Consider the following 71,716-nt stretch of genomic DNA (forward strand, 5'->3'; position numbering starts at 1 on the left):
ATAAAATTGCAATAATGATTACCGGTCTAGTTATCGATTGCCTAGGGACAAATAACTTTCTCGTAACAAAAAGCTCTCTACTAAAACTGATTTAGTTGTGTCTTTACTTAAACAGCCCCTATTTTTTATTTACGCGCTCTTTCTCTTCTTGCAAACCTATCCAAAAACACCTACAAAGTACTTCTAGTTTCATACTTGTTCTAGGTAAAGCGAACGTCAAGCGTGCGTAGAGTTGTATCGGTGGTCGATAGAACTTGAGGGAATATTTGTTCTACCTTTAGCTCATCGTTGGGTTCGACACTCTTACTTATCGAAAGAGGCTACAATTGATCCCCTATAGTTGTGGGTTATCATTCTACAATAAGATGGACATTCCATGGGTGCAACTTACTTGGGACTCATACTATGCTCAGAAAATACCACATGCTTCTGATCCAGTTGGATCCTTTTGGTGGCATGATGTACTCAAGCTTTCTCCCAAGTTCAGGGGGGTTTCCCATGTCAACATTGTGTGTGGCACCACGGCCCTGTTCTGGAAAGACCTATGGTCTGATTAGCTCCTTCAAGATTCACATCCACGGGCATTCTCCCACTCTTTTAACAAAGATGTCTCTATCAAGGATTTCTTGGGGATCACGTCCCTTGGAGAAACATTCCATCTTCCTCTGACCCCTCAAGCCCATGCAGAAGTCAAACACATGCAGACGATTGCTGCACAGATACAACCAACGACGGCTACTTCGGACGTGTGGCATTACATTTGGGGCAAAACGGATTTCAAATCAACGGATTACTATCGCTTCTTCTTCAGGGGAATTCAAACTCATCAAGCTTTCAATTGGATCTGGAAATCAAAGTGCATGATGAAATTAAAGGTTTTTGCTTGGTTGTTATTTCATGATTGACTCAACACGCGGAATATGCTCAAGAGAAGGCACTACAACATAGGAGACGATCACAACTACCTCCTCTGCCCCTTCTTGGGGTGCCCCGCCCCTCATATAAGTTGGAGGGGTGGGTTACATGTGGAGTCCTACCAGGATTAGGACTAGTCTATCTTTTAATACAAACCGGATACAAGTCCGAGTCCTGCTTCCTTGTAAAGAAAATATTCCTCATGCCTTTCCTCTTAAGCGGGCCCACCATCACATGGACCGGCCTACTGGGCCTTGGGCCTTGTCGTCCGTCTGACCCGCCCGTTGGGTCACCAGTGAGTCGCAATGTTCAGGCGGTTTCCCGTAAACCGCCAGTCCGGGAGGGTCGCCAGTGAGTCGCCAAGCCCCAGCCGAGTCATACATCCGGTGGGTTACACTGCGGGGTATATCCCCGACATTAGCCCCCAGTTTAGCTTGGATTTATCCATGATAAACATATGCTGCAAAATAAACACAAGAACAAATTTGACAGGTTGCGCTCCAGGTTAAAAGTTTTCCTGAGCCGGCACCTGATCATGCTTAAGTCCTTGTCATTTCCTCCTGGATGCGTGTCCATGATCTCATAGCAAATCTCCTTTAGCAAATATGTTCAAACTTTGCCAATGCAAAAAATCTAGGTACTTCTTCTGAAAAGCCCGGGTCAATAGGCCAGCTTCATAATCAATTGGTTTCTCACAGAAAAATATTGTGAAGAATAATTCATTTGATTCAGCTCCCAATGCTTAACAAAAATATTGGTCTTGAAATACTCATCTGATTTTCAGCCGGCTTAAAGATGTAGAACTTGCCGGTTTATCATTGCCAATATTGTCGGTTTGTAAATTTTGATGGCACCGGGTCATAATTGTTGCTAACATCCAGCTTGAAAAATGTACCTCCCTTATATGCATATCACTTGTAGCCCCCAAGTCTTAAGAAAGGAGCGTAGTAACAGCTTAAGACTTGCTTCAATATAATGTCGCAACCTTGAAGAAATCCGGGTTGTTCATCTCAGTCACTAGTCATAAACTGAATATTCCACATATGTAGCCCCCAAGTGCCGGGTTGTCATGCTTGCAGCAACCTGGGACTTGTAATTGCCTTACGCTCATAAAAACTTCAACCAGTGTAACCCTCAAGGGCCCGGTCATTATACAATAATGAGCAGGGACTTTGTAGATACAATCATGTAGACTTTATATATACTTCATTGAAAATAACATCATATGATGTAGCCTCCATCGTAGGGCTTGAACCCACGACCACAAGGTTAAGAGCCTTGTGCTCTACCAACTGAGCAAGACCCTTCAATATAATGGATTAAGGCTTGTGTACTTTGAATTTTTTACAGAAGTGATACGTCCATTTTGCATCATGCTTTTATATTGATATTTATTGCATTATGGGCTGTTATTACACATTATGTCACAATACGTATGCCTATTCTCTCTTATTTTACAAGGTTTACATAAAGAGGGAGAATACCGGCAGCTGGAATTCTGGGCTGGAAAAGGAGCAAATATTAGAGACCTATTCTGCACAACTCCAAAAGTCCTGAAACTCGGAAGTTATTTTTGGAAATAATATAAAATACTGAGCGAAGAAAACACCAGAGGGGGCCCACACCCTGGCCACGAGGGTGGGGGGCTCCCTACCCCCCTGGGCACGCCCCCTGCCTCATGGGCCCCCTGGTGGCCCTCCGCTGCCCATCTTCTGCTATATGAAGTCTTTCGTCCGAGAAAAATCAGAAGCAAGCTACGGGACGAGACTCCGCTGCCACGAGGCGGAACCAATATAGGGCTCTGGCGGAGCTGTTCTGCTGGGGACACTTCCCTCCGGGAGGGGGAAATCATCGCCATCATCATCACCAACGATCCTCTCATCGGGAGGGTGTCCATCTCCATCAACATCTTCACCAGCACCATCTCCTCAAAAAAACCTAGTTCATCTCTTGTATCCAACCTTTGTCCCAAAGCCTCAGATTGGTACCTGTAGGTTGCTACTAGTGTTGATTACTCCTTGTAGTTGATGCTAGTTGGTTTATTTGGTGGAAGATCATATGTTCAGATCCTATATGCATATTAATACCCCTCTGATTATGAACATGAATATTATTTGTGAGTAGTTACGTTTGTTCCTGAGGACATGGGAGAAGTCTTGCTATTAGTAGTCATGTGAATTTGGTATTCGTTCGATATTTTGATGAGATGTATGTTGTCTCCCCTCTAGTGGTGTTATGTGAACGTCGACTACATGACACTTCACCATTGTTTGGGCCTAGAGGAAGGCATTGGGAAGTAATAAGTAGATGATGGGTTTCTAGAGTGACAGAAGCTTAAACCCTAGTTTATGCGTTGCTTCGTAAGGGGCTGATTTGGATCCATATGTTTCATGCTATGGTTAGGTTTACCTTAATACTTCTTTTGTAGTTGCGGATGCTTGCAATATGAGTTAATCATAAGTGGGATGCTTGTCCAAGTAAGGACAGCACCCAAGCACCGGTCCACCCACATATCAAATTATCAAAGTACCGAACGCGAATCATATGAACGTGATGAAAACTAGCTTGACGATAATTCCCATGTGTCCTCGGGAGTGTTTTCCTTCATATAAGAAATTGTCCAGGCTTGTCCTTTGCTACAAAAAGGATTGGGCCATCTTGCTGCACTTTATTTACACTTGTTACTTGTTACCCATTACAAATTACCTTATCACAAAACTATCTGTTACCGATAATTTCAGTGCTTGCAGAGAATACCTTGCTGAAAACCGCTTATCATTTCCTTCTGCTCCTCGTTGGGTTCGACACTCTTACTTATTGAAACGACTATGATAGATCCCCTATACTTGTGGGTCATCAAGACTCTTTTCTGGCGCCGTTGCCGGGGAGTGAAGCGCCTTTGGTAGGTGGAATTTGGTAAGGAAAAATTTATATAGTGTGCTGAAATTTACTGTCACTTGTTACTATGGAAAGTAATCCTTTGAGGGGCTTGTTCAGGGTATCTTCACCCCGACCGGTAGAGCAAATAGTTGCTCCTCAACCTACCGAACCTACTGAAAATGTTTACTTTGAAATTCCTTCGGGTATGATAGAGAAACTGCTAGCTAATCCTTTTGCAGGAGATGGAACATTGCATCCCGATTTACACTTAATCTATGTGGATGAAGTTTGTGGATTATTTACGCTTGCAGGTATGCCCGATGATGTCATCAAGAAGAAGGTCTTCCCTTTATCTTTGAAGGGAGATGCATTGACATGGTATAGGCTATGTGATGATATGGGATCATGGGACTACAAGCGATTGAAATTGGAATTTCATCAGAAGTTTTATCCTATGCATCTTGTTCATCGTGATCGTAATTATATATATAATTTTTGGCCTCGCAAAGGAGAAAGCATCGCTCAAGCTTGGGGAGTCTTAATTCAATGTTATATTCATGCCCCAATCATGAGATCTCAAGAGAAATGATTATTCAAAATTTTTATGCTCGGCTTTCTGACAACAATCGCTCCATGCTCGATACTTCTTGTACTGGTTCCTTTATGATGAAGTCTATTGAATTCAAATGGAATTTATTGGAAAGAATTAAACGCAACTCTGAAGATTGGGATCTCGACGAAGGTAAGGAGTCAGGTATAACACCTAAGTTTGATTGTGTTAAATCTTTTATGGATATCGATGTTTTCCGTAAATTTAGCACTAAATATGGACTTGACTCTGAGATAGTAGCTTCTTTTTGTGAATCTTTTGCTGCTCATGTTGATCTCCCTAAGGAGAAGTGGTTTAAATATCATCCTCCCATAGAAGTAAAAGTAGTTGAACCTATTAAAGTTGAAGAAAATACTATCACTTATAATGATCCTATTGTTCCTACTGCTTATGTTGAGAAACCACCTTTCCCTGTTAGGATAAAGGATCATGCTAAAGCTTCAACTGTGGTTCGTAAAAGTAATATTAGAACTTATACACCCCCTGAGCAAGTCAAAGTTGAACCTAATATTGCTATTGTTAAAGATCTCTTGGCTGATAATATTTATGGGCATGTTATTTACTTTTGTGATGAGACTGCTAGAATTGCTAAACCTGGTGCTAAAGATAAACATAGACATGTGGTAGGCATGCCTGTTATTTCTGTTAAAATAGGAGATCATTGTTATCATGGCTTGTGTGATATGGGTGCTAGTGCTAGTGCAATACCTATTTCCTTATACAAAGAAATTATGCATGATATTGCACCTGCGGAGATAGAAGATATAGATGTTACAATTAAACTTGCCAATAGAGATACTATTTCACCAATTGGGATTGTTAGAGATGTTGAAGTCTTGTGTGGGAAAGCTAAATATCCTGCTGATTTTCTTGTTCTTGGTTCCCCACAAGATAGCTTTTGTCCCATTATATTTGGTAGACCCTTCTTGAACACTGTCAATGCTAAGATAGACTGCGAAAAGGATGTTGTTACTATTGGTTTTGATGATATGTCTCATGAGTTTAATTTCTCTAAATTTCGTAGACAACCCCGTGATGAAGAATTGCCTAGTAAAGATGAAATAATTGGTCTTGCTTCTATTGACGTGCCTCCTAATGATCCTTTAGAACAATATTTGCTAGACCATGAGAATGATATGTTTATGAATGAAAGAAGGGAAATAGATGAAGTATTCTTTAAACAAGGACCCATTCTGAAACACAACCTGCCTGTTGAAATCCTAGGGGATCCTCCTCCACCCAAGGGTGATCCCGTGTTTGAGCTTAAACCGTTGCCTGATACTCTTAAATATGTGTATCTTGATGAAAAGAAGATATATCCTATTATTATTAGTGCTAACCTTTCAGAGAAGGAGGAACAAAGATTATTGAAAACTTTGAAGAAGCATCGTGCTGCTATTGGATATACTCTTGATGATCTTAAGGGCATTAGTCCCACTCTATGCCAACACAAAATAAATTTGGAGAAAGATGCCAAACCAGTTATTGATCATCAACGACGGTTGAATCCTAAGATGAAAGAAGTGGTAAGAAAGGAAATACTAAAGCTCCTTGAGGCAGGTATAATTTATCCCGTGCTGATAGTCAGTGGGTAAGTCTTGTCCATTGTGTCCCTAAGAAGGGAGGTATTACTGTCGTTCCTAATGATAAAGATGAATTGATTCCGCAAAGAATTATTATAGGTTATAGGATGGTAATTGATTTCCGCAAATTAAATAAGGCTACTAAAAAGATCATTGCCCCTTACCTTTCATTGATCAAATGCTAGAAAGATTATCCAAACATACACATTTTTGCTTTCTAGATGGTTACTCTGGTTTCTCTCAAATACTTATGTCAGCTGATGATCAAGCAAAGACCACTTTTACTTGCCCTTTCGGTACTTTTGCTTATAGACGTATGCCTTTTGGTTTATGTAATGCACCTGCTACCTTTCAAAGATGCATGATGGCTATATTTTCTGACTTTTGTGAAAAGATATGTGAGGTTTTCATGGACGATTTCTCCGTTTATGGATCCTCTTTTGATGATTGCTTGAGCAACCTTGATCGAGTTTTGCAGAGATGTGAAGAAACTAATCTTGTCTTGAATTGGGAGGAGTGCCACTTTATGGTTAATGAAGGCATTGTTTTGGGGCATAAAATTTCTGAAAGAGGTATTGAAGTTGATAAAGCTAAAGTTGATGCTATTGAAAAGATGTCGTGTCCTAAGGACATCAAAGGTATAAGAAGTTTCCTTGGTCATGCCGGTTTTTATAGGAGGTTCATTAAGGACTTCTCAAAAATTTCTGGCCTCTGACTAATCTCTTACAAAAAGATATACCTTTCGTTTTTGATGATGATTGTGTAGAAGCATTTGAAATACTTAAGAAAGCTTTGATCTCTGCACCTATCGTTTAGCCACCTGATTGGAATCTACCTTTTGAAATTATGTGTGATGCTAGTGATTATCCTGTAGGTGTTGTTCTAGGGCAAAGGGTTGATAAGAAATTAAATGTTATTCAATATAATATGCTAGTAAAACTCTAGACAATGCCTAGAGAAATTATGCTACCACTGAAAAAGAATTTTTAGCAGTTGTTTTTGCTTGTGATAAGTTCAGACCCTATATTGTTGATTCTAAAGTAACTGTTCACACTGATCATGCTGCTATTAAATACCTTATGGAAAAGAAAGATGCTAAACCTAGACTTATTAGATGGGTTCTCTTGTTACAAGAATTTGATTTGCATATTATTGATAGAAAGGGAGCTGAGAACCCCGTTGCAGACAACTTGTCTAGGTTAGAGAATGTTCTTGATGACCCACTACCTATTGATGATAGCTTTCCTGGTGAACAATTAAATGTCATAAATGCTTCTCGTACTGCTCCATGGTATGCTGATTATGCTAATTACATTGTTGCTAAATTTATACCACCTAGTTTCACATACCAGCAAAAGAAAAAGATTTTCTATGATTTAAGACATTACTTCTGGGATGACGCACATCTTTATAAAGAAGGAGTAGATGGTGTTATTAGGCGTTGTGTACCTGAGCATGAACAGGAACAGATCCTACGCAAGTGTCACTCCGAAGCTTATGGAGGACACCACGCTGGAGATAGAACTGCACATAAGGTATTGCAATCTGTTTTTTATTGGCCTACTCTCTTCAAGGATGCTCGTAAGTTTGTCTTATCTTGTGATGAATGTCAAAGAATGGGTAATGTTAGTAGATGTCAAGAAATGCCTATGAATTATTCACTTGTTATTGAACCATTTGATGTTTGGGGCTTTGATTACATGGGACCTTTTCCTTCCTCTAATGGGTATACACATATTTTAGTTGCTGTTGATTATGTTACTAAGTGGGTAGAAGCTATTCCAACTAGTAGTGCTGATCATAACACCTCTATTAAGATGCTTAAAGAAGTTATTTTTCCGAGGTTTGGAGTCCCTAGATATTTAATGACTGATGGTGGCTCACACTTTATTCATGGTGCTTTCCGTAAAATGCTGGCCAAGTATGATGTTAATCATAGAATTGCATCTCCCTATCACCCACAGTCTAGTGGTCAAGTAGAATTGAGTAATAGAGAGCTCAAATTAATTTTGCAAAAGACTGTTAATAGATCTAGAAAGAATTGGTCCAAGAAACTTGATGATGCATTATGGGCCTATAGAACAGCATATAAAAATCCTATGGGTATGTCTCCGTGTAAAATGGTTTATGGAAAAGCATGTCACTTACCTCTCGAACTAGAACATAAGGCATATTGGGCCATTAAAGAGCTCAACTATGATTTCAAACTTGCCGGTGAGAAGAGGCTATTTGACATAAGCTCACTGATGAATGGAGAACCCAAGCCTATGAGAATGCCAAGTTGTTGAAAGAAAAAGTTAAAAGATGGCATGACAAAAGGATACAAAAGCGTGAGTTTAATGTAGGTGATTATGTGTTGCTATTCAACTCTCGTTTAAGATTTTTTGCAGGAAAGCTTCTCTCTAAATGGGAAGGTCGTTACATTATCGAGGAGGTCTATCGTTCCGGTGCCATAAAAATCAATAACTTCGAAGGCACAAATCCAAAGGTGGTGAACGGTCAAAGAATCAAACATTATATCTCAGGTAATCCCATAAATGTTGATACTAATATTATTGAAACCGTAACTCCGGAGGAATACATAAGGGACACTTTCCAGAACGTTTCAGACTCCGAAAAGGAATAGGTACGTGGTGCGGTAAGTAAACCGACTCCAAAACAGTTCTAATGGCAATTTTTCTCCGTTTTGGAATATTTAGAAAAATAGGAAAATAAGAAGCAGTTTGGGAAGGACACGAGGCTTCCACGAGGGTGGGAGGCGCGCCCCCTACCTCGTGGGCACCTCGTGTGCTCTCCGGACTCCGTTTTCTTGCACGATACTTCTTTCGGTCGGTAAAAATTCATTATATAATCTCCCGAAGGTTTTGACCACCGTATCACGCAATTATCCTCTGTTTTTTTTCGAGCTGTTTCTGTAGCAGATTGGGAGCAAGATGTCATCTCAGGATTCCGACGGAGAGAGATATGTCTCACACCTCATTGCTGACCCAAAGACCTATGGGGATCTATCTCCTTGTGGTCGAACTACGGATGAGGAGGAAGATGCTCATTTGATGAATATCAATGATTCAAGTTCTGAGGAGGAGGATGTCCCCTACCTCAACCTGGGGATATGCACGTGAAGTTCAAGAAGTCTAGTCTTCCTAAAAGGGCTAAACTATCTAACAATCGATCTATCCCTTCTCGTTTTCGGCAGAAAAGCAAAGGAGATTTATGTGACAAGATCTTGAAGCTGGAGTCGGAGGTTGATGATTTAAAGGAGGAAATTGCTCTTCTCAATTACAACATGAAGAAGCTGAAAGCACAATTTACATCATCAATAACTCCACTATCATCACCTCCGAAGAAGGAGACATAATCACATGGGTATGGGCACTCCCCTTGGCAACTGCCAAGCTTGGGGGAGTTGCCCCCGTATCGTATCACCATCACACTCCTATCCATTTTTCTTAGTTCGATCCTTTTAGTAATATCTTGATCTAGTAGAATAAAGTTTTTAGTATGATTTAGTTTTGAGTTTGCTTTATGATCCCTCTATGTAATCGAGTCCGTGAGTTATATAATAAAGATTAGTGTTGAGTCAAGGGCTTGATTATCTTGCTATGATCTTGAGGGAATAAAGGAAAAAGAAAGAATAAAAAGAAACAAAGAGATCATATTGATCTTATGGAGAGTAATGACTTCACATATAAAGAGTATGATGATTAAAAATTGTTGAGAGTTGACAAACATAGTTTTGGTCATCGTTGCAATTAATAGGAAGTAATAAAGAAAGAGAGGTTTCACATATAAATATACTATCTTGGACATCTTTTATGATTGTGAGAACTCATTAAATATGACATGCTAAAGAGTTGATGTTGGACAAGGAAGGCAACGTAATGGGTTATGTTTTCTTACATCTGAAATAAAGTATATTGTCATGGATCATCCAACATGTTGAGCTTGCCTTTCTCCCTCATGCTATCCAAATTCTTTGCACCAAGTAGAGATACTACTTGTGCTTCCAAATTCCCTTAAACCCAGTTTTGCCATGAGAGTCCACCATATCTACCTATGGATTGAGTAAGATCCTTCAAGTAAGTTGTCATCGGTGCAAGCAATAAAAATTGCTCTCTAAATATGTATGATTTATTAGTGTGGAGAAAATAAGCTTTATACGATCTTGTGATGTGGAAAAAATAAAAGCGACGGACTGCATAATAAAGGTCCATATCATAAGTGGCAATATAAAGTGGCGTTCTTTTGCATTAAGATTTCGTGCATCCAACCATGAAAGCGCATGACAACCTCTGCTTCCCTCTGCGAAGGGCCTATCTTTTACTTTTATTTTCTACCTTATGCAAGAGTCATGGTGATCTTCACCTTTCCTTTTTACATTTTATCCTTTGGCAAGCACAGTGTGTTGGAAAGATCCTGATATATATATCTAATTGGATGTAAGTTAGCATGAGCTATTATTGTTGACATTACCCTTGAGGTAAAAGGTTGGGAGGCGAAACTATAAGCCCCTATCTTTCTCTGTGTCCGATTAAAACTCCGTAACCACAAGTATTGCGTGAGTGTTAGAAATTGTGAAAGACTAGCTGATAGTTGAGTATGTGGACTTGCTGAAAAGCTCTTATATTGACTCTTTCCGATGTTATGATAAATTGCAATTGCTTCAATGACTGAGATTGTAGTTTGTTAGTTCTCAATGAAGTTTCTGATTCATACTTGACATTGTGAATAGATTATTACTTGAGCATAAGAAATCATATGATAATATCCATATATGTTGCTGTTTTAAGAATGATCATGATGCCATCATGTCCGTATTTTATTTTATCGACACCTCTATCTCTAAACATGTGGACATATTTATTGTTATCGGCTTCCGCTTGAGGACAAGCGAGGTCTAAGCTTGGGGGAGTTGATACGTCCATTTTGCATCATGCTTTTATATTGATATTTATTGCATTATGGGCTGTTATTACACATTATGTCACAATACTTATGCCTATTCTCTCTTATTTTACAAGGTTTACATAAAGAGGGAGAATGCCGGCAGCTGGAATTCTGGGCTGGAAAAGGAGCAAATATTAGAGACCTATTCTGCACAACTCCAAAAGTCCTGAAACTCCACGGAAGTTTTTTTGGAAATAATAATAAATACTGAGCGAAGAAAATACCAGAGGGGGCCCACACCCTGGCCACGAGGGTGGGGGGCACGCCCTACCCCCCTGGGCGCGCCCCCCTGCCTCGTGGGCCCCTGGTGGCCCTCTGGTGCCCATCTTCTGCTATATGAAGTCTTTCGTCTGAGAAAAAAATCAGAAGCAAGCTTACGGGACGAGACTCCGCCGCCACGAGGCGGAACCTTGGCGGAATCAATTTAGGGCTCTGGCGGAGCTGTTTTGCCGGGGACACTTCCCTCCGGGAGGGGGAAATCATCGCCATCATCATCACCAACGATCCTCTCATCGGGAGGGGGTCCATCTCCATCAACATCTTCACCAGCACCATCTCCTCAAAAAACCCTAGTTCATCTCTTGTATCCAATCTTTGTCCCAAAGCCTCAGATTGGTACCTGTAGGTTGCTAGTAGTGTTGATTACTCCTTGTAGTTGATGCTAGTTGGTTTATTTGGTGGAAGATCATATGTTCAGATCCTATATGCATATTAATACCCCTCTTATTATGAACATGAATATTATTTGTGAGTAGTTACGTTTGTTCCTGAGGACATGGGAGAAGTCTTGCTATTAGTAGTCATGTGAATTTGGTATTCGTTCGATATTTTGATGAGATGTATGTTGTCTCCCCTCTAGTGGTGTTATGTGAACGTCGACTACATGACACTTCACCATTGTTTGGGCCTAGAGGAAGGCATTGGGAAGTAATAAGTAGATGATGGGTTGCTAGAGTGACAGAAGTTTAAACCCTAGTTTATGCGTTGCTTCGTAAGGGGCTGATTTGGATCCATATGTTTCATGCTATGGTTAGGTTTACCTTAATACTTCTTTTGTAGTTGCGGATGCTTGCAATATGAGTTAATCATAAGTGGGATGCTTGTCCAAGTAAGGACAGCGCCCAAGCACCGGTCCACCCACATATCAAATTATCAAAGTACTGAACGCGAATCATATGAACGTGATGAAAACTAGCTTGACGATAATTCACATGTGTCCTCGGGAGCGTTTTCCTTCATATAAGAAATTGTCCAGGCTTGTCCTTTGCTACAAAAAGGATTGGGCTATCTTGCTGCACTTTATTTACACTTGTTACTTGTTACCCGTTACAAATTACCTTATCACAAAACTATCTGTTACCGATAATTTCAGTGCTTGCAGAGAATACCTTGCTGAAAACCGTTTATCATTTCCTTCTGCTCCTCGTTGGGTTCGACACTCTTACTTATCGAAAGGACTATGATAGATCCCCTATACTTGTGGGTCATCAAGAAGCAATTGGTAGCCCCCAAGGGCCGGCTCATTACGATGTGATGAGTCGGGTCTTCAATAAGGCAAGTAAAAAATGACCTTGCATTAGCCCCCAAGTGTCATGGTGCATGCTTGCAGCGACATGAGACTTCCATGTTTGGTATAATCATGATTTGAATAATGTAGCCCCCAAGTGCCGGGTCGTAAGCCTGCAACGACTCGGGACTATTCCTTTCATTGCAGAATAAATCATATCCATTGATAAAGAAATAATAGCCATTGCGCTGAAGCGACTTTGAAACCTCAATCATTCAATATCATGATGAAAATCCAGCCAAGTTGGCTGTTAAAGATTGAAATAATATAATCCGGCGGCTCTTGGCCAATAACGACTTAATGTGCATCCATTGTCCTCCGGGATGCAACCCGGCGGCTTATAACCTTTGCAAAAAATCAGGAATTGATAACCCCATCCATGGCGACTCATAGTCATGTCCAGTTTTTGAAAAGATCACTTTAGCAGCTCATAGCCTCAATAAACTCAATACTGAACAATATAACCTGGAGCTGGATAACTCGACAATATCTTTAGATAGCCAGATGATGGGTTTAAACACAATGATTCATATGAGCAATAGCAGTACTCTTACTTATGTGTAAAGCTCTATATGTTCTGCACAAAGTTTAAACAACATATGCCGTGGCGACTTAACGTCAAAAGCCAGGCGAGCAACAACCCAAACATAATTAAGGCCATTCAAGCCTAAACATACTGGCGACTTAAAGTCAAAAGCCAGGGCGGGCAACAACCCAAACATAATTAAGGCCATTCAAGGCTAAACATACTCGCGACTTAAAGTCAAAAGCCAGGGTGGGTTATCAAACCTCGCATATTTATATAACCAGGAAAACATACCTGTAGAATTGGCTCATGCGAAGGTGCCGGGGCCGCTCTCGAACCCTCCACCATGAACTTTTTGCACCAATTTTTCATGGTGTCGTCCTTGCGGTTGAGCGCTCTTGCAATCTTCACCCACTTTGTTGTGAACGGCTTGGAGCTGGATGATTTCCTGCCCCTCCTTTAACTCGGGATTGATCTGACACCAGCGTTTCCTGCATTGCTTTGCATCGCACTGCAGTCTGGTTACTTTGGGAGCTTGGACCCAAGCCATTCCCTCCCGGGAACGCCTCCACGAAGGTGCGCAGAGCAGAGTCCTCCTCGGTGCTCCACGCGATCCTCTTTCAACCCATGGTGTCACTGCAGCATTGATCAGTGCACCATCAAAACAATAGTTAGAAAAAAACAATAAGAAGAAGAAGAAGATAATGAGAACGGATTAAGAAACGGTTTGGTCCCGTGCGATATCTGAATTTGTGAATTTGTGTATCAAATTGTGAATTTGAATTTCCCCTATCGAGTCAGATGTTAGATACTATAATTTAACATCTTCCCTCCCCCTTTTTTTTGCGAGAAGCATTGTGTATACCCTTGTAGTTTCTAGGCTTGGGTTTATACTAGCCTTTCCCGCCGCGCCTATTGATACGGTGTTATATGGATTGTGATTTGATTTGGCTCGAAGCTCTCTTCTCTCTTGGTGCGCACACACACTTATCATCATGGGTAACAAATGCCCTTTTTCCTTTCTTTTCTCTCTTGACGGACACACACTTATTGTTATGGGCAACAAATGGTAGCTAGTTTTATCACGATGCTTATTTTTGCATACATGGGACAGGCCGCGCATTGTTGGCGTGTTTCATTGAGATTTTGTGTGTGGGGTAGTGAAAGGGTTATCTGTTGACCATTTGCTGTTTGATTTGTTGGTTACTCATGTTTTATCCATTCGTTCGATTTCTTCTCTAGCTCCGCCACTGCCAACAGTGGCAAGGATCGACAGCGACAGGACAGCCGGGCCAACAGCGGCCAATCAAAAACCCAACAGCGGCACGAACCAAAAACCAGAAGAAGCATCGAAGCAGAAACATCTATCAGGACGCCAACTTCACTACAAAAAACTGGCCCACACCCAACAAAAACACACTAAACCAACCAAACCAACCTGTACACACGTTCAAAAATTTCAAATCAAAACCTGGGCACATCACTCATTTCTACCCAGCCATGTACCAAAATAATACACGTGCCGTATACCAAGTTACCTAGGCGTCATTTTCAGCCAAGTGGGTGAATAATGGAGCAAAAACAAAAACACCCCCAGAAATAGAGGCTTGGGTATATACACATTGGGTTTTGTCAAGTTTGATTTAGAGTAGGTGTGGCTAGCAACTTGAGAATTGATGAAATTGAGTTACTCTGATTTAGGGCACCTGCTACGGATAAGTCGGATGATACAAGCCAAATTTAAGCCGCCCCTATAGTCGTCAGATCGCATCATCTACAGCGTCCAATTCATTCTCCCGAGCAGCACATCCGAGCACGCCTCCCGCACGCATGACCGCAGCTCCCTCATAGCACCTCACGCTCGTGCATGCTTCAGACCCATCACAGCTCCAACGACAACCATGGCAGCATCAACTCGCAGCTCCGATGAAGCCATGGCAGCGGCATCATAGCATCATGTGCTGACGTAGCTCCTCCATCGGCCATGGCAGCAGCTCGTCGCCTCTCCTGCTGCACCGCAGCTCCGCCGTCAGCGTGGCAGCAGCACCGTCGTAGCATCGTGTGTTGCAACGCAGCTCTGCCGTTGGCCATGGCAGCAGCTCGTCACCTCTCCTGCTGCAAGGTAGCTCCGCCGTCGGCCGTGGCAGTAGCTCGTCGCCTCTCCTGCTGCAACGCAGCTCTGCCGTTGGTGTGGCAGCAGCGCTGTCGTGGTATCGTGTGCTGCAAAGCAGCTCTGCTGGCGGCAATGGCGTCAACTCGTCGCCTCTCCTGCTGCAACGCAGGTGCGTCGGCGTGGCAAAAACGCTGTCCTAGCAAAGCATCGCATGCTGCAACGCAGCTCGGCCGAGCCATGGGAGCAGCGCCCTGCTCTCCTAGCCTGCAGCAGCGCGGGGACGACGACGTCTCAGGTTGCGGCACCGGTGCCTCATCTCCAGCAGAGCACCTTCCTCCCTTAAGGCGCCTTTCAACGAACGGTGAGAAGAAGCTTGGGAGTAGCAGCTTGTGGAGCGCGTCCACGAGCCATGGCGGAGACGGAGAGGTGCGGGACGAGAAGGAATCAATGGAAATTGAGATGAGAAGAGAAGATAAAGCTGCCATGGAAGTGGAACGAGTGGCTCTTGTGACCCGCTGGAGATAAGATAAGGCTGCCTAGCAAGCTAGCCCCACCAATTGAGTAGAGAAAATCATCTGGTTGTTTTAAAACCTTTTCCTTGATTTAGAGGAAGAGAAGAAGAAGAAGACACAAAACGAGATATAATAAATTGGAAAAAAGGGAAATATGTTTTTTTTGTTCAGAAAAAAGGGGAAAAAAGCAAAGGTAAATGTGGGCCATTGGATGAGCGAGGGATGGCTGAGAGAGAACATCGGTCTAGTACAGTAGTACTCCTGACTCATGGGTCCAAGTCCAACCAAGCCAAGCCAAAGGAAGACAAGAGATCAGATCTCATCTCAGTCTCCCCTTCCTCTGCTCTCCTCACGTCGCCGGCGATGGCGCCGTCCGTCCGCGCCACCGTCCTGCTCCTCCTCCTCCTCGCCGCCTCCTCCTCTTCTCAGGCGGCACAAGCGGCGGAGGACGGCATCCGGGTCCTCTCCGCCGAGAAAAGGGTACGTACAAATCTGAATCTGAATCGGAATCCTAATCCCCATCCCCATCCCCATCCCTCATAGAAGTAGCAGTCAGGCAGATTACTACCGTGCTTTGCCCGGCCGGCTGCCAACAAGAAAGAAAGTTGAGTTTGTTACTCGAATCGAATCGAATCTGTGTGGTGTGGTGTGGTGTGGTGTGATCCCTGCTTGCTGCTAATAATCTTTACTAGGATAGGACTAGTAGTTCATATACATGTGTCTCTGCAGGCAGGCAGGCTGATTATATAGAGACAGATAGATAATCCATCCTTTATTGGATAAATCTGATTTTCTTTCTGGGTTCAGGGTAGGGTTTGTTTAACACACCCATCTTGGATAAATCTTATTCATGATGCCTTTATTGGGGCTAGAAACAAAGGTTCAGTCAAGGCTAGTGTTTAACACACCCATTTTTGTTTTCTTTCTTTCATTCAGGATTGGCATTGGTATTGCATAGCATATCTTTCTTTCTTTCTTTCTTTCTTTCCTTCTTTCATTAAAGATGATTTGGTCGCAACAACAACACTAACCGCGGCTGCTATGCCGTGCCTTGCCTGCAGATCGACCTCACCGGCCCCATCGTCAAGGTCTTCCTCACCCTCAAGGTTGGTAATTCATTCTCCACTTGACCCCCTTCCACTCACCTGCCTCATCCCGCTCTCACCAACTGCTACCTTCCTTACTACTCTCTCACACACACTTTAACCTCCTACTGCCAGGTCCAGAACACCGCCACTGGCGCCGACGCCTCACACGTCCTCATCGCCTTCACGCCTGCCGAGGCCGACCACCTCGCCATCGTCAAGGCAACAAGGGCCGAGGGCAAGCGCAAGAAGAAGACCTACATCCCGCTCCCAGTATCACCTGCCGACCCCGCCACTGCCGCTCCCAACGGCGCCCGCCTCTACTCCATCTCCCTTCCCACCCCACTGAAACCCACCGACACAACCACCGTGGAGGTCTTCTACGTGCTCACGCACTCCCTCGAGCCCTTCCCTGCCGAGATCACCCAGTCCGAGTCCCAGCTCGTCTACTACCGCGACAGCGCCGTCCTCCTCTCGCCGTACCATGTCCAGGAGCAGGGCACCTATGTCAAGACGCCCAGCAGCAGGGTCGAGTCCTTCACCAGGGTCGACCCCACCAGCCGCTCGGGCCCTGATGTCAAATACGGCGCGTACGGCAACCAGCTCCCCTACGCCTACTCGCCCATCATTCTGCATTATGAGAACAACCATGCGTTTGCTGTCGTCGAGGAGCTTGTGCGCAAGGTGGAGATCTCTCACTGGGGGAACGTCCAGGTCACCGAGCACTACAAGTTGAAGCATGGCGGTGCGAAGCACAAAGGAGTCTTTTCAAGGTTTGCTGCAACCCCTGTCTTATGCCTTTTATCCCTTCACAATATCATCTGGTTATTTAAAAAAATTGTTTTGACATACAGAAAATGGGAACTGTATTAGTATTTTTCATTACATGCCACTGTCTATCGTGCCAATAACATTGATTATACACGATTGTCGAAATCCTGAATGAAATGACTCCAGCAAACTCTAGCGCATTACCTGAACACTTGATTAAAAGTGGCAACTGGAATACTTCAGACTCTATGATCGCCATCGTCAGTTACAAATTATCTCTGTTATTTGTCAACTTCTTACAACAGTAATACAGTATAGGCCTGGTAGCTGTGAGATGAATAATGTGTAACCTGCTACCTTCCTGTACTGCTGTACTTTTGGCTATGTGATGTATGCCATGTTGAAATCAAACAGCATTAGGCAAATAGAGTATACATGAACTACCACTCTAACAGTATGCCTTGTGGATTTGAAATCTGGATGATTTCTTCCAAGCTGTATTAACAAGTCGATCATTCTGTGTCTTGTGTTGGTCAATAAGTCCAAATCTTTCTAGTAACTCGTTTTTGACGTTTGTTGCCAGGCTCGAGTACCAGTCTAGGCAGTCTATCAGTGGAATACATTGATTTTTGAATCTACGATTGCCATGATCAATTACAGATTATCTCTCTGATTATTCATCAACTTCTTTCAATAGTATAGGTCCGGTAGCAGAGAAATAAAGTGTATGCAGTCCACTGTCTCCCATTATACAGCTTTACTTTTGGCTATGTGATTTATGCCAGACAAATACGTGAACTGACAGCATGCATTTATACACTAGGAATCAGTATCTTAACAAATCAATCATTCTGTATCTCGTGTTTGTCAATCAAGTCCAGTGCTTTGTGACAACTCATTTATACCTCTTGTCGCTAGGCTCGAGTATCAGGCTAGGCAATCTATCAGTGGAGCGTCATCATTTAAGAACCTTCTTGCAAGGTTGCCTCCACGAGTTCATTCAGTCTACTATCGTGATGAGATTGGTAACATCTCCTCATCCCATCTGCGCAGTGATTCATACAAGGTATTGGATGTTTCTCCACAGATGCAAGCTTTAATAATTCCATTCCATATGCTAGTGGTTTTCATTGTTGATTCTGAACTAATATTGGCACATGGTTTTGTTACTTCAGTCAGAACTAGAAATTGAACCAAGATATCCGCTGTTTGGTGGGTGGCACTGCACTTTCACCATCGGCTATGGCATGCCACTGCAAGATTTCCTGTTTGAATCGGCTGATGGTCGACGCTTCGCCAACCTTACATTTGGATGCCCTCTACTGAATACTGTGGTTGATAATCTTACCATCAAGGTACGTCGGCACAAAGCTCAATTCTGATGAAACATATTTCTCATTACTGGTAAAGTAGAATGCTATTCTAGTAGTATCCTGTAGCAGCAGCGCCTGTCCTGTTGCAGCTCTGCTCTTAGAATGTGTACTACATTACATAAGCAAGCGGCGAGCCTGTACAGTCATAGTAATTCTCATATTCTGTATGATCAATTTTCAGAGCTGACTATTCATGTTCCTTACAATCTCGGATCTTTTAGAACCTGCAAATACTAAAAAAACGAAAAGAAAATATATTCTTGTGAATCAACTGGATAGAAGATTGTAGGGATGGTACGGATGTAGTTGTAGCTCCACATACACACATCTAGCAGCCTCATTTATTAGAGCGTGTAATGTCACAGGTTGTGCTTCCCGAGGGATCGAAAAGCCCGCAAGCTGTTGTTCCTTTTGAGACGGAGCAACATCTCGAGGTAATCATCCCATGTTTCCATCCAGTACCTCAAAAAGGAATTTGCTCCTCAAAGTAAATTTGTTTCTCTTTCTCGAGTCTTAGTTGTGACGATGAGATATGGTACTCTACTGATGCAGACTAGCTATTCATACCTGGATGTTGTGGGGAGGACGACAGTGGTGATAAAGAAGAAAAACGTAGTAGGAGAGCACAATGTTCCATTCCAGGTATTTTGGAAAGTGTTTCTTGTTTTAGGTTTTGTTGCTCCAGTATCTTACCTTACCATTGTGTGAACTGCATGCAGGTGTACTATGAGTTCAGCCCCATCTTCATGCTGGCGGAGCCGCTGATGCTGGTAACCGCAGTGCTGCTCTTCTTCGCCGCTTGCATTGTCTATCTTCACACGGATCTTTCCATCGCGAAGTCACAGGCCTCCTCCTGAAGGAGGAGTAAACCAGTAGCATAATATGGATGTCCTTGTGCTGCAAACTAGTCATTGTGATGAAGGAATTGATGGTGGTGGTGAAACATTATCTAGCTTTGGGGAGTTTTGTAGAAGAAGCAAGCATGATGATGATTGATTGCTGTAGGAACTTTGATTTTGTTTTCCTGTGGAAGAAAAATCTCAATTGGATTGGATGTTGACCAACAACTTGGTTAGTCTGATCAAAAGAAATTAAAACAATTTCAGAATTCTTTGGCCGGCAAAGGAAAAAAAAACAGATACAAAGAGCACAAAGCCTCGGCCTGCGGTGAAAAATGCTAGAACAGCCAACCAATGCAAACACTGAACACAACCGATGCTCCAATGGACGCCGGAGAGGGATGAAGACCTTAAGTAGCCCTCCAAGCACTAGTTGGGCATTTTGGAAATTTCAAAATTCATAAATTTCGGTTTAAAAAAATTCTGGTAGGTGTGAGGGAGGGAGGAGCCTCCCCTCTCCACGGGCACCACCTCCTTCCGCACCTAAAAAACCTTCCTTTCTTTCTTTCTTTCTTTCTCTCCGTGGTGAGGCAGGCAGGAAGCCAAGAAAGGAAGGGAGAGCCCAAAAACCCCACTTTCTTCAGTCCGTCCCCAATCCCCAATCCCCAATCCCCAATCTCTCTCTCGCTCTGGCAAACCAAACCCTAGCCTAGCCTAGCCTAGCCTAGCCTAGCAACAATGGCGCCGTGAATCGAATCGTGCCGGACGGAGGGAGGAAGAAGACCCGAAGAAGAGAGATGGTGGGGCGCAACGAGGAGAAGGCGCGGCTGGCGCTGGCCGCCATGAAGAAGCTGGGGTTCGGCCGGAAGCACGCCACCCCCGTGCTCAAGCGCCTCTTCAGGCTCTTCGACCGGCAGTGGGAGCCCATCGAGGAGGACTCGTACCGCGCCCTCGCCGAAGCCATCCTCGACGACCAACTCCTTCAACTCCATCCCCAATCCCAACCACAGGTCCATCCATCTCCTTCTTCCTTTCCTTCCGTCGGTTCGGAACTCATGATACGAAAGATTGTTTTTTTTTCTTTTCTTTTTCCAGCCCAACGGCGGCGGCAATGAGGTGCCGGGGCAGGAGGAGGAGGAGCTGGATGCCGAGGAGCCGGAAATCTCCACCCCCGACCGCCCTTCCACGACCCCCCCTTTCAGAGCCACACCGCAAAGCTCCAGCTCTTTCAGAGCCCCTGCTTCTCCATCCGGACCCACCTCTTTCAGAGCCACAGGCACAGGCACAGGCACAGCACGAGGCATAGTGGAAAGGGGGGTTGTCTTGGCTCCTGCCCTCAACAATGGCGCACAGACCACACCCTCAGCAACCGCACTGCTCACCAAGCACAAGCACAAGCACATGATGGATGCAGAGTTTCAGCAGCCTGCCTTCTTCTTTCTCAAACACCCCAAGCCCGAACCCCCTGAACCTCAACCTGAACCTCAACCCGTCGACATGGACGCGTCTGGCTGTCGGGATGTGCAGCCTGGCTTGATTCTCGGCTCCCGCAACCGCAACCTCAACCTTGCTTCCTCCTCGTCCGACTTCAATGCGTTGCCTCCGCCTGACCGAAATCCTCACCACATTTCAGGTTCCAACTCTTCCAGCTCATCCATCGTTTTGCCCCTGTATACATTACTAAATTATAGGCCCTGCCGACCAACATAACATCTTTTATTGGTGGTATTCTTCACCCACCTGGCCTTTTATCTTCACACAACAGAAATTGCTCTTCAGCATTTGCTTGCTTGGTAACCTAATGTGTTATATAAATAACACTGACTCAATGAACCTTTCTTTGCTTGGTTGGTGGAAGAACCTTTAATCTATCAATCACATCTTGCTGTCGTTGTTTTCTTTTCTTGAGCAATGATGGTCTTATTCTGATTCTTCATCTCTTTTGGACCTGACACAGGTAGTGATAAAAACAGGGCAATTCAACATCACAGCAGAAATACAGACATGTCTGTGGAGCCAACAAGCAGCAGCACACTCATCAATGGAACAGGGTCTCAAGTGCAGGAGATTGATGTGGCGTCATCCCCTGGGGGCGAGGTTAAGCTGTCTCTCAAGTGCAGCGCAGACCCATCAAAGCTCAAAATGCCTGATCTAGAAGCAGTATACAAGATGGTTGAGGACAAATACCTCTGCTCGGACAAGCTTCTTCCTCCCGATTTCTCCATTCCCGGCCTCATGGCCGAGATATGCCAGAGCGTTGTGCAGATGGGCACTCAACATACCATGACGGAGCATATTACACAATCACATACTGTTGGTAATGGCAGCACGTCTAAATGCGTGGAGGGTGGTTCAGCGAGTTCAACTCCTGCCCCGCAACCGCATTTGGCACTTTCAAGGACTACCCATGATGTACATGACATATCCAGGGGACAAGAAAATGTCAAGATACCGATAGCAAATGAATCTGGCAGAGGAAAATGCCCACCATCGTTTTCTTACATACCAGGCAACGAGGTATTCCAAAATGGTATTGTGAACATCTCCCTTGCACACATTGGTGCTCAAGACTCTTGTGCTGATTGCTTTGGCGACTGCTTGTCGGCGCCTGTACCATGCGCTTGCGCAAGAGTCACCGGGGGTGAATATGCATACACACCGGGCGGTTTGGTAAAGCCAGAATTCATTGACAAGTGCGTCTCCGTGAACCGGATTCCTGAAGTACATCACAAGGTCTTTTGCAAGACGTGCCCGCTCGAGAGGTCCAGAGATAAAGCCTCACCAGAGCCTTGCAGGGGCCACCTTGTTCGGAGATTCATCAAGGAGTGCTGGAGCAAATGCGGGTGCAGCATGCGATGTGGCAACCGTGTGGTCCAACACGGCATAAGATGCAACCTCCAGGTAACAATATTTGGTGAACACAGAACTTTAATGGCCCATCTCCTCCTTGATTTGCCGTGTGCAGCATGCTGATCATTATACTGATGCCGGATGGCTTTGTTTTTATCATGTAGGTGTTCTCCACGGGAAATGGGAGGGGTTGGGGGCTGCGCACGCAGAATGCATTGCCAAAAGGAGCTTTCGTGTGCGAATATGCGGGGGAAATACTAACATGCGTAGAAGTACATGGGCGGGCGGTCGAGAACATGAAGAATAATAGATATACGCATACGGTAGTGTTGGATGCTGGCTGGTCTTCGGGAGGGTCGCTCAAGGACGAAGATGCATTGTGCCTAGATGGAACCTTTTATGGGAATGTTGGCAGATTCATCAACCACAGGTGTGCTCTTCTCTTCTCTTCTCTTCTCTTTAAGCTCTTTTCTTGAATGACACAGCCAAATAAAATAAAATGAAGAGGCTTAACTAACTATATATATATATATCCCAAATGATGATGTAGATGCCGTGATGCAAATCTGGCCATGGTTCCTGTTCAAGTGGAGACTCCTGATCGCCACTATTACCATGTGAGCTACTAACTAATAATAACTAGTCTTAACAAGCAAGTTGACTCTGAAAGTAGCATAAGCATAAGATAGACACAGGAAGCTGATGATGCTATTTGTTTTTGATGACGATGATGGTGATGATTATGGAAAACAGGTTGCATTCTTCACGAGCAGGAAGGTGGAGGCCCTTGAGGAACTGACATGGGTATGTTTGTTCTTGTTAATACTTACTACTGTACTAATGAAGGAAAGGAAAGGAAAGCAAAGCATAAGCATTGGTTTGTTGCTGATTGGTTTGGTTGCAGGACTATGGGATTGATTTCGACGAGGAGTTGGGGCCGGTGAAGGTGTTTGAGTGCCTGTGTGGAAGCAAGTACTGCCGAGGAAGTCGTCGGCATCGTCAGCGCCTGAGTATGTTTGTTTGTGTCCTCTCCTTCCTTCCTTCATTCCTTAATGGCTAGGCTAGGAGTGATAGTAATAGTTGGGTGGCTTGTGTGTTGGTTTTGCAGGGAATGGGAATGGGAATGGCAAGAAGAGAAGCAGAATTGAAGGTTAACTCATTCACCTGGCAAGTAGTGGTACTAGTAGTAGTAGTAGTAGGCAGAATTGAAGAGCTGGCTGATTTGTTAGTGGTGGAACAGAAGAATGTATGTTGTCTCTGATGTAAGTTGGTTGGACAAGAAAGAAAGAAAGGCTGTTTCTGATGCTGATGCTCATCTAAAATGCTCTGCTCTGCTCTGCTCTGTGTAATGTAATGAAATGAAGCAAGCAGGTGTGTAGTGACCTTGAGGCAAGAGAGTTATTATTCAGTGACCTTTAGGCAAAAGAGATGAATGATTGCTTCCTTGCAAGGTTAGGAGTAGAAATTACTAGTATGTAAGTATTTTCCCATCATCAAACTGGTAAGACTATGTTTGATTCATGGGATGGGCCTCATCTTTTCTCTCCTGCATCTGCATCTGCATCTGGGAAGGTTAGGAGGATATTATTATTGTTCAGTAATAATAATAATATCCTCCTAACCTATTTTAAAACGGACATCATTCAATTTTATTAATTTTTCTTTTCGGTGAAAAACAAATGGATACTAGTTAAGGAAAAAAGACTTGTCCAAATAATTAGCGAAAACCTTTCAAGCCTCAAACCTACCAACAACTTGGTTAGGAGATGAAAAAAAAATGAAGTTACCACAACTAGGATAGAACAATCGTTGGTTCTTTCCTTTTATTTTATTTAGATTAGAAAGAAAGAAGAAAAGCACCGTGTATTTTCATCCTGATTGTAAAACAAGGAAGGAAAGTATTTTCATCCTGATTGTCGGACATACATGTATGTATGTTGTTGTTTATCTTGTGAGATAGCAATAACAATGCAAGTTGGTCGAAGCTTGATATGAGCGCTTGTGTCTGTACTGATGTTAAAAAAAAACCTCGGACATGAAAACAACATTGTTGTTAAAGATGGATGGATGATTCGGCAGCCTTTACTCACATACATACGCGAATTGCAACCGTCGTGTCGTGACCATGAGCGGCGGGTCCTCCTCTGAGTGAGCTTGCTTTCTTTTTGGTTGGCATCGACAAGGTCAAGTAGTTTGATTGATGTAATTCCTTTTTTATTATGTTTTGAGGTGATTTCTTTATACTCCTACTTGTGATGAACTTTTTTTATATGTAATACTTATAATGCTAGTAGATCAGATTTTTTTCTTTTTTTAAAGGAAAAAAAGAAAAGAAGAAGGAAAATATTTGGAAACGCGTGGGTGGGTGGGCTCTGGTCTGGTCTGGTCTGGTGAGTTGACCTGACCTCGGCCTCCTCCTCTGCTTTCTTTCTTCCGTCGTCGTCGTCTTGGTCTTGAAGCAGAGCAAATCAAATCAGATCAGATCAGATCAGAGAGAGCAAGCAAGCAAGCAAGCTGTTGGTCAACAAGGCAAGGGAAGATCGGATCCGGTCCCTTTGTTTCTTTCTTTCTTTCTTTCATTTCCAACCAACAAGGGAAGATGGGATCGGTTCGGTTCGAATCGGATCAGATCAGATCAGATTGGATTACTAGTTTGTTTGTTGCCTAGCTGTTGATTCATTCCCATTCAGATTCAGATTCAGATTCAGATTCGCCCTTCCCTTGTTGTTGATGCATTGGATTTGGATGGACTCCCCTTCCCATTCCGATTCCAACCCCAACTGCGACTCCAACTCCAACTCCAATCCGCAGCGGCAGCACCAAGATTGTTGTTGTTGTTGTTGTTGTTGTTGTTGTTGTTGTTGTTGTTGTTGTTGTTGTTGTTGTTGTTGTTAAACCCTAAACCAACAAGAAGAATATGTGGATGTGGAGGAGGAAGAAGAAGAGGAGAACAAGACCAAGCCCTCCACAAGAAGAAGAAAAGGAAAAGGAGGAAAAGTGGTTTGCTTCAATGACTGCAGCCTCACCCAGGTCCTCGAGTTCCAGCCTAGGTCACTATGCATGCTCTCCTTTCCTTTTGAGTAGTACTCTAAACGCTCTTATATTAGTTTACGGAGGGAGTATAATTTATTTACTTGCTCTGAAATTCATCCGCTCACAAACTCCTAAACTCAATCCTAAAGCACACTCAACTCACCTGAAATTCTTTTCTTTTCATTATATGTAATGTATGCCTGCCGCACCTTAATTACTCGGCTTATCATGCACACCAAGTTTATTTATGCTTGATTACTTACTCATAGGTTTACGCTTACTGGTTTAATCTCATCAACTGACTCGACTCGAGCGACACATAACCATTTCATTTCCCTAGTTAGTTTACACAAGTTTTTGTTTTTGGCCTGTGTTGTTGTTTGCTAACTGCAAGTGCCTGCCTGCCTGCCCGCGAGGAGTGCCCGACTTTGCACTTGGCTCTGTCTGTGGACCACAAACTAGGGTCTGATGATGGATGATCATCATATTCATATTCATCCATCCTCATAGGTCATCTCTAGTGACTCCTACATCTTCCTTCCTTGTGACTTGAATTAATCAATCAATTAGCTTATTCCTGCCTGCTAGCTACCACTTTGCTTCAGCTCTTCTATATTATATTAGGTGTTTGGTGTTTTTCTCTTTCTTTCTTTCTTTTTTATACATGCGAATGCAAATGCAAATGCAAATGCAAGTGTTTTTCAGACTTGTTTCTTGAGAAAAACAAATGCCAGACTCAGACTGCCCTGAATTGGTTTTGGTTTTGGTTTTGGTTCCTCCTCATCGATCTCCAGTGGCCGCCGTGACGAGGTTCACAGCTCCGCCTATGGAATTTTCTTTATGGCCTGCCGCTCCACTTGTGCCGTCTCTGGGGATAATCATGAGGGAGGGTCAGGGAACCAAGGCTTGAGCTGCCGCAACGCAAAGAACATGGTGGTGACAAGCCTTAGCCGCCTCAAGCCTGCGGGCAAGGAAGATGAGGTCCATGGTGGGAGGGGAGCCCGGCCGATGATGTCGGCGGCAGATGGGGGTCAGTGAGTGAGCAGACCGACGGCCTTATCCGCAGGAGCCTCGCCCACAGGTACGGTATATATATATATGTCTCCAGTCCAGTTGGTTCTCACACATAATTTCATTCAGAAAGTGCATACTAGCTACTATATATATATATATATTTTCATTCACAAGAAGAGAAGAGAAGAGAAGAGAAGAGAAGAGAAGATTAATGTGGTGAATGAATTTGGTTGGCCACGTACAGATGAGAAGGAAGGTGGATGGAGCTCCTCCAACGCCTCAAGGCCCCTCCAGCATGCATGCATGTTTATGAATTCTGAGGAGAGGACGTCAGGAAGGAAAGCCGAGCTAGCGGGAGCCGGCGGCAAGATTCATATAGCAGCAGAGCAGAGTCTTGTCCGCAACAACACTGGATGCAATGCCTCTGTCTATCTAGTCTTAATTGTGGGCAGGCAGAAAGAAAGCAAGGTGTTGTTGGATTACCTTACCTTATCCTTACCACGAGAGATTTGACAAGAGGGAGCTCAATGCATGCAATGAAGAATGTCATCTTGCTTGGCAGCAGAGCAGAGCAGAGTTGCAGCTGGGCCAACACGCTCCAGCAAGCACATGATTCCTTCCTTCCTTTTTCTTTTTGTGCTTATGTGGCATGTATGTTACTCCCCCTATGCATGCATGACTAGTCTTAGTCGTGTCAGTCTGCATGAAGATTATTGTAAGCTAGAGACAAGTTGTTCTTCTCCTACCTCCGCACCCCTACACTAGTAGAAAAAGAGAACTTTTAGTCCCGGTTCTGGAACCGGGACTAAAGGGTCGTTACTAAAGCCTCCCCCTTTAGTCCCGGTTCTTACGCGAACCGGGACTAAAGGCCTCCACGTGGCCACTGCCTGGAGGTCCACCTTTAGTCCCGGTTGATAACACCAACCGGTACTAAAAGAAATTTTATGATTTTTTATGATTTTTTTGAATTTTTTTATTTTCAAATTTCTGAATTATTTTAAAGGCCCTCCACGTGGCCACTGCCTGAATTATGATTTTTTTATTTTTTGAAATTTTTTGTTTTTTCTGACATCGTATGCAAAAGTTATAGCCGTTTTACATTTTCCCTACACTTTTTGCAAAAGATGTCCAGATTTAAGTTTTTTAATTTTCCTAACTAGTACATGTAGTAACATAACTACATCTGGAAGGATTTTAATTTTTGAAGTTTTTATCATTTTCTTTTGCTTTTTAGAAAACTGAAAAGGCGATCCACCGGGGGGGGGGGGGGCTAGAGTTTGAAAATGGGACCTTTAGTACCCCATTAGTACCGGTTGGTGGCTCGAACGGGACTAAAGGTCTAACATTTAGTACCGGTTGGTGCCACGAACCGGTACTAATGGGCATCGCACCCTTCAGTCCCGGTTCGTGGCACCAACCGGGACTAATGCCTGTACAGTGCCCTAGCCGCTCGAACCGGGACTAATGCTCACATTAGTCCCGGTTCATAACGCAACCGGGATTAATGCTCTTTTCTGGCCGAACCAAAGCCCTGTTTTCTACTAGTGTTATTCCCCTTCTCCAACCTTACTCCTCTTCCTCGTTGCGGGAGATCTTGATTGGGACTGTTACAAGTGGTATCAGAGTTCCGGCCTATCCAAAACCTTGCTACCAGACCAAGCAGGCGGCATAGTCTCTCCAACGGCGAGGCGCAGTTGGCGGATTTCCTCCGATCGGTCAACGAGGGGCGCGCGGCCGATGATGCCAGGCTGGCGATGGCGACAGAGATCTAGCAACCCGCAGTCACCAACCTCCGACAGTAGCTTGATGAGTTCCGCCGACAAGTAGGCAAGATCGAGTTCCATCCCGCGCTCTCGGATCTCGGGGAGCGCGGGATGGCGGCAACTCCATCCACAGTCGACCCCGATCGAGGACCAGGGCCCGATGGCCACAGCGACTGCTGCTACAAATCCGGGGACCTGGTACACACCCTTCGTTCTTGGTGAATGCCCCTGCCACGACGAAGCCCTGACGGCGGCCTTGCCCCTGCCGGTATTGCCGGAGCTGTCGCTAAGCGACCGCTCCTCGCAGATCTTGGCGAGCTCACCCTCAAGGCGGTGGCGGCACCTAGCGGCCGCCACCGTGGTGGTGACAGAGCGGCCGAGCGCCCACGTGGCAGCGAGGTCCCCCATTTCGGTGTCACGTCCGTCTTGGCGAATCCAGAGCGGCGAGCGGGCTTGCGGCGGTCGTACCGTGCCTGCTGCCTCGCCGCGCGCTCTGCCTCGGATATGACGGCCCTCGAGCCCGATGCACCGCCATAAACGCCTCCTCTGAGGTAGTAAAGGATATGGCCACACACCTTCGTGATCGCGGGCGGCAGCTCCTTATTTATCGGGTGGCGGCGACGACGACGAGGGACCGTCAATTCAGGCATAACTGCTGTGCGACGGGAGGTGCCACCGGCACGTCCTTGATGCGGTGGAGGCACTGGGGACGCGGGCTCCTTCTTCATGCGCTGGAGTGGGAATGTTGGCTCCCGCTTCATACGGACGCGCGTCATGGCCTGGCTCCTCCTCCACGCGCGCTGGCGATGGTGGTGCCGGGCCCATCTGACGGAGCGAGCGCTCCGTCATGATCTCCATCTAACAGAAAATCGTCCCTCAGAGCCGCCTCCACGAGGAGATGTGGCAGCTACTTGTCCTCCTCGTCGTCGGAAGAGATGACTACCTCCTTCTTGCTGGAGGAGCCCACTGCCGTACACGCTGATGGTCCCAGAGAGCGAGGACGGCGCCATGATCCGCCTGAGGAGGGACTTGTACCACTTGCTCCTGCCGGCACGGAGAACCAGGACTTTTGCATTGCCGCTGGGCTCAGGATCGGTGACTGGGAGGGGGAGGGGATGGTGCTCGTGGAGGGGTAGTGCATCTATGTTCATCGCCGGCACACGGCTTATATAGGCACGACCAGACGAGACGAAGGGACGGTTAGCCCGCTTCAATGCAGCGTATCGGCTGGAGTTGGTTTCTCGGGACGTGGCGCCCACATTGAAGCAGCGACGGCCGAGAGGTCATCGCCGCCCTCCCATCCAGTCAAATCATGGGCATTAATGCCAGCCATTGCATGCTCTGAGCCAGCGTGAATGTGGCATGGCAAGCGATGGAAAGGGCGGGTGGGATTTTTGGGTGGGCCTGGTTAGTCAGAACTAATGGATGCAGCTTGTGTATTGATCGTCCTTGCATTAACTTTTACTGTACACCAGGTGACCTATTTCAAGTGTGGAGGTGTCTCCCTGGATCGCTGATGGCATGTCCGGCTTGCATTTTATTTTAGTATAACTCATGGTCCAACATCTGCCGTGGAGCTAAAATCGACCGCGCTCGAGACTCCATGTTACCCACATGCATGTTTGTTGAGTACCATCCATCCCCAGCCATGCATGTTGATGTTGTCATCCAAGCCCCTGCAGGATCTGTCTTGTAGTAATTCTAAGCCAACATCGCCTGACATTGACATCTTCAAGCTCACCAGCTCAGCTCAGACATTGGCCGCTTACGCTCGCAGCTTCCCACCGGCGACGACGTTTTCTTCACCGCCACGCCGATCGTGGAGGCAGGCAAGGCAAGGTGACCAGAGGGCTGGCGGATGCAGCAAAGATAATCCAAATCCCCCCGCAAAAAAAAAAGATAATCCAAATGGAGCTGCAACCTGATTTATCGATCGGCCTTGGTCCGAGGAGCACAAATTAACCTAATTTTACTCCTGATTTCTTGCACAATAAAACACCCATTTGGGCCTTGTTTTGAGCAGCTCCCCAAGACGCACGCAGCTTTGTCCACTCATTACTACTCCCTCCGTAAACTATTATAAGAGTGTTTAGATCACTACTTTAGTGATCTAAACGTTTACAAAGGAGTACTTAATAATATATTGCCAGAAAACAATGAAATAGCAAGTCGATCATTTGATTTGTAGATAGCAACAGAAAGCACATCTGAAAAAACACCTCTAATGCATGTTCGTTAGAAATAAGGAACAGCCTTAATACAAACGATGAAAATCTTAAGGCGCATTTTCTTACAATATTGTCCCAGTTTGAGGACCCCACATTATACACAGTGCACCGATGCAAAATTTTCCTAGATATTTCACACATAAAGAGTTCCAGAACAACAACAACAACACCGACGCTATTGAACTCTTGCTCCAGTTTTAGTCCATAGGTTTCAGTCTGCTCGAGATCTCTTCTACGTAAGAATTGTCAAACCAATTCTCATGATAATTTCTCAAACTCTGGGAGGACTCCATATATAAACCTGCAAATAAGTGTTCATACGTACCCAACCAGTTGATTAGATGTGCATTCAAAATCACAAAGCCAAGGTACGTATAGAATTACAGCCAGGTAATTTTTTACATAAGAACCACACCCCAAGCAGGAGGGATACAAATGGAAGAAAACAATGAACAACATTCTAGTAATTCAGTTAATGGGCAGTGTGCATAGGGCATCATATTGACTATATATATGATGTTGTGTCTGATGATGTACAAAAAGCTTGGCAATACGAGCAATGGCAGCATACTGATGCCGATGCCGCATTTTCATAAGGTTGTCTAGTCTAAACCAACAAGCATACATACCATGTAGAAATTTCTAGTGACACGATGATGTGAAATTGAATTGAAAACAGAATTCTAGTACTAATCATAAATTTAAAAATACGTCTACAATTTACTTCCCTAAACTAAATGAACTAAGCTTCAGTTAAAAACTTCAAATGCATGAATTTTGGGGAAGCACGGACTAATTCATGGATAAAGCACACAAGAATTGGCACAATGGCAATGACTGAACATTTTGTAGTGGTAAAGACATGGTTGAATATTTTTTATGTTTTCTTTTCTGAAATTTCCTTGTCCTTCACCTTCTTCAACAACGAACCGGCCAGCGACGCACTCAGGTATCGCAACGCACCGATGTCGATGGCCAGCAAGGAGCCCACGTCGTGGTACAACAGCGCCGGTTTTTTTTCCGATAAAAGGGGCCACATGGCCCCATTTTTATTAAGAAAATAGAAGTCTGGATACAACCACCACACCACTTTTTCCATCAGACCTGTTATTTTTTTCGAAAAGGGGGACTCCCCGGCCTCTGCATCAGAACGATGCATACGGCCAGAAAAGGGGAGACCTGATGCATCACCTCATCAACTGATAAGCAACCTACATCCTGCTGAAATTTGAGATGGGCTCTAGGCCCATGTAGCAATTTCTGAAAAATCTCTAAGGGCCCATGTGGTTTATATGGCACTAGGTGTAGTGGGAAGTTTAGTCCCACCCCGGAAGTGGAAGAGGAGTTGGACCTCCTTATAAGGGTTTCTCTTCTACATGCTATTGGAGCTTGAGAAGAGAAGAGGCCCTCGCGCACTCCTCCTCCGCCGCCCGCCGCGCCGCGGGTTGCGGGATCGAGCCGAGCTCACACCTACGCGCTTATTTTTGCGAGTCACTAACGGAGAGTTCTCTGACAGCTGGGCCACGATCTGAGACGTCGGATCGTGGGTTGTCACGGACTCGGACGTGGGTCGAGCCCACGTCTCTCCACGCGGCTGCGCCTATATAAGTGTGCGGTGTCTCCTAACCCTAGCCGCCACGAACAGATCACATCTGCTCCACGCGCACGCCCATCGTCGTTCCCTTGCTGCTGCTGCCGCCGGTGACTCCATCCCGTCCGCCGCGTACACGGTCGACGGGAGAGCAGGTCTCCGAAACCACGCCCTTCTGGTTCCTGTACGGGGTGAGGGGCGAATAGGTTTTTGGGCAGCGATTACGCGACTGCTCACTTCCGATCGTCTACTTCCTCTACGTCCGCGTCGCCTTCATCATCACCATGTCCACCGACGCCGAACGTGCCGCCGCCGAGAAAGCTGAAGCTGACAAGAAGGCCGCCGAGGACGCCGCTGCTGCTACCAAAGGCGCGGCCTCTGCATGGCCTACTGGAGGGTATAACTCATTTATCCCGCTCCTACTGTTTTCTGTTTTAGCCATGCTAGCGTTATACGTAGATCTTTCTGCAATTAGCGTAGTATGTGCTAGTTTGACTGAATATCAGTATGCGATTATATGTGTCAATGCCATGCTAGTGATTTACTCATGGATTAATTTAATCGAGAAATTGCCTATTTACTCAACACATCCAAAAACCTATTCTGTGTAGGAATTTTTCGGCAAGTGGCTTTGCCGCTGCACTGAAACCGGATAAGTTTACCGGTACATACTTTAAGCGTTGGCAGACTAAGACCACGTTATGGCTCACGGCTATGAACGTGTTCTGGGTCATCGGTGTCTCCACGGGAACGATTGCTCCTGAACAGGAGAAGGCGTTCAAGGAGGCTACCGTTGTGTTTCTCGGAGCAGTTCTTAGCGTGATCGGAGACAAACTGGTCGACGCATATTTACATGTGCATGTCGCCAAGGACTTGTGGGAGGCGCTCGAATCTAAGTTCGGGGCAGCCGATGCCGGAAGCGAGATGTATATTATAGAGCAGTTCCATGATTACAAGATGGTTGAAAACCGTCCTGTATTGGAGCAGGCTCATGAGATAATATGCATTGTTAAGGAGCTTGAACTTCTTAAGTGCGAGTTACCGGGCAAGTTTGTCGCGGGCTGCATAATCGCTAAGCTCCCTAATTCCTGGAGGAACTTTGCCACCACTCTGAAACATCAGAGGCGTGAATTCTCTGTGGAGGATGTCATTGGCCATCTGAGTGTTGAGCAGAATTCAAGGGCAAAGGACTCGCACGGAAAAGGGGCCGAAGGGACTTCTGTCGCCAACATGGTGAACCAGAAGAACTTCAACTCCCACAAGCCCAAGGGAAAGAACGGTGTCCAACACAATACCGACTTTAAGAAGAAGGGTAAGAAGACCTTCAAGAAGAACAAGAAGGACGAGGGCTGCTTTACTTGTGGTTCGGTTGAACATTGGGCCAACAAGTGCCCAAAAAAGTACAAGAAGTCAGGACAGGACTCCAAGTCCGTCAACATGATTGTGGACAACAATGAGAATGGTGCACCTGGGTACGGTAATTTATTTACTGTTTTTTCAGTGTTTCAGCCCACCGATTGGTGGGTGGACACAGGTGTAGGTGTACATGTGTGTGCTGACATGTCATTGTTCACTTCTTACCAGGTCACAGGCCACGGGTCCGTATTGATGGGGAATGGCGCGAGTGCTTCTGTTCATGGTGTTGGCACGATCGATCTGAAGTTTACTTCGGGAAGGATCGTGCAGCTGAAGAACGTGCAACATGTCCCCGCCATCAAGAAGAACCTCGTTAGTGGCTCCCTTCTATGTAGAGAAGGGTTTAAGTTGGTTTTTGAGTCTAATAAATTAGTTGTTACGAAATATGGACTCTTTGTTGGAAAAGGTTATGAGAGCGGAGGGATGTTCCGCCTTTCCCTCGCAGATTTTTGTAATAAAGTCGTGAACCATGTTCATTCGAATGTTAATGAATCTGAGGTTTGGCATTCACGTCTTTGTCACATTAGTTTTGGTGTTATGACGCGGCTAGCCAAGTTGGATTTAATCCCGAGTTTTACTTTAGCCAAAGGCTCTAAGTGCCTTTCATGTGTGCAAGCTAAGCAACCTCGCAAGCCTCACAAGGCCGCGGAGGAGAGACACTTGGCACCATTAGAACTCATACATTCTGATCTTTGTGAGATGAATGGTGTGTTGACTAAAGGTGGAAAGAAATACTTCATGACATTGATAGATGATTCCACTAGATATTGCTATGTGTACCTGTTAAATACTAAAGATGAGGCTCTACACTACTTTAAAATCTATAAGGCAGAAGTTGAGAATCAACTTGAAAAGAAAATTAAACGAGTCCGGTCAGATCGTGGTGGCGAGTACTTCTCGAGTGAGTTTGATTCCTTCTGTGCGGAACACGACATTATTCATGAGAGAACGCCTCCCTATTCACCCCAGTCAAACGGGGTTGCCGAGCGGAAAAACCGTACTCTAACTGATTTGGTTAACGCCATGTTAGATACATCGGGTTTATCCAAGGCATGGTGGGGGGAGGCTATATTGACGGCATGTCATGTCCTGAATAAAGTTCCGACAAAGGATAATGAGATCACTCCCTATGAGAAATGGGCAAAGAGGAGGACAACACTCTCGTACTTGCGCACTTGGGGCTGTCTGGCGAAAGTCAATGTGCCGATCCCCAAAAAGCGTAAGCTTGGACCTAAGACTGTGGACTGCGTTAATTTGGGCTACGCTAAGAACAGCGTTGGCTATAGATTTCTAGTAGTGAAATCTGAGGTACCTGACCAGAAGGTCGGTACAATTATGGAGTCTAAGGATGCTACATTCTTCGAGGATACTTTTCCTATGAGAGATATGCAAAGCACTCCTAGACAGGAATCTGAGGAGACTCCTGAACCTGCCATCCCTATGGAATATTATGAACAAACACATGATGAAAATCCTGAGGAGGATGACGAGGAAACCCTTGGTAGGGGCAAGAGACAAAGGACTGCAAAGACCTTTGGTGATGATTTCTTCGTGTACCTCGTGGATGATACTCCCACTTCTATTTCAGAAGCATATGCCTCTTCAGAAGCTGACTACTGGAAGGATGCGGTCCGTAATGAGATGGATTCCATCATGGATAACGAGACATGGGAGATCACTGAACGTCCCTATGGTTGCAAACCATTAGGATGTAAGTGGGTGTTCAAGAAGAAGCTTAGGCCCGATGGTACGATTGAAAAGTACAAGGCTAGGCTTGTGGCTAAGGGCTATGACCAGAAAGAAGAGGAAGATTTCTTCGACACTTATTCACCTGTAGCTAGACTGACCACCATTCGAGTATTACTCTCGTTGGCAGCCTCGCATGGTCTTCTCGTCCACCAGATGGATGTTAAGACGGCTTTTCTGAATGGAGAGCTAAAAGAGGAAATCTACATGCAACAGCCAGATGGCTTTGTGATAGATGGTCAGGAAAGAAAGGTGTGTAGGTTGTTGAAATCTTTATATGGCCTGAAGCAAGCACCTAAGCAATGGCATGATAAGTTTAATACAACTCTGACATCTGTCGGTTTCGTTGTTAATGAGACTGACAAATGTGTATACTATCGCCATGGTGGGGGCGAAGGAGTTATACTGTGCTTGTATGTTGATGACATACTGATATTCGGAACCAACCTCAAAGTCATTGAGGAGGTCAAGTCGTTTTTGTCTCAGAACTTTGAGATGAAAGACCTTGGTGTGGCTGATGTTATCTTGAACATCAAGCTACTGAGAGATAATGAGGGTGGGATTACACTTCTGCAATCCCACTATGTTGAGAAGGTGTTGAGTCGTTTTGGATATTCGGATTGCACACCATCTCAAACACCATATGATCCTAGCGTGTTGATTCGAAAGTCCAAAGGCACGGCTATAGATCAGTTGAGATACTCTCAAATCATTGGTTCACTGATGTACCTAGCGAGCGCAACGAGGCTCGACATCGCGTTTGCTGTGAGCAAACTGAGCCGGTTTGTTTCCAAACCGGGTGATGTACATTGGCATGCTGTTGAACGAGTTATGCGCTATCTGAAAGGTACTATGAACTATGCACTTCACTATACCGGAGACCCTTCGGTACTTGAAGGGGATAGTCACTACTAGAAAAAGGCTTACTAGTGGCGCACCAGTTTTGCGTACTAATGGCGCACTACTGGTGCGCCACTAGCATCACGCCACTAGTAATTTTTACTAATGGCGCACCGGGCCGTGCGCCATTAGTATCTGGTACTCTAATGGCGCACCGGGCCGTGCGCCATTAGTATAGGCCACGGTGCGCCATTAGTATGCCTCCCAGGGGGCCATATATACCCATGTGCTTTGCCATACTAATGGCGCACTGTAGTGTGATGCGCCATTAGTATCCTTCGGCATACTAATGGCGCACTGCTGGGTGATGCGCCATTAGTACCCTCTGGAATACTAATGGCGCACTGCTCTGGGATGCGCCATTAGTATCCTTTGGCATACTAATGGCGCACGTTGGCGTGATGCGCCATTAGTATGTATATTAGGGATTATAATTTTTTTCTTTTCTGATTTTTGCACAGATTACAAAATATATTATTGGACAGAAAATAAGCAGCAGGACACAACAACAGCAGATTCATCGAATACAATAGAAGATTAGTCTCCGAATACAATTCATCATATTAGCCTCCGAATTCAAAAGACCGAACGAAGATAGAACATTACAAGTCTCGAGACCGCGAGTAGCGAGTTTGTCTTCACATTACAAGTCGATATCGATCATCTAAACTACCATCACATAGAAGAGAGATGCGGTCATCACGATGAGCATCATCGCGATGAAACTGGTCTTCATCCGGTTCCTCCAACGCTCCCTCCTCTCTCCCGCTAGATAGCGCGCGTATCTAGATTCCGCCTCCGCCCTAGTGGTGTACCCTTTGTAACTGTTACCGCTGAAACGGTGAACCTGTCTCCGACACTCCTCCCAGTCGTCGTAGACTCCGGGAACCTTACCCTTGTACACGACATACGACGGCATCTCTATGCACTAGGCAAACAACAGACAATACATAAGCAATATATAAGTATGCAACAAAAGGATCGGAAGAGAAAAGCAAGACATCCATAGCACGATTCATGGTCCTACTAACAAATAGCATCGATTACATCTAAGTTGAACGACTGTCCAAACCAAAGAGACATACAAGTTCACTACAGTTTAATTACAACATGAGCTAATGAATGTTTCAGAACTACACATAGCATCACAACTTTCGACTCGACTCATGGGACCAGAGCGTGGATGAAGCCGCCGTCTGTCGTGATGGTCATGAAGTCGCGGGCGTTGTCAGCCTGCATTTGTAGCGTTGTGTCTATCTCGCTGTTGGATGGTTGAAATTTGAGGTAGAACTGCCCCGAGGTACGAAGGACATCTTGATGGATGATTTCTGCAAACTCCGACTGGATGCGAAAGAATTCTTGTCGGATGTCCGCGTCCTGAATTGCCCCCAAGCTTGCGGCCCAATCTTTGAGATTATTTGGTAGGAGAAGGTGATTATGGTCCCGCACGATCGCCCGCATGTGATGGAGGGCGTAGTAGGCATCCTTCTGACCGCCAGGCGGCTGCTTGACGCAGGGGAACGTCGTATTGTGGGTGAACACGTGCCTGCCGTACCTACGAACTGGCCTCTTAAAGGTGCCTCCAGATGCGGCGTAGCCGGGGAGAGCATCATCAAGAACTTTCTTGATATTTGTGTAGTCTATCTTGGAGTCACGGTCCGGGTCGAGATACGTGGCCATGGAATATTTCGGGCTTAAGAGGATGAGTGTGCAATGTGTGTCACTGCACAGAACACGGAATGTTAGAAAAAAAAGAACGATCGAAATCTAAGAAATCATATGTTACGGGGCGGTTAGGAGATGACTTACTCGGGAAAGTAAGGCACGAGGAAGTTATCCTTATCTGGGTTTGCCAGAATGACGCCTTCGAGGTGTGAACTCGCGACTTGCCGGTCCCCAGCGCTGCCCAAGATCTTGGCACGCATGTAGAAGGGGTCGACTATCACAATGTCCGGGGTCTTGTCTCTAATGATCCGCATCTCCATACTCAGCGAAAACAGCCGAACGAAGGTGTAGTGCAGCGGATGAAGGTTAAGCATAGCAAAGATGTCATCAAATCGCAGGACGATCGTACCCCCGACGGCGCTATCCACAAAGCCCTTGCCCTCTGGCACCTTGGCCACGAAAACCGGGTATGCCACGTCATTCTCTCTGAGACGCCGCTTCTCCAAAGAAAGAACACTGTCATGCAGACTCCGCATAGCACCGGTTGCAGCATTAAGCATATTTGTCGGTAGCATCGGCCTACCCGCCACATGCACCCTCCTCGAGATATCCTTAGGTGAAGGTGGTCCGTCCTGAGCACGGATCGTACTCGGTGCCGGTTGGCTCGCACTGGCGCCCTTGTTAGTCTTTCGTTTCCGTCCCTTCTTCTTGATCTGCTGTAATGGGATCGAGTTCTGCTCACAGACCGCCTTCTTGAGCGTGTTGGGGCTGATAATATTTGGCACCTCAGCTATCTAAGGCTCGGTGAAGGCGGCAGCTGGAGGCGTCTCCTGAGAACTGAACGCCAGACGACGCCTGTTGCAATTGGGTTTCTCCGCCGTACCAGCTAGATCGCGGTCGTCTTTTTGAGGGTTGGGTTCTTGAGAAGGAGGCCCGCAGAACTCGTCACCGTACCCATGCTCGGCAAAGTACTTATCGACGTTGGTAAATGTACCGTCGTCGTTGTCGTCGTCGTCCGGATCCTGTGCCATATGCATGTTCGGATCCTGTGCCATAGGGATGTCCGGCAGGTCCGGTAGCGTTGCGGCGTTCTTGCCATGGCTTGGCGCTGGCACGACTGGCGGTCTTGTCTGTGGGGTGGTGTCCCCGCCCCCAAACGAATCTGGCTCTTCGGCCAAAGCAGGGGCCAGCTTACACAGGCGCTGAGGGTCATCACATCATCTTCGTCGGCCCCAGCGGGTCAAATCGGAGGTAACAACTCGTCGCAGCCTGGCAGTACCCGAACCAGTTCAACCCTATAGAAGGTGGGTGGCATCGGATTACCGTGGAACACGCGGTTGCCCGGTTGAACGATTCTGCCCTTGGCGACATCGACCAAATCGCCGCCCACGAAGTGCAGGAGAGTGCAAGGAACATCGGTGGCGCCCTGCGAAAACATGTAGGGCGTCAGGGATGCCCAGTCAAAGGCAAGGAGATGAAGTCATCGGCCGAGAGGCTTAGTTACCGTGATGCCGTCGAGCTCGACTAATGTCGAGGCACCGCCAACGGCGGGCGTGCGCGTGCAACTGACGGAGGGGCCGCTTGCTGGCGAGGTGCCGGCCGGCGTACACCCAGGTGCATTAAGCTCCAATGCCCGTGCCGGCGCCGGAGACACGAATACCGCCTCCGCCGGAGACACCAATGGCGCCGCCTGCGCGTTGTGCGAGTTGCTGGCCGTGAAGCTGGGAACCGGGGGAGGCCCCTGTTGGCCACCCGCAATCCACGTCGTCAGCCCCTGAATCAAGGTAGGCACAATGGTGGTGAGCGTCGTTCCCAGTTGTTGTTGCACTTGCTCTTGGACAATCTCCGGAATCCGCGCCACTTGTGCCTTGAGTTCTTGAACCTCGCGCGACTGGCTTTCCAAGATGGTCTTTTTCTCCTTTCGCCCACCAGCGGTATAGTATGACGACCATTTTGTGGACAAGCCTTTGCCGGCCACACGACCAGCTGACGACGGTTTACTGAGCTTATCCTTGTTTTTCATTACGTTCAACGCCCTATTTAAAGGGGTGTCAAAAGGGGAGCTCTGAGATGACCCCACGCTACTGCTTTCAGCCTCCTGCAGAAGGAATGTGAACCATTTAGAAATTTGGCTTCATTAACTAGAATGCAACCATATATGTAGCTAATTACGCGGGGGTGTATTCCTTACCAGAACTTTCTCAAGCGCCTTGGTCTTCGGATCCGTGGTAAGCTCCTTTGTTACCGGGTCCTCCTTGTACCGGGCCCTGACAAAGTTCCTGGTCTGCTTGTCAGTTAATTTCTCGAAGCGGGGCGGTAGGCCTTGCTCGGCACGCTCCGCGTCCTCCTTGTCCCATATAGGCTCCGCCACTCTATAACCGCCGGGACCGAGTTGGTGGACCCCTAAGTTCAACTGCCGCATTTCTTTCCCCCACTGACTTGATTCGGAGGTTGCGCTGCTCTCGCACTTGATCTTGAACTCCTTGTAGTCATCTTCGCTCATCAAAGGATATTTCGCCTTGATCTTCTCATAACTATCACCTTTTTCAATCATTGCCTTCACCGTGCTTCTCCATGTAGACAGGGCCGTGCTCATCCTCGTGAGGGCGGCGCTGTTCACTTTATTCCCTGAGAGGCGTGTGTTTGCGAACTCATTGGGGAACTTGTATCATTCGTGCAGCTTCGTGAAGAGGAGGCAGCGCAAATTCCCTCGGTCCTTATGCCTTAGGTTCTCGGTGTTGATCGAGACGGTGCTCCGGAGAATGCACCCGAGCTGAACCGAGTACCCCTTGACTACATGTTTGGGCGCCGTTGGATGCCCGTCGGAGTTCACTTCAGTAAATTCCTCCTTGACGGTGCCGAGCATGTTCGGGCGCCGGTCCTTCCGTTGCCTCTTCGGTTGGCTGCCACCTGTGCGTGCGCCGCCATCATCAGTGGTGGCATCCTCGGCGGCACCATCAGTGGTGTCATCATCCCCGACCCCACTAGGGGTTGTGTAGTCAGGATCGGTGTCTTCCGCGGCATCGTCCCGATAGCGGTGAGGTTCTTCCTCCATCTCCTGGGACAGCTCCCAGAATTGCTTGCCGCCCGAACCGCCGGCCTCATCGTTGTGGGCCATGTTTCGCTCTAAATAGGAAAAAAGTTTGGTCAAAAAGTTGGTTATTGTCAAGGAACAAGATCATGGTCTCATCATTTAGGGTTTGTCGACACCGAGGCATCCTAAAAGCTAATCTTTTATCATTTAGGGTTTGTCGACGCCGAGGCACCCTAAAAGCCTAAGCGTACATCATTTAGGTTCTCATCGACACCGAGGCACCCTATAGAAGCCAAGGTTTCATCATTTAGGGTTTGTCGACGCCGAGGCACCCTAAATGCTAAGTTAAGTTTTCATCATTTAGGGTTTATCGATGCCGAGGCACCCTAGGTTGGGGCTAATCACTTGGCACTAATCACTTGGCTCTATTGCCACCTATGTTGGGTTTATCATCTAGGGTTTATCGATGCTAAGGAGAATTCTAAGTTGGGCGTAATCACTTGGCTCTATTGCCACCTATGGTTTAATGCAGCAAGAATGGCGGGGCAGTCGATCCTACTTAACTAAGTACTAAGATACCCCGGCCCATGCATTAGTCGCAAGTACCCCATATGTCCTATTTTTAGCAGTGTCATGCTAAATCTCATAGGGAAAATTTCAGCATGACCTTTGCTGAAAATAGGACATATGGAGTACCCGAATTTGCCGGAACGGAAGTTAATCAACATTCCAGCAAACTCAAGGGCCTCTCGGGGTACCTGCAAATTCATCACGACACAATGGTCGGAGACAAAACCCAGCAAACTAGCACCACAATGTGCCTCTACTTTCATATGGATGAAAAGGCCACAGACCATATGGTCCTCTGCTTTCATATGGACAAAAAGCAGCTCAACTTATGTGAGCTTCCATTCCAGATCTAATAGGTCACCCAACAAAATCAGCTCAACTTAGACTGTGAGCAAACTACCTATTGAAGCAAAGGAAAATATCTCTGAAGTCTGAACTAAAGCAGGGTTTCCTTGCTAATGATCCACAGTCCCACACTACTGAATGGGTTTTTGCAGAAACAAAACAGACATCACAGGAGAGAAGTCCCAGTGGACAAGTCAGAATGGCATAAAAACATGACTGCATACATTAGGGCATATGTGATTTTGGTACAGCTACACTACTGCAGGCTGCATACATTCAGTCATTCTAAAATTTATTTTAGTCTACTACTAAAATTCAGCACTAGCATATCTTCAACACTCCAATTTCTTTCAGTTTTGGCAGTTTATTTCTAGCTTCAAAATTTAAGAGAATTAGAATAAGGATAGTAGGAAATGAAAAAGAATTATGCTCAAAGAACAATGGTAACAGCAAAATATTGAAACCTTTGGTAAGCATTATATTACAAAAAAACAAGATATGCAGTACCATACAATATCCATAACCAGAAAACAAGACATGCATAGGCTATATTTGAAACAAGATATTTTGCCAATCTTAGTTAACTGAAACTATCTACAATTCATGTGTTCAAAAATTCAGTTACATTCAGCTGTTGTGCAAAAACTATCCTCACTTTGCTTGAGCACTGCAAAATACCTTTCCTATGCAGCAAGAGAAAGCTGTAAAGCAGGTGATCTCACCTGCAAGGCACCAGGGTTGAGAAGCAACACACAGATGCCTTCTTTTGGGGAGGAAACAACATCCCAATTAGTAGTGCCTCATTGTTAAGGTGCTGTTCAAGCTTCTTATATGGATGAGATGGTATGATTTGTGGTCCTAGGAGATTTAGTTTGGGGGTCATAATCTCCAACCTCATCACAAAATACTACTACTGCTGCTGCATATGATTCATGCCCTAAGCACAATATACTTCTACTACTGCTACATCATATCATAGGAAATAATTGCCACTGATATCATTCCAGCCTCTCAAGTGGAAGATGACCCAGCTAACTGAATTTAGTTTCAGTAAGGTTTTCAGTAAAGCCAAATTAGCTGAATTTTCAGTGAATTTAACAACAGGAATTTTCAGGTGTAGTACTGGCATTGCAAATTCACACTGGCATTGCAAATCGTCAGGTGTAGTACTGGCATTGCATTGCAAATTCACCATAATCCCTCATGACAGTTAGATGGAGTAGCACTCTTGATTAACAGGATGGCACCGACGGCCTGGAAGTGATCCATGGAAGAACTCACCTTGCTGGACGCGGTCGCAGACGTGGTCGTAGACGGCGGCGGAGCAGAGACGAGGTCGCAGACGCGGTCGTGGTGCTCCGGTGGACGCCGGCGTCGAGGAGGCTGCGGGCGGCGATCCGGAGGAAGGGGCCCGTGATGTCGTCGGCGTCCTTGGCCGCCTTCTTGACCTTTCGAGCAGAAGAAGGCACGGGTGGTGAGAGGAGGAGGAGGAGAAGCTAGGGGGATGGGGGAAGGGAGGGAGGGGACGTACGTGCTGGGGCGGGGGTGGAGTCCGGCGGGGGTCGGGGCGGCGGCGTCGAGGCAGCGCAAGACCACAGCGGCGGACGACGTGCAGGCGCGGCGGACGGAGGGGGCGGAGCAAGGGGGCGGCGGCGTACGGTTGGGGTCGAGGAGTGGGGGATCTTGCGAGCGAGGGAGGGAGGGAGGCGACAGTGCGAGGGGAACAAGTATAAAAATTCTAATGGCGCACCTCCCCCTGGTGTGCCATAAGTACGTCGATTCTAATGGCGCACCTCCCCCTGGTGCGCCATTAGAATTTTGTTTTACTTACTAGCCCGACTGGTCAGGTTATATCCCACCTAACCCTATCTCCATCAGGACACACCCACTAGCCCGATTGGTTAGCACGCAGCACACACACTAGGAGGTCCTCGGTTCGATTCCCAGGCTCCCCAATTTTTTTTATGTATTTAAAATGCTGTTTGATATTTATTTGTGTTTAAATATGTTCAAACTTGTTTAAATCATAACAGTAATAATTTTTTATGCTTTTTTTTGCAAATTTAGTTGCATTCATTTGTGACGGTGGAGCGGGCCGGGGAGGGTGCGGGGGGTCGTCGGCGACGGCCGGTGGAGCGGGGGAGGGTGCGGTGGGTCGTCGGCGACGGTGGAGTGGGGGAGGGTGCGGGCCGGGGGTCGGCGGCGGCGGCCGGTGGAGCGGGGGAGGGTGCGGGGGGTCGGCTACAATCGAGAAATACAATCGAGTGTCCATGAAATTTAAAAACATTCATGAGTTCAAAAAGTGCCCATGAAATACAATCGAGAAATGAAGGCTACAATTTAAATACAATCGATCTTAGCTAGCTATCTGTTCACAATCTTCTTGCCCTTATTTTTCGTAAATGGAGTTCTTCTCTTGAATGGACGTCCTTTAGGTAGGGTGGTCCTGCTTCTTCTTGTGGTGTATGCTAATACTTCATCGTCGTCGTCATGTTCCATCTTCGGGTCGCCGTACTTGTCGAAGTCTTGCTCATTGGCGACTCCATCCATTCCGATGATCTTCCTTTTGCCTCTCCTCACGACAACACGACTGGGCTTTGATGGGTCGGTAATGAAGAAGCATTGGTCCACTTGGGAAGCCAGTACCCATGGCTCATTTTTCGCGGTGACGTTCGCGCCTGCGGTCTTGGATTTGGCTTCGGGTATAACCATGGTGGTGAAATACCGGTCTTCTTTTATGACGCTCTTGGCCCATCTGACACGGAACATCGGGACCTTCTCTCCAGCGTAGCTCAGCTCCCAGATCTCCTCGATCCTTCCGTAGTATCTATCCTTGTCGTTACCGGTGTAGGATTCCATCGTTACCCCGGAGTTCTGATAACCATCGCTCTTCATGTCCTTGTCCTCGGTGTAGAATGTGTAGCCGTTGATATCGTACACCTCATACGTCATCAGGTTGTGCTCGGCGCCCTGTGACAAGGCGAATATGAGTTGTTCTTCCGCGGAAGAATCCTCATGTAAAGGGTACGACAGAAGCTTCTGCTTGAACCAACGCGTGAAACATGAGTTGTGCTCTTTGATTATATCTCCGTCTGTCCTCTGTTGGCCTCGGTCATTGTACGTCTTCTCAATAAACGTTTTGTGCTCTACCACCCAAGGATCGACCACGTCTATGTGTTGTAGCGCGACTAGGTTTGATCTTTCAAAGTCGGCGAGTCGACCATCGAAGTCGACATGTATTTCGCGGCGACCCTCACGGTGACCCCATCCAGCGAGCCTGCCGAGGTGCCTGTTGACGGGCAGACCAACGGGGTTCTCGATGCCTAGATAATTCGTGCAGTAGGAGATGCACTCTTCGGTCAGAAAGCCCCTGGCTATGCTTCCCTCTGGACGTGACATGTTGCGAACGTATCCTTTGATGACACCATTCATCCTTTCGAACGGCATCATGCTGTGCAGGAACGTCGGCCTGAGTTGGATGATATCCTCCACGATATGGACCAGCAGATGCACCATAACGTCGAAGAATGCGGGAGGGAAGTACATCTCAAGCTCGCATAGTATCACCACGATCTCTTCCTGTAGCCTTCTGAGTTGCCTCACGCCAACCGACTTCCGAGAGATGACGTCGAAAAAGTTGCATAGGCCAAATAGCGTTTCACGGACGTGCGCGTCCATGATCCCACAGATTGCAACTGGAAGTATCTGCGTCATCAGCACGTGACAGTCGTGAGACTTCATCCCGCTGAACTTCTGCTTCACTGAGTCTAGGTATCTGCTTATCTTCCCCGCGTAACCGTAAGGAAGTTTTACTCCTACGAGGCAGGTGAAAAACTGATCGATCTCCTCTTGACTTAGAGTGAAGCACGTGGGAGGGAAGTCATTTCCGGTCTTCTTGGCCTTTTTTGCCTTTGCGACGACTTTCCGTGTCCTGCTTCGCCTCATCATCATCATCATCATCATTAGCGTGAAGCTCCTCCCTAATGCCCATTGATTTCAAGTCTGCCCTTGCTTTCGGCCCATCTTTGGTCCTCTCTGGCATGTTGAGCAGGGTACCAAGCAGACTCTCGCACACGTTCTTTGTGATATGCATGACATCAAGGCTGTGAGGCACACGATGGATCTTCCAGTACGGCAAGTCCCAGAAAACAGACCTCATTTTCCATACCTTCAGCAGTGGCTCTGGCGCCTTTCGCTTCTTTCCCGGCTCTGGCGCCTTTTGCTTCTTTCCCGGCAGTGGGCAATCTTTCCAATTTTTCAACAGCTCGTCTATTTCCTCGCCGCTCCTCGTACGCGGGCGTCTTCGGGGTTCGGTTTCACCATCGAACAGATCCTTGCGTTTCCTCCACGGGTCATCGTCGCGAAGCCACCTTCGATGTCCCATGTACACGGTTTTCGAAGACCCCGGATCTCTATCTAGCTGGCGATACGTTGTGTCATCCATGCACCTGACACATCCAGAAAATGCGTGGACCACCTGCCCCGCGAGATATCCGAAACCGAGATAGTCGTGCACCGTCGTGAGCAGTGCGGCTCTCATAGGGAAATATTCTTTCTCTGCGGCGTCCCACGTATTGGCTGGCGTTTTCCACAGCGTGTCTAGCTCCTCTTCCAGCAGCCCCAGATACAGATTGATGTCGTTCCCTGGTTGTTTCGGCCCTTCAATTAGCATACTCATGTGAATGTACTTCCTCTTCATGCACAACCAGGGGGGAAGGTTGTACATCCACACAAACACAAGCCAGGTGCTATGTGTGCTTCTCTGGCTGCCAAACGGATTGACTCCATCGGTGCTCGCGCCCAGCACGATGTTCCTTGGATCGTTAAATTCTGGGTGTTCGAAGTTCAACGCTTGCCACTGGCTCCCATCCTTAGGGTGACTCAGCATCTTGTCTTTTTTATTTATCTCCGGATCATTTGCGTCATCTTCTCGCTTCTTCTCCTCCCTATCCGCGTGCCAACGCAGGAGCTTTGCTACCTTAGGGTCCGCGAAATACTGCTGCAGACGAGGAGTGATCGGAAAGTACCACACCACTTTTCGAGGAGCTTTCTTCCTCTTCTTGTATCGAGTGACGCCGCACACCGTACATATGGTAGACTCCGTGTGCTCGTCCCGATAGATGATGCAATTGTTCATGCACACTGGTATTTCACGTGCGGTAAATCCAGAGGACACACGATTTTCTTCGCCTCCTCGAAACTGGTCGGGCACTTGTTCCCCTTGGGAAGACGTTCGTGCCAGAATGACATGTTCTCGTCGAAGCATGCGTCGGTCATTTTGTGCTTTACCTTCATCTCCAGAGCCATGAGCATTACTTTCAGGCGGGTATCCTCGGGCCTGCATCCTTCATACAATGGAGTAACCGCGTCTATCTCCAGTCTTGGGCGGCAGCTCTTGCGTTATCCGTCTGCTTGAGAAGCAGCTCTTGAATATGAGGGTCCTGCACCCAGCCCATCGATGGTCCATCGTCGTCTGCTCCGCCGGCATCTTCATCTTCATGATCATGCCCTTCGTCTGCTCCCGCATCTTCCTCATCATCATGTCCGGCATCTTCTACATGATGACTGTGTACAGCATCACCGTCGTGATCATGTCCTGAAGATTCTTCGTCTTCTCGCCCGCCCGAGCCGCGGTGGTTGTCTTGCTGCCCATCCTCATTTCTTGCCCGACCCCCATGGACGACTTCATAGTCATCTTCATCACCTTGCCACCGATAGCCATCCATGAAACCACGCAAGAGCAGGTGGTCCCGCACCTGCCCGGAATCCGGGTCCGCAATAAGGCTCTTCAGCTTGCATCTTCGACACGGACATCTTATCTCCGTCTCGTTCTTTTCAAGCATCTCGGCCTTCGCAGAGCTCAAAAACCTATTCACGATGCCTTCGGTCATCGTGCGGACCATGGTCACCTGCGGGGTAGAGCAAAACGATATTTTAGAACCAAGAAAAAATTTGGCATGACTTTCCCTAAAAATAGGACCAAAAAGAATGCATAGTGCCAAAATTCTCGCCGAAACGGAAATGAATCAACATTCCGGCAAAATATTGGCAACTATCGCATTTCAAATACCGGTACCTGCAAACACAAACATATGCAACACCACAAACATACATAGATCTAGCTAGGACATAAAAAGTGCATGTGCGCACGTTGTTGGAGGGAGAACAACATAAAGATAGCTTCCCCCTTACTTACCTATCAAAAAAGAGGCTTTAACCACGTAATTTGGATGAATTTATGGTGCAAATGAGGTGAGGAGTAGGAGGCAGCCGAGACAAGCTTGGAGGAGGGAGGAGAGAATGAAGTGGGGAAAGTGAATGGGTAGGTGTGGCTGTCCAAAATATCTAGCTCGTCCCAGGTTACTAATGGCGCACCACCACACAATGCGCCATTAGTAACCCTGGTTACTAATGGCGCACCTGCTGGTGGTGCGCCATTAGTAGTTTTGCAAAAAAACACTAATGGCGCATGGGGAGCAGTGCGCCATTACTAGCTTAAACTAGTAATGGCGCACTGCACCCGGTGCGCCATTAGTAGTTTTGCAAAAAAAGAAAAAAATATTTTAGTGGCGCACTATGTTGCTGGTGCGCCATTACTAATTACAACTAGTAATGGCGCACCATGTCCTGGTGCGCCATTAGTATGTCTGGCAAAATAAAAAAAATAAAATTTGTTACTAATGGCGCACCAGCACATGGTGCGCCATTGCTATATAGCAATGGCGCACCACTTGTCTGGTGCGCCATTAGTGGCCATTCCATCTATAGCCCTTTTCCTAGTAGTGAGTGATGCAAATTGGATCTCTGATGCTGATGAGATGAAGGCCACAACTGGGTATATGTTTACTCTTGGAGGTGGCGCTGTTTCCTGGAAGTCTTGCAAGCAAACGATCTTAACGAGATCGACAATGGAAGCAGAATTAACGGCATTAGACACATCTGGTGTTGAAGCGAGATGGCTTCAAGATCTTTTGATGGACTTGCCATTGGTTGATAAACCGGTTCCGGCTATCCTTATGAACTGTGACAATCAGACTGTCATCACCAAGGTGAAGAGTTCAAAGGACAACATGAAGTCCACCAAACACATAAGAATGAGATTAAAAGCTGTCAGAAAATTAAGAAACTCCGGAGTGATAGCGTTGGACTATGTCCATACGGCTAAGAATCTGGCAGATCTCTTTACGAAAGGGCTATCACGTGTTGTGATAGATAATGCATCGAGGGAGATGGGTATGAGACCCACATGAGTTGCCATGGTAGTAACCCAACCTATGTGATCGGAGATCCCGTAAATTAGGACCTGGGAAAACAAGCCAGTAGTGAACTGAGGAGAGTAACTATACTAACCCACTCCGTTGGAGATGCAATACTCTCGATACTGTATGGTAGGATGACTACTGTCTTAATGTGTTCCGAAGCTTATATAAGCAAGATGCTATCCTACAGAGTGATCTTTGGAGGAACACACCTATATGAGTCCGACTGCTGGTCACAGTCTATGAGATTGGGGTGATCTCTAGTAAGCTCATGAATAGGCCAGGAGTGTGACTTATATGCTCCACCCGAGGGGTCAGCCTTCGGCAGCCCAGTACTAGTGAGACATGTGGTGAAACTTCTTTACGCCAAACTGACAATTCAAGGCATAGTCCATTGTTCAGTTGTGAAGGAGTGTAGCTACTTGCTCTAGGTGAAGCTCAACCTTAACAGGTCTTCACTGAAACACTGGTATATCGAAACAGTAATTGGAACAGAGGACACAATGGGCCCTCGAGATCTGGTGGGGGATTGCTGAAATTTGAGATGGGCTCTAGGCCCATGTAGCAATTTCTGAAAAATCTTTAAGGGCCCATGTGGGTTATATGACACTAGGTGTAGTGGGAAGTTCAGTCCTACCCCGGAAGTGGAAGAGGAGTTGGACCTCCTTATAAGGGTTTCTCTTCTACATGCTATTGGAGCTTGAGAAGAGAAGAGGCCCTCGCGCACTCCTCCTCCGCCGCCCGCCCCGCCACGCCACGCCTCGCCACGACGCGCCGCGGGTTGCGGGATTGAGCCGAGCCGAGCTCACACCTACGCGCTTATTTTTGCGAGTCACTAACGGAGAGTTCTCAGACAGCTGGGCCACGATCTGAGACGTCGGATCGTGGGCTGTCACGGACTCGGATGTGGGTCGAGCCCACGTCTCTCCACGCGGCTGCGCCTATATAAGTGTGCGGTGTCTCCTAACCCTAGCCGCCTCGAACAGATCACATCTGCTCCACGCGCACGCCCATCGTCGTTCCCTTGCTGCTGCTGCTGCCGCCGGTGACTCCATCCCGTCCGCCGCGTACACGGTCGACGGGAGAGCAGGTCTCCGAAACCACGCCCTTCTGGTTCCTGTACGGGGTGAGGGGCGAATAGGTTTTTGGGCAGCGATTACGCGACTGCTCACTTCCGATCGTCTACTTCCTCTACGTCCGCGTCGCCTTCATCATCACCATGTCCACCGACGCCGAACGTGCCGCCGCCGAGAAAGCTGAAGCTGACAAGAAGGCCGCCGAGGACGCCGCTGCTGCTACCAAAGCCGCGGCCTCTGCATGGCCTACTGGAGGGTATAACTCGTTTATCCCGCTCCTACTGTTTTCTGTTTTAGCCATGCTAGCGTTATACGTAGATCTTTCTGCAATTAGCATAGTATGTGCTAGTTTGACTGAATATCAGTATGCGATTATATGTGTCAATGCCATGCTAGTGATTTACTCATGGATTAATTTAATCGAGAAATTGCCTATTTACTCAACACATCCTAGACATATAACAACAGCGCCGGTTAACTGGGCACAGTGTCTTGAGCGAACACGACAGAACGCAGACGAGGCCGGTGGCCATGGCGGCGTTAAACCACTTGTTGAAGCCGGTGCCACTGACGTGCGTGAACGCCATGACTGGGTACGGTACGCTGTGGCGGCCGGCCGTGCAGCTCTAGCCATTCTCGGTGATGTTGAATGCGCGCGTTCAGTGCTGCCCTGAGGTTGTGCCTCGATCGTCATCGTGATGCTCACCTCCAAATCTTTGTATTGTCCACCAAGCACCTCAATCCGTGTGGCCGTATGCATCGTTCTGATGCAGAGGCCGGGGAGTCCTCCCTTTTCGAAAAAAAAGCACCTCAATCCGCGCCTAACATGCATCCATGGTTGCAGGAGCATGCAGTTGCAACTTAGCTCAACGCTGAACCGTACGTGGCAGTGCCACAAGATTACCTGGTGTCTGGCATTGTCCTTGTTGGTGGTGGATGCCAGGTCGGAGATGGAGATCCAGCCGCGGTGCACCAAGCGTCTGCGCAGGCCGGCACTATGGCAAACTCAAGGTCGTCGACCCACTCGAGAACCTACCTGGATCATGTCGCGCCACGTGACGACCACATCCTTTTTTTTAGAATAGAGTGTGGCCTTTCCAAGGGATCCTATCGCACCGTGTGCAGTGGTGGAGGCCGGATCCCGTCGGGAGGGAGGATACAGCAGGGCCAACGGCAGACGGATCTAAAGTGAAGGCCACGGCCGTCACCACGCCAGTGGAGACCATGGTTAGGCGGCGTCGCAGGTGGTGATGTGTGTAGTGTAGAGGAGGATCGGGAGGCTGCGGCAGTCAAGGCGTCCGTGGGGAACGGGATAGTACATGGTGAACGAGGCCAAGCGGCACACACGGTGCGGCTGCACTTATGTACATTATTTAGTGAACATCTCCAGGACCTCAATGATGAAAGGGAAACTACTACGCGACAGCGGAACGACGAGGTAGCGGAACTCCATCTCACAGGGACACTACTGGGACACGGCCTAGATCGCGACAAACTGCTCGACATCAACTTCTTGCACGGCTTCTGCATCTAGCATGATAAGCCAGATGAGTACTTTGAATGTACTCGCAAGCTCACAGCAAACAAAACAAGTGCGACAAACAACAACCAGGCATATATCAAGTTTAATGCATGAACATGATACTACTCAACATGAGGTGTGCGTGAAACATTGCCATGGTCCTCAAGACCAACTTACCATCTCGGGGTTACCACGTAACCACCATTCATAACTTGTCAGCGTGATCCTCACTTGATCACATCCATACCTTTCATAGTGATCCTCGATCACCATTTCTGCATGTGCCATCTCGTGAATCTTAGTGTGCAAGTTAATTACATCTGTTGACCCATGGTGTGACCTACTACGAACTGTATCCATATCCGAGGACGCGGCTATCGATAGATTATACACTCTGCAGAGGTTAGTACACTGTACCCACACTACATAATTCATGGCCTTGTGCTCCCATTCGGTGGACCAATGACATTCCGACAAAACCAATCTATTGCATGACACTCTCCCAGCCACTCCAACACACTCCCCTTTGGGCTATGTCCTGGGTGACCCTGGTGTCAACATGTGACACCCGCCACCACTGTGGCTGCCACCGTCGTGGCCAACATCAGTCTTGTCCCAAACGGGGACCTTGGTACCATCAAAACTTGGGTCCTCAAGGTTATGACTGCCTACCGGGCCAGGGTAGCGCCAGAGCACAACCTTCCCTCATAGGAGGTACCGGCGAGAGGCATGACAATAGACCGCATTAGGGCCTCCCCATCCAGGCAAGTGTGGTTGCACTTGTGAGCTCGTTTCGGTGGCACCATGACTCGATCAACAGCATGTTCAAGTTGGATTAATATCAAGGTTAACTTGAAAAGAAAATGAACCGAGTCATAGTGTAAGAATGGATGCACGGGTCATGATTATGAAATGTGAATGCAACATACTATCATATGAACATATGACATGATTCCTTCTGCACACTATCAATAAAGCATGTAACTTATATTATCAAAATGACAGGAATAAAGCCTATGCAAAAGGATTTATATAGCAAGTTATTTTAAATAGTGCTAAAATAGTGGATTTAATTCATTTAAATCAAGTCATTGCAATGCCATCCTTGTATATGAATGTTGTGGCTGGCCTTAGTTCAGCGGAGTGTCACAGTACTCCTGGCCTTCTCCAACACAACCAGGTTCTTCTGAAATTAAATTAAATGCAAAAAGAAAATGTCACATATTACTGTTTATTGCACCAGAAAATCTCAACAGCAAGAAAAATTCTGAAACTTGGCATACAGAAACTTTGGAATTTTACAAACCAGTAGCAAAAAGAATCAGCTCATTTGGACATATGAATAAAAAGTTGTGGCCGGTCAAAGTTGAATTGGATATGGTCAAAATTTGATTTAAAAAGAAAAACCAGGGACGCCCACGTCGAAGACGTATTCTGGGAATACGCCTCCCCTTATACCGCTTCAGGCGGGCGAGGGAGAGTATGACAGGTGGGGCCCCTACTGTTTAGAGAGAGAGAGAGCGCGGGAACAGTGCCTGGCGGCTCTGTCGTCGGCGATCACCGGAGAGGAGGGGAATGGGTCCAGCACATCGAGACGGTCACACACGTACCCGAAACATGAGCTGAGTGTTAATGTTAATCTTGTCATGTGTTAGTTTGAATACACAGTGAAGTGCCCATGTGTTGGTGCATAGTGTGTGTGAGAGTGACGGAAAACTGTATGTGTTGCAGTAGACCGTCATGGCAATGGGCAACGACGTGCACTGTGTAAGTTGTCGGGTGGGTGGTTGTAACCGGCCATCAAAGGGTCAAGGCCTGTATATGTTGCAGGCTGTGAAGCCAAAAAGAAAAAACCAAGGGCATGTGTTGCCTGTGTCTACTCTGTTCTTCATACCCTCAAACACCTCGCGTGCGTGACGAGAGAAAGCAGGGCAGGAGATATTAGAGTGGGATTTGGCTAACACTGAGGAGGTCGGACGGCGTCGCGGCGATCTTCTCCAGAGACGGTGGCGGCGGAGCTGATCGGGATCGGCGTTTGGTACCGTCGTGCTCAGGAGATTGCTGCGATCTCAGTGGTGGCAGTGGTTGGAGCTGAGGTGGGCTAGAACGAGTGAACGGAGGAGAGGGATCCGTGGCGGTCGCCGGCGTTGCCCACAGCTTCTGATGTTCGATTTGAGAGAGGAGAGGAGGGTTGGGATGGCCAGATTGATCGGGGAGGGGTCCTATTTATAGGAAGAGGCGAGGCAGTGCTCGGGCTCCGCCGGAGCTGTGCGGGAGGGCGACCTGGGGGCGGTGAGGACTCGGGCGAGCTCGGAGCCGACGTAGGCGAGGCCAAGCATAGTGCTCGCATGCGGGCTCGAGCGCAGGCGCACTAAAATGAACAGAGGCGCGCGTGCAAGTCACTGTGCCGTCGGGTAGCACCGTGGCGGCTTCCGGCGTGCCTCCTGCCGGCGTCAGGGAGGATCAGAGAGGGGCTGGGGGAAAGAATGGGTGTACCCTGAGTGGACTGGACAGGCTACGGTGGCGGGAGAGGACAGGTTGGGCGGCGGCCGATCGAACCCGACGGGCAGAGCGCCCAGAGCGCGTGCATTGCACCCTGCTCACACGCGGTCACCGCATGCACTGGCATGGGGGTGGCTTTCAGCGCTGCCAAAGCATGTCTACGGTGTTGTACCTTCAACACTTTGCCAAGAAACATGCTGGGCTTGCCAAATGGTGCTTTGGAGATGACAGGAGCTAGAGCTAAAGTTTCTGGACGAAAACTTGCTCCAAGCACTGGGGACAAATGGCTAGGAGGTTAGAGCTGAATTTATGCGTTTAAGCATCACTTAGGAAGGTGATCAAGTTGTAAAAATTTCAGCTTAAAAGGATCAAGGAAAAATACAGTTGCTTCACAAAGTGCTTATTCTGTCCAGAAGCAAAATATTTTCCTGGCTGAAATTTTTCCAAATGACCATGGGATATTTTTGCATAGGAAGGTGAGGCATGACCCAAAGAACATTTGGGAATTTTATTGGATTTTTTTGGGCAATAAAAATAGGGGTTGCTTTAGAGCTTAATGAGAAAAGAGGCATTTTCAGAGAGAAAAAGAGTATAATGCCATTAAATAAAAATACCCAATGGCATGATAATGAGATGGGTGAGGTCTAGAGAGAGTTTCTGGATGCTAGGGCCCACTTGGAAGAAAATCAAAAATAAATCCAAGTGGCAAGTCCAAAAGAGATGACAGAAAACCTCAAATGCAAATCCAAATATTTAATAAAACCCAAATAAAAGAAAAGGCAAAATCCAGGGTGTTACAAACCTACCCCCTTAGGATGAATCTCGTCCTCGAGATTCAGTTGCTCAGGAAACAAATATGGGTATGCAGTCCTTAAGAAGTCTTCTCTTTCCCAGGTGGCTTCATCCTCCGTGTGGTGCTCCCATTGGACCTTGTAAAACTTTAGGGTTTTGCTGCGAGTGACTCTGTCCATCTCTTCCAAGATTCTTAAGGGTTTCTCCTCGTAGGTTAAATCCTTGGCAAGCTCTAGTTCAGTCATATCTGCCCGTTTTGCGGGTGGTGCGATGCATTTCCGCAACTGAGACACGTGGAACACATCATGAACTTCGGATAGCTCGGGAGGTAATTCTAACTGATAAGCCACTTTGCCCACTCGGGTCATAACTAGAAACGGATCGATGTATCTTGGTGCGAGTATTCCCCGGGTATGAAACCTTTTAACTCCTTTCATGGGGGTCACACGGAGATATGCATATTCGCCTGGTTCAAAACTGATCTATCTATGCTTTGAGTCATAGTAGCTCTTCTGATGAGACTTTGCCCCTTGCAGTCTGTCTCGGATTTCCTTGACTTATTTTTCTGCTTCCATCATCAAATCAGTCCCGAAGATTCGGCTGTCTCCTATCTGAGACCAGTTCAGCGGGGTACGACACTTACGTCTATATAGAGCCTCAAAAGGTGACATCTTGAGACTAGTCTGATATCCGTTGTTGTAAGAAAACTCAGCGTATGGCAGGCTTTCTTCCCATTTGGGTCCGTGAGCAATAGCGCATGCCCGAAGCATATGTCTTCCAAGATTTGATTTACCTGCTCTGTCTGCCCATCAGTCTGAGGGTGATAAGCGGTGCTATGTTTCAAAGTGGTTCCCAAGGCTTGATGTAGCCGTAGCCAGAATGCCGAGGTAAACAAAGATCCTCGGTCTGAAGTGATAGTTCTGGGTACTCCATGTAGACTGACAATCCTGGACACGTAGAGTTGAGCAAGTTGGTCTGCACGGTAAGTTGTCCTTATCGGAATAAAGTGGGCCACCTTGGTGAGCATGTCAACCACGACCCATATGGTGTTATTACCTCGTGGTGTCCTTGGTAGTCCCATGATAAAGTCCATGCAGATATCATCCCATTTCCATTGGGAACGGGTAACGGTTGAAGTAGACCGATGGGGTTTTGATGTTCCGCCTTCACTTTATTGCATACATCGCAACAGGCGATGTAATAGGCAATATCCTTCTTCATACCTTTCCACCAGAATGTCTGCTTCAAATCTTGATACATTTTAGTGCCTCTAGGATGAATAGAATATGCGGACTCGTGGGCTTCCTTCAGAATCTTCTGCTTTAATTCCCCAAGGTCTGGTACACAGATTCGATCCCGAAATCATAGTGTACCTTTATCATCAATGTTGAAATCTGCTATCTCCCTTCCTCGTTCTTGTACTTGGGCCATTACCTTGAGTAATATTGAGTCACCAGGTTGAGCCTTTCGAATTTCGCCTTCCGGAGTAGGGGTTACTTCCAAGGTAACAGAACAATTTGCATCACACAGGATCATATTGAGCTGAGTTATTTCTTCCTGAAGTGCTGGGTGCAGGCACTCCATTAATGAGTTGGATGTAGCCGATTTGCGACTGAGAGCATCGGCAACTACATTTGCTTTCACTGGGTGGTAGTTGATACCCAGGTCATAGTCCTTGACCAACTCAAGCCATCTTCGTTGTCGGAGGTTCAAGTCCGGTTGTGTGAATATATATTTGAGACTCTTGTGGTCAGTGTAGATTTGGCATCACTTTCCGATGATGTAATGCCTCCAAATTCTTAAGGCATAGACCACAGCTGCCATATCTAGATCATGAGTAGGATAATTCTCCTCATTTGGTCGGAGTTGCCTTGATGCGTATGCCACGACCTTTCCATCTTGCATAATTACACACCTAATGCCACGCCTGGATGTGTCGCAATAGATGTCGAAGCTTCGTTAGATGTCTGGAAGAGTCAACACTGGGGAGGTAGTCAACCGGGTCTTAAGCTCATTGAAACTGTTCTCACATGCTTCCGTCTATACGAACTTCTAATTCTTCTTGAGAAGTTTAGTCATTGGCTTGGCAATCTTTGAGAAGCCTTCAATGAAGCGACGGTAATACCCTGCCAAACCCAAGAAACTCCTAATCTCAGTTACTGAAACATGGGTCTTCCATTTCTGGACTTCTCTGACTTTGCTTTGGTCCATAGCCACTCCTTGAGCGGAAAAAGTATGCCCAAGGAATCCCACTTCTTTAAGCCAAAATTCACATTTGCTGAACTTGGCATAGAGTTGATGAGCGCGTAATCGTTCCAACACTGCTCAGAGATGTTGCTTGTGCTCTTCTTCACTTTTGGAATATATGAGAATGTCGTCAATGAACACCACTGCAAACTTGTCCAAGAGGTCCATGAACACTTTGTTCATCATGTGCATGAAGAATGCGGGAGCGTTGGTCAGCCCAAATGACAGCCGGTGCTCCGTCGAGCAGGGTGGCGCTGCACTGCCGGCGGGGGCAGTCGCTGCTCTTGCGAGCGTGAAGAAGAACGTAGTGGTTGGGATCGTGCGGGGCGTGCGTTGTGTGGAGGGACGATCCAATGGCGGTGGCCATTGCATCAGACGGTTGCAAAGGCGATTTATGAAATGGTTTTCATCACCCGACTTATGCCTAGCATCGGCCTTTTATCTTCGGGGTCGGCATTCCAGAGTCTCTATCGAGCCCCGACCCTCCCCTGGCTTTCCCCTTTGTGGAAGGCTCCTTTGCCGCTTAAAATCAAGATCTTTATGTGGCAGCTTTTCCGGGATTGCCTTCCTTCGGGCACTGAGGTGGCCAAATGGAATGGCCCTGAGGACGGCATGTGCCCTCTTTGTGCTATGTCCAAATATGGGACGCATATCTTCTTCTCTTGCTCCGCGGCCCGCTTCCTATAGAGTTGTATTTCTGAGGCTCTCGGCCTAAGTGGCAGACCTCAGACCTCGATGACTCCTGGTGTTCCTTGCTAACTGTTTCGAAAGGAGGAGTCGCCTCCTTTTTTCGGTTTTTGCCGCGGTGACCTAGAACCTTTGGATGAATCATATTGGTACAATTATCGAGAAGGTCCTTTTGCAACGTGCTACGGACTCTGTGTTTAAGTTATTGGCTTATATGAAGCAGTGGCGGACTCGCTCTTAGTGGCGGGACAAGTGTTTGCTGGTTGGCATGTTTGTCGATCTACAGGTGATTGGTCGCCAGCTCTCGGCACCCGGGCCACGTGGCACTATGTAACTTTTCGTTTTCTCCTTTGGGCATGTTTATGTTGTTGCTCCAATAGACTTTTTCTCCCCGTTTTTCTCCTTTGGGAATGTAGAGTCTGGGAGTGAACTCCTGCTGTCTCCAACGATTGGGGATTCACCATTATCCACTTGTTGAATGAACAGTGCCACTAGGTACGGGCCTTCTTCGGTAGGTGTTTTGAATTTCGGCTGAGAAAAACGGATTTCGGCCATCTCGGCCAGGGGCGAAAAAAACCTTCCGGCGAAAAAAATGAAGTTTGGTCAAATTTAAGCCAAATTTGGGTCAAATTTCGGCCGAAATTTTTAAAAATGGCCGAAATTCGGCCATCTCGGTCTGGGGCGAAAAATTTCACAACCTTGGTTCCCACAGCTCAAAGACCACATTTTGCTTGCTTCTCCAAGGATAGCAAACAGAATTAATGGCCACATTTCAGCTGCATTCAGAATCTGAGCCTAGAATACACTCCCTCCCTGCATACATAACATACGAATGCGTAGGTTAGCTACCATCTTGATTGAACCGTGTTGGCGTGCTCTATTTTACGCCATGACATCTTTCGGGTCTTGCGTTTCTGCATACAGCTAGCTTATATATGAACCACAGCAGGATCCAGGCCTGGATGCGCGTCTTCGGAGGAGGCTCTGGCATGAGGCCGTGCTGTCTTGAATATTGTCCATGCTTGCGTGCGCACTTGCAAGCATGGGCTCATCCTGCCCGTAAACGAGGCCGAAGCAGCCGAGAAGAGAAGAGTAAGCTTCCGCCTGAAATGACTGGCTGGGCAATTCGTTGCTTAGCACAACGCTTGGCTGCTGCATTTGATTGATTCCTGCTGATACACAACACACCTGAAATGACAGTCTGCAGACATCCACCGGCGGATTCTCCAGGAGACAAAGGCATATTTATCAGCACATCCACAAGCTCTTGCTTCTCGATTGGTAACTGCCAACTCACCTCAACTTAACACACATGTTTTTTATGCCACATATCAATTCTATCTTGACAATTTTCTGGTTCACTGGACTAAATCTTTGTAGTCAAGTTCATTTGTGCATCTCCTTTGTTCTGAAAAATGAAAATGCTTTATCATGGTTGTGATTAATAAATTAGCAAAAAACAATGATCCTAAAAAACATTAGTTGGACCAATTCCTGATATATAGCTGTCTGTGTTTTTAAGCTGCTGGAGAATCAGCAAGGACCGATTCCTAATAGGTGATCTTTTTTACTTGCTTTCTTTTTAAGGTGCTGGAGAATCCGGAAAGTCCACGATATTTAAATAGGTAAGATTTATGTTGTACAAAGCTCCCTGGAAAACCGTCATTCCCTTTTTCTTAATATTTGTTTCCAGATAAAGCTTCTTTTCCTAACTGGCTTCGACGAGGCCGAACTTAAGGGCTACACGCCGGTCATCCATGCCAACGTGTACCAGACAATCAAAGTTATTATTTGTTTCTGTTATTGCTTAGTGGGTTCAGTCGCAAAAAAAAAAAGTTATTGCTTAGTGGGCATTATGTAAGGAGTTTGACTAGGGAGCTTTGTGATGTTCTTGCGGGAGTGTGTTTACACGTCTTTTTACCGAGTAATGAGTTAAATATGCACAGATACTATCTGATGGAGCTAAGAGCTTGCCCAGGTGGAACCAGAGCCTTCAAAGTATGTTATTTTACTCACTAATCAGGTCTGTTACAACTGAAGCAGCATTGCAGTTACACAACTAGCTTGGCTATGTTCGAACCTGTTCAGACTTGCAACTGTTTTAAGCTCTGCTGCATTAAATATAGTGTTTTGCTGCTTTTGCATTGTCATTAACTGTAGATGATTCATCCAAATAAAATATAACAAGTTTTATCTCTAGCTTGTCCTTTTCGTGTACCGTTTAAAATGTTGGTTGTTTAGATTTGAGCACCCCGAGGGCTGTACTGTTGACCTTGTTTGATGGTACTGAAACTAATTCCTTGCTGAATATTGCCTTCTTTATGTAAAAGATATTGGTTACCAGCTTCACATCGTATGCCTTACAATCAATTGCTTGCAATATCAATGAGATTATGAAGTTTATTTATTTATTTAGTGCCATGCTATCCTATCTTCAGGAGACTGGAGAAAAATTATCAGAAATCGGTGGCAGGTTGGATTACCCACCCCTTAACAGAGAACTCGTACAGGATGTAAGAAAATTATGGGAAGATCCAGCCATTCAGGTGAAAAGAAGTTCTTATTTCGGTTTCTGTAATTATGTATACTGTGAAACAACCAACTTAATTGTAAAAGAAATGCATCTGTAGGAAACTTACTCGTGTGGAAGTGTGCTGCAAGTTCCTGACTGTGCACACTACTTCATGGAAAATCTGGATCGATTAGCTGAACCAGATTATGTACCAACAAAGGTCTCTGATTATCCACAATCTAATTCCTGTCTGGAGCCTCATCTGTTTGATATTGGCTGTCCCTGTCAGTGTACTGAAATCTTCATCTGAGTTTGAGGTTATCAGATGGATATAATTATGGTCAGATATGAGTATATGACGTATGATGACATTCCTTGTTCTTTTGTAAACTGTTGGAAGCTAATATTTCAAAATCGAATATTAAATGTATAGCTAGGCTAGGTTCAGTAGAATGACGAGCACCAAATTAAAGAAACCAAACTGTAAACTGTCGATCAAAAGTATGCTGTTCAGACGATGAACACCAAACGGCAGATCAGAACCTTTACTACAGGCTTATGCACTTATGCTTGTTCAATGATGAACACCAAATTGCTGGTGGCTGTTCTGCCGTTCTTACTCAAGAATACATCTGCAGTATTTCTAATTTTAACATTTTGAGATATTTTGCAGGAGGATGTGCTCCATGCAAGAGTAAGGACAAATGGGGTTGTAGAAATTCAATTTAGGTAGTATGTTTGCCTGAGGTGTGCATATTTCTTTCGATCTACTCGATGTAGAACGACAGACTGAAGTTAACTGTGTAGTTTCTCTGCAGCCCCCTTGGAGAGAGCAAAAGAGGCGGAGAGGTATACAGACTGTACGATGTAGGAGGTCAAAGGAAGAATGAGAGGAGGAAGTGGATTCATCTTTTTGAAGGCGTTGATGCTGTCATCTTTTGTGCTGCCATTAGCGAGTAAGTGCGATTTCTAAACTGCTAGGTTATTCCAAGCTACCTCTTACTTAACATTAACTTGGGAGGGCAGCATTGCAGAAGGAGTGATGTAAAAGTTGCTTCTGAAAGCTTCTTTTTCTTTTCCATATTTGATATATTTTCCGAGATGATTAGAACATTCTTTCTATGTCATTTTGTTAGTCAGGTTTAGTTGTGGTGCTTTGACTTTAGCTTTACTTGTAGTTTAACATTTTGAATTTAAACCAACATGCCATAAGAATTTAAATACTCCCATGCCATCAGATTTCTTTCCTAGTTAGTCAGTTTGTTCCATTAGTTCACTTTGATGATCTGGGACATAGGATGATCTTGGATGCTTCCTGGTGAACTTTCACTTCACAGAAATGGTGTATTATTGTTTATTGTTATTTGAGGTCTAATATTATTCACAAACAAAAAAAAAATCTTATAACAATGTTTGCTGTAACAAAAGCAATCAACAACAACCTTGCTTCCATTTTAAAGCATGTTTCAACCATGCCTTGCTTAATAGTATAGCGATAGCGTGTGCATATCTGTGTGCACCGAGTGCATGTGCATGCAAATACATGACCGAGTGCGCCGAGTGCTTGTGCCCGTGAATACATGAATAAGTGTGCCTTTGGTCTAATGTATGGAGGCTGTTGTTAATGTCAGGTACGACCAGTTGTTATTTGAGGATGAGACGCAAAACAGGATGATGGAGACCAAGGAGCTGTTGGACTGGGTATTAAAGCAGAGATGTTTTGAGGTATTCATCCATCCATCCATCTCAAACTTGCAATGTTAACCTCATTCTGTTTTGATTTCCGGTCCTATTTGATGCCATGGTGCTTTCGGTCCAGAAAATATTGTTCATGCTGTTCCTCAACAAATTCGACATATTTGAGAGGAAAATAGAAAAGGTAACGACTAACGGGGGCAGAGTAATGGTGAGAGCCTGGTAGTGATACTCAAGCATATGTTGTCACATTTCTGTGTGTATGTATGTAGGTTCCTTTGACCGTGTGCGAGTGGTTTAAAGACCACGAGCCGATGGCGCCTGGCAAAAGGGATGTGGAGGATGCATATGAGTGAGTGCCACTGTCACCACATGAGGAATCTGTGAGCTACCTAGCTAGCTGACTGATGGTGTTTTGTTTTATGCATGTATGTATAGGTTCGTGAAGAAGAAGTTTGAGGAGGTTTACTTCCAGAGCAGCAAGCCGGACCGCGTGGACCGGGTGTTCAAGATCTCTAGAATGATGTCGCTGGACCAGAAACTTGTGAAGAAGACGTTCAAGCTGATCGACAAGAGCATGAGTCGCTCCAGGGAGGGAACGGGGACGTTATTGAGGCTAGGTTTTTGTGACTGAGCCACAGGAGAAAGAAAAAAAAAGGGGAATTAGGATGACACAGAAATTAAGTTTACGGTGTCACAACTCTGTATTGTGTAATTCATTCTTTAGTGTAGACTAGCACAAATGCCCGTGCGTTGTAACGGGCGAAAAAATATCGTAAAACTTGCTCCGTGTGGTAGTACGCGTCAATTTTAATATACATTTCTGATAAACATCAGTAATAAGTTTATACTATTATTGCTTTTCGAAATATGAAGTGTGGACGTAAAGAAGTCACCCTAACATCTGATAGAGGAGTAGTGCTGCATAGAATAGTCTAGTAATCAGCTTTGTATTTTATATTTCGGAAAACACAAATATTCCTTTACTTTTAAATAACAAAAAAAAGCATATTTTATTAGAATTGAAACATGTTTTGAAAATGAACATTTTTTCGAATACAAGTTTTTTGTGAAAGAGAATTTTTAAAAATTTGTGATCAATTTTAAATGATTTTTTTAAAAAAATTGAACATATTTTGGGAAAGCGTGAAAAACATGAATTTCGAGCAATATTGAAAAGCATGAATATTTTAAAGCAAGAATAATTTGAAACACTCTTTGTCTTTAAAAAAACACACGCTCGGTGTCTACAACGAAAAATGGATTGTTGGGTCCATACCATGTAGTATAAAGTTGAGAAAGTCGTAGGGATGTCCTTTGATGGCGCCTCCTTCAGCTTAGTACTATCATCAGGTGAAAGAGGAAATGGTGTAATTGTTTTCAGCAGGATATACAAACTGTGGAATTGTTGTATACTATTCGAGAGTTTAACAACCAATCCAAAGTTTTTCTTAGAAATTTCAAAAGATTTGCAAAAAAAATTTTTTGGATGAAAGAGTAGTGGTGCATTGAAGTGGGATTGTTTATGTACAATTATTTTTGTTAATATTCGAAAGCAAACATTTTTTTTACTATATTAATTATATTTTTAGAAAATTTTGGTTATTTGATTTGCAAGATTATATTCCGTTCTTTTTCTTTTGCACTATGGACTTAGTCATCATCATCATAAAAAAGCAAGCTTTTCTCTATTCCCCATCACAGGTAAATTTCAGGTGAATTCTAAAAACAAAGCTAAATTTCAAGATGCACCATCGTCACATTCTTTCTACTCTTCACAAGAAATATTATTTCCAATATTTCACTAACTTTAATTATTGTATTTGATGATGTATTCATAAGATGTGGTAAGCTAGAACATTAAACTATGACAGTAATAACAATAAAACAACAACAAGTAAATCGGTGCTCATTTTTCTCAAAAGAAGTAAATCGGTGCTCATATATTTAGAAAGAAAAGAATTGCAATCGATGCTAGCACGCATGGCAAGCTCCAGCAGCTTCTGGTCGGTGCAGCCAATAAAGAAAGCAATCCACACAAAAGAAAATCCCCCCCGAGACCACTACTCCGTGGACATCGCCATTCCTCCAGCAGCGCTGCTGCTCTTCTTGCTCTTTCTCTTTATCCATCCACATCCAGTGCGCCGACAAGCCCACCCCATCAGCGGTGCTCTCCTTCCTCTCATCTCTATCCGTGCTCTAGCCACACACCACCCACACGCCCTTCTTGCTTCAGTCGACGGCTCCTCGTTCCCCTCTCCCTTCCCTCCTCCACAACTAACCAAGCACTGCCCTCTCACGGTTCACGTTCGTCGGCCGGTTGCAGCGCGGCTCCTGTTGGCCGAGCCTGCGCGCGCGGGGGCTGGCTGGGCCGATGGCTGAGGCGCGAGAGTGGTGGCCTGCTCACGGTCGAGCTCGGCGGCTACTTGACGGGGCCGCGTGGATCTTCCCCGAGGCTCCGGGCTCCGGATCTGCGTGGTCATGTCCACCTCACCCTCCGACGGCGCCTTACTGCGGCGCTTCAGGCCCAGATCTCGCCGGTTGGCGCGTAGATGTGCGTGCGCTCGGCTTGAGGTAGCGCAAGGATGATGGGGCAGCTTGGATGGTGGCCCGTGCAGTGTGCGGCTGCCCTGTGAGCCCCGAGTTTTATCTTTCGCGAGAGCATCCATCTATTATGACGGACAAATCTTTGTTCAATTTTTCTGAATCTTCACCTCGTCTCTCAGCAGAACGCAGGCGTCCCACGATGACGACGCAGGGGGGTGCAGCATCTGGTCCAGCATGGCGCGGAGGCCGGCGGCGACGACCTCATGGCTCTCTCAGCAGAACTCGGGCTGCGGCGCGACGCCAAGCCACGCCTGCACTCTGCCGTCATCTGGACGCATGCCATGATGGTCACGCCCTCAAGCTCCAGCACGAGCCCTGCCTTCCCGCGCCGCGCTGCAGCCCGCGTTCCTCTGCTCTGACCGCACACATCGCACCGCTGCCCGAGTTCCTCTGCTCTGACCGCACCCGACGCCCGCGCCGGCGACCCCTTCGGCCCTCGCCACGCCGGCGACCACCAAGAACCCCACCACCTCCTCGCCTCCGCTTGCTGCACGTCGCCAGGAGCGCCGCCACCCTCCTAGGAGCCCCGTCGCCGTTCCCCTATGAATTGTTCCCCTATGAAAAGGTGAGAGCAAGGTACCATTTCGATTAATTGAAGCTGAGTTTTGTTCAACTGTTCAGCGCCGCGCTCCTACTGTATGCCTCCAGTACAGACTCCTGTCAAACTCGTTAGGCTGGAATAACAAAATTTTGGTGTTCACAAAGAAAAGCGTGGACAAGTTCTTCCTAACCAGATGGTTCAATAATCACTGACCTTGTGAAACTTGATACACCTGCATATAGCAGCAACACATGAAGATGTAAAATTTCAGAGATGAGGTTGAATATAGCAACAACAAAAAGAATTGGACATCAGGAGGCGGCCATGGCATGGGACGGCGGCGGCTGCGCGCGGCGCCGGCGCTCGGGAAGACTGAGGACCATGGAGGCGCGCGGAGCGAGGCACAGAAGAACGGATCTGGTCGCGCAGAGGCCCACTTGCGGGAGAGGCAGGGAGGCGGCCATGGCAGGTCGTTTTGGAGGGAGGCATCCATGGCATGGGACGGCGGCGGCTGAGCGCAGCGCCGGCGCTCGAGAAGACGGCGGACCATGGAGGCGCGCGGATCGAGGCGGAGACGCACGGATCTGGCCGCTCCCAGGTCAGATCTGGCCGTAGTGGAGCTCCACATCGGGATCCATGGTGCTCCATCGGGATCCATGGGCCAGAGACAGGATTTGTGAGAGAGAGGTCGGGAAGGGAGAAGGGAGAAGAAGAGAGATAGGGCGCGCGGGAGGAGTTACGGGACGAAGGCTGGAGGTCGGTAGCGGTGGCGCTGGACGCCGGCGTGAGATGCAGGCCAGAGGGAGAAAACCGTGAGGGAGAAAACCGGGAGGGGGGAAAGAAAATCAGTGGGAAGAGAGGTGGGTCGGGACGGGAGGAAAGAAAATCGGGAGCGAGGGGGTCGTACGAAAGGCTTGAGGAACGTAAGAGGGGAAACGGAACACTACGTTTCTTTTAGATAAAGTAGAGAAGAGGAAGAAAACTGATTGATCCCTTGATTCAGGAAACAAATCATGAATACACTAGTATGCAATCTTTTTTGCCTTCTACTTGGTCATAAAATATTTTTGCAGATTTCGTTGGATCACACCCATACCAGGGCCTCCACTAACAATATCTGATGGATAATTTCTCAGTTTGCCTCCACATATATATGCCCATTGTCTCCAATTGCTGCAGCTCCCCACTATGATTAGGTAGCTTCAGATTCATTTGAACTCCAAGTGCAACCTTCTTTAAATTAAATACCTTATTAGGAGAAAAAACTACTACCTCCATTCCTAAATATAAGTCCCCCAAGCTCTTGTCCGTGACGGTCTGAAGAGACAAAGGCGGATCAGCACATCCACAAGCTCTTGCTTTCCGGTAACTGCCGACTCACTTCAACTTTAACACCTACACATTTCCTTCTTATGCCAACTATTAATCTTATCTTCACAATTTACTAGTTTTTTTTTGCGGGGACACAATTTACTAGTTCACTCAACTAAATCTTCATTTCTAGCCAACTTCATTTGTGTATCTCCTTTTTTTGAAAAATAATAGTAATGCAAGCTCTACCATGTTTGTCATTAATGGACAAATGAAAGAACAAAATGTTAGTTGGACGAATTCCTGATAGCTGTCTTCTTTGATTCCTAATATTTAAGGTGCTGTATTCTTACTATTTTTTTATGAGCATCACATATTTCATTAAGAGCATGTCATTTTTATTTATTAAGAGCATGTCATATTTTTTTCCTATAGCATGGTAATTTTAGTTTTAATTTCATGGCAATTTTCTTTTTTAAATCATGGTATTTTTTTTTCCTTTTGTGTGAATTTTTGTTTTGACAAAGAAAATACACAGCATGGCTATTTTAACAATTTTGTATGTTGGCATTTTTATTTTTAATGTCATACCATTTTTATTGTCTCGATCATCGCAATTTTCCTTTTGTTTTTCAATATTTTCCAAAATTGAACCATTATGATTGTACTAAAAACTTGTTTTGCCATGGCAACTAAAATTTTGTTGTCATAACAACTCAAATTATAGAACCACAACAAGTTAATTTTTTTTTGTGTTTTTGTTTTTAGTGTACCATGTGCAACTTTATTTTCGCATTATTTTTAGTTAATACGCAAATTTGCCAAATATGATTTTAATGTTTAATCTATGTTTGTTTTAATTAATGTTTAATCTATGTTTAGTTTAATTTGTTGCCCATACTAATTAACTAACAGCTCAGACCCACAGGTCAATGGTGTCACATCGTTATAGCATATGAGATGTGTAGTGACGTCTGAAACTCTGTATCGGCGCTACTAATGGATTTGCAATTACCGACGTTTGGCCTTACGTTCAATGCCACCTATGTTGAGGGGCGGTGCTGACGGTGTCCTGAACTAGGGGGTACTCACCACGTCGTCTCCCGATTAGTTAGATTGGGCCGAGGACCCCATGGCCGTATACTCATGGGCCAGTTCGGACAGCCCATGCCGCATACAAGGAGGATTCTACAAGACTTGGTGCCTAAAACAAGGACTCCTCTAAACCCTAGGCCTACGGTGCATATATAAACCGAGGCCAGGCTAGTCAATAGATAATCTCATATTCATTACTACAATATCATGGCAGATACATGTACTCTGTACTACACCCATATGAGTATAATCAAAAGCAGCATGTAGGGTATTATCTCATCAAGAGAGCCTGAAGCTGGGTAAAATCCCGTGTCCATGTTACCATCGCTCCAAGACGCCTATCTTAGGACCTCTACTACGAGATACGCCGGATATTGAACCGACATTGGTGCTTTCATTGAGAGCCTGCTGGCGGTCGCCACGGGGCGATGGGAATTCGGATCATCTCCGGCGCGATCTACGCATCGGAGCCGAGCTTTATGGTCGATGTCGGCATCTTTTGTCGCCGGCTCGACTGATCACCTTGGCTTAACCAAGGACCGTGCCCCACCTCCAATCATCATGTTCGGACGAGGGCCTTCATCAACATCAACTCCGATCTCTATCATGATCATGGAAGAATCATCCATGGAGCTCGGGGGCTCAACGTCAACATTGCCCTCGGGCGACCGTGCTGTTTTTCCCGAACAGCAAACTTGTATCCGCTGCCACCACCTCCTCGAGCATCGCTTTGACGAGTTCTTCAGTGCAATTGTGCGGAATTAAGTGTACAACAACCATGCCAAATTTTGTCAAGTTCCGATGGAGGAATCTCTTGCAATCTACGATATACCGGAGCCATGTCAAACCTGGACGGGAATCTGGATGAGTTTAGGGCGTGGTCTCCGGAGCCCAGCTCGGAGGTCCTTTGAAAGATCCAACCGTTCATCTGCCGTGGAATTCCCATATCTACCACCCCTCCAAATTTCAGCTCGATCCGACGGTTCAAACTCCGGGAACCTTCCGATGAGGGGACCAATTTTCGGATCTGTTTTCTGCGTGAATACGAATCCGGCCCGAGTTCATGTTTCTTCTTGAACGGAATATTTGGACAACCCTTTGGAAGGAATTTTTTCTGGGGTATTGTGTGTTGTTTTTAAACACGTACCCATACAATTTTAGGCCTCCTCCGAGGTAATCTTCACCATCACGCCGGTGTCAAACCAGTACGGTAATATTGCTCCACGGCTGCCGACCTGCGCTAGACACGTCGCCGCTCTGTAGCCGAGCTCAACTTCTTCGATCATCATCTCGGCAAGCCAAACAAGAGTTCGGCATCGCGCAGGATAAATCATCACCAACATCGCTGCCCCACGGACTACACGGAGCGGGCACGCCGGCATCGCCGCATGGTCACTTCATCAAGCCGACATTGACCGCGTCACAAGTCACGACCTGCGTCAGCATGGCCGCACTGTTGCTTCTTCAAGCCGATGTCCATCACGCCGAACTGCTTCAACACCTCGGCTGACCTGGCAGCTGCAACGTCTCCTCACCGACCTGCTCCGTCACCTCGGTTGGACCTGACTTGGCTATTTCTTCATCAACATACTCCGGTGACTTCGGCGTCACCAGCCGACCAGCTTCGTCACGTTAGCTGGACCTCTCCTCAGGATCCAGTAGCGCTCGCCGGCGCCCCGTCCTCAGGATCCAGCTGCAGCTTGATATGTCTCCAACGTATCTATAATTTTTGATTGTTCCATGCTATTATATTATCTGTTTTGAATGTTTATGGGCTTTATTAAACACTTTTATATTACTTTTGGGACGAACCTATTAACCCAAAGCCCAGTGCCAGTTCCTGTTTTTTCCCTTGTTTCAGTGTTTCGAAGAAAAGGAATATCAAACGGAGTCGAAACGGAATGAAACCTTCTGGAGAAGTTATTTTTGGAAGGAAAGCTACCCGATAGACTTGGAGTGCACGTCAGGAAAGAAACGAGGGAGCCACGAGGCAGGGGGCGCGCCCACCCCCTAGGCGTGCCCTCCACCCTCGTGGGCCCCTCGTGGCTCCCCTGACGTACTTCTTTCACCTATATATACCAATATACCCTAAAACCTTCGGGCAACAGAATAGATCGGGAGTTCCGCCGCCGCAAGCCTCTGTAGCTACCATAAACCAATCGGGACCTTGTTCCGGCACCCTGCCGGAGGGGGATCCATCACCGGTGGCCATCTTCATCATCCGGCGATCTCCATGTAGAGGAGGGAGTAGTTCACCCTCGGGGCTGAGGGTATGTACCAGTAGCTATGTGTTTGATCTCTCTCTCTCTTTAATGAACTCATTCTTTATTTATATTGGTGTTGAAACTACTGTATTCCAACTTCTCTATGGTTTATAAACTCTTTTACTAGCCATAGATTCATCAAAATAAGCAAACAACACACGAAAAACAGAATCTGTCAAAAACAGAACAGTCTGTAGTAATCTGTAACTAACGCAAACTTCTGGAACTCCACAAAATCAGCCAAAATAGTAAGACCTAGAAAATTTGTTTATTGATCAGCAGCAATTGGAATCAATATTTTATCACGTTCTGGTGATTTTTAACAATTATTTTCGTGAACAGAAAGTTTCTGGGATTTTCTGCAAAATCAAATAACTATCATCCAAGAAGATCCTATAGGTTTAACTTGGCACAAACACTAATTAAAACATAAAAACACATCTAACCAGAGGCAAGAACAAATATTTATTCCTAAACAGAAGCAAAAGGCAAAAAACTAAAAATAAAATTGGGTTGCCTCCCAGCAAGCGCTATCGTTTAACGCCCCTAGCTAGGCATAAAAGCAAGGATAGGTCTAGGTATTGCCATCTTTGGTTTTAGGGAAAAAGAGAGAAAACTTGTTATCTATGGAATTAATCTTTCTATTTTGACAAAGTACATGGCCATTAATGGTAGAAGAAAGATAAAGTATGTTGCGGAAATTGGCATCTAGGCTAGCTTTTATCTCTTTGATAGATTCGTTTTGGTAAGAAAGCAAAAGATATGTGATTTCAACTTTCTCATTAATGGGGTGCCCAAATATGGTTTTCATCCTTTCATAGGTACCTATGGGGTCCCCTTCGAGAAAACCCTCTTCAAAATAGAATCTAAAACTTGTTTGAACGAAGCGGGCAACCCAACATAAAAGCTCTTTAAGTAAACCTCAATTTGATATCGAGGTACATAGCTAGCCCGGATCCTTAATAGCCTATCCCAAGCATCTTTCAAAGATTCATCAAGTAAATAACGAAAAATTCCAGAATCATCTTCATCAAAATTGCTAAGGTTTTTATTGATAACTCCGGCAGGTTTTTCCTTGGTGTTTTTATTTATAAGTTTAGATAAGATGGCAGGATTGTCCAAAATGCTAAAACTCGAGAGAGAAACCCCAACTCTTTTTGGTTCCGACATGGCAAGGGAAAAGTGAACGAAAAGAGGCAACCGGAAAAGAGGGGGCGAATAAAACGGCAAGGGTGAAGTGGGGGAGAGGAAAACGAGAGGTAAATTGCAAATAATGTAATGCGGGAGATAAGGGTTTGTGATGGGTACTTGGTATGTTGACTTTTGCGTAGACCTCCCCGGCAACAGCGCCAGAAATCCTTCTTGCTACCTCTTGAGCATTGCGTTGGTTTTTCCATGAAGAGGAAAAGGTGATGCAGCAAAGTAGCGTAAGTATTTCCCTCAGTTTTTGAGAACCAAGGTATCAATCTAGTAGGAGGCTACGCGCGAGTCCCTCGCACATACACAAACAAATAAATCCTCGCAACCAACGCGATAAGGGGTTGTCAATCCCTACACGGTCATTTATGAGAGTGAGATCTGATAGATATGGTAAGATAATATTTTTGGTATTTTTATGATAAAGATGCAAAGTAAAATAAAAGCAATGGAAATAACTAAGTGTTGAAAGATTAATATGATGGAAAATAGACCCGGGGGCCATAGGTTTCACTAGTGGCTTCTCTCAAGAG

General features: G+C 46.2%; 2 protein-coding genes, 1 long non-coding RNA gene and 1 pseudogene across 4 annotated transcripts; all 4 read left to right on the top strand.

Moving 5' to 3' along the window:
* Positions 1-15,777: 15,777 nt before the first annotated feature.
* On the top strand, positions 15,778-19,949 carry LOC109745918 (dolichyl-diphosphooligosaccharide--protein glycosyltransferase subunit 1B). Its single transcript, XM_020305031.4, has 8 exons — positions 15,778-16,133; positions 16,715-16,759; positions 16,874-17,511; positions 18,428-18,575; positions 18,685-18,864; positions 19,248-19,316; positions 19,435-19,524; positions 19,602-19,949. Exons 1-8 carry the CDS (start codon positions 15,876-15,878, stop codon positions 19,737-19,739), a joined length of 1,566 nt encoding a protein of 521 aa, XP_020160620.1. The 5' UTR covers positions 15,778-15,875; the 3' UTR covers positions 19,740-19,949.
* A 276-nt stretch (positions 19,950-20,225) lies between these two features.
* On the top strand, positions 20,226-23,996 carry LOC109745929 (probable inactive histone-lysine N-methyltransferase SUVR1). Of its 2 annotated transcripts, XM_020305042.4 has the most exons (8): positions 20,226-20,731; positions 20,817-21,354; positions 21,679-22,622; positions 22,736-23,001; positions 23,122-23,188; positions 23,325-23,375; positions 23,476-23,581; positions 23,680-23,996. In XM_020305042.4, the coding sequence occupies exons 1-8, from the start codon at positions 20,519-20,521 to the stop codon at positions 23,724-23,726; spliced, it is 2,232 nt and encodes a 743-aa protein (XP_020160631.1). In that variant the 5' UTR covers positions 20,226-20,518; the 3' UTR covers positions 23,727-23,996. The 2 variants fall into 2 exon arrangements, 1 of the variants encoding a protein (XP_020160631.1); XR_012203671.1 differs by lacking the exon at positions 23,122-23,188 and having other exon boundaries at positions 20,301-20,731.
* Positions 23,997-25,046: 1,050 nt separating this feature from the next.
* On the top strand, positions 25,047-27,363 carry LOC109745930 (uncharacterized). Its single transcript, XR_012203673.1, has 3 exons — positions 25,047-25,621; positions 26,399-26,685; positions 26,863-27,363. It is a non-coding gene; the product is annotated as an uncharacterized lncRNA (long non-coding RNA).
* Positions 27,364-58,979: 31,616 nt separating this feature from the next.
* LOC109745919 (guanine nucleotide-binding protein alpha-1 subunit-like) lies at positions 58,980-63,229 on the top strand (annotated as a pseudogene).
* Positions 63,230-71,716: the final 8,487 nt, after the last annotated feature.

This window comes from Aegilops tauschii, chromosome 2, assembly GCF_002575655.3.
Source record: "Aegilops tauschii subsp. strangulata cultivar AL8/78 chromosome 2, Aet v6.0, whole genome shotgun sequence".
In the NCBI taxonomy this organism is placed as follows: Eukaryota; Viridiplantae; Streptophyta; class Magnoliopsida; order Poales; family Poaceae; genus Aegilops; species Aegilops tauschii.

Coding starts and splice junctions, on each gene's coding strand:
- LOC109745918 (XM_020305031.4), top strand. CDS start 15,876: ATGGCTGAGAGAGAACATCGGTCTAGTACAGTAGTACTCCTGACTCAT. Junction 16,134..16,714: donor TCCTCTCCGCCGAGAAAAGG/GTACGTACAAAT, acceptor CCTTGCCTGCAG/ATCGACCTCACCGGCCCCAT. Junction 18,576..18,684: donor TGCGCAGTGATTCATACAAG/GTATTGGATGTT, acceptor TTGTTACTTCAG/TCAGAACTAGAAATTGAACC.
- LOC109745929 (XM_020305042.4), top strand. CDS start 20,519: ATGGTGGGGCGCAACGAGGAGAAGGCGCGGCTGGCGCTGGCCGCCATG. Junction 20,732..20,816: donor ATCCCCAATCCCAACCACAG/GTCCATCCATCT, acceptor TTCTTTTTCCAG/CCCAACGGCGGCGGCAATGA. Junction 23,002..23,121: donor GGCAGATTCATCAACCACAG/GTGTGCTCTTCT, acceptor ATGATGATGTAG/ATGCCGTGATGCAAATCTGG.